Below are 72,089 nucleotides of genomic sequence, written 5' to 3'. Positions count from 1 at the left end.
AACACAGACAGGGAGATCAAGGAGGTCAAGGAAGGGAAGGTGACAGTGGCACAGGGTGGTAGAAAGAATTCAAAGAAAAGGTGGAACTTGAGAAAAACTAAAGCAGTTTGGAGGAGTGGTGGCATGGAGCACCTTCCCAGGCAGCCCCACTTAAAGATATTTGGGGGCAATTTTGGGGCCTGATAAGCAGACAGAGAATTCTAGAGGATGATGAAGTTAGAGGGTAAACTTAAGCCAGATTGTGGGGAATGTGAGTCTCTTCTCTAAATCAGTGGATCTGATGATAAAAATCATCTAGAGAGCTTTTTAAAAGGCCAGACCTTATAAATCAGAATATCAGAGAGTAGAACCCAGGAACCTATATATTTCCTTAAACTTGCCACAGGAGTCTGATAAACTGGGAAGTTTTGGAACTACTTCTTTAGGCAATAAACCAAGGGTGGTTTGTAATCAGGAATCATGATAAAAGTAGGAATTTTAGAAAGATGAATTTGACAGCCATATGCAAGGTAGACTGAAGGTTAAGGGACAGGAGACAAAGATGCATGGGAAGAAATTTCTCTACCCCAGGTGGAGTGTCATCAGGTTCTACAGAAGGCAAATGAGTAGGGAGAGATTAAAAAGGGAGACTTTGTCTATTTATCTGTTATGGTTTGACTTATATCACCACCCCCACAATTCAAATGTTGAAGTCCTAACCCCTAGTACTTCAGAATATGACCTTACTTGGAAATAGGGTCATTGCAGATGTAATTAATTAACTTACATTTTAACTAACTAGGGTGAGCCCTAATCTAATTTGACTATTGTCCTTATAAGAAGGGGAAATGTAGACACTGTCATGGACACACCTAGAGAAAAAATGATGTGAAGAGAAATAGGGAGAAGATGGCCATCTGCAGACCAAGCAGAGACACCTGGAACAGATCCTTCCTTCACATCTCTAAGAAGGACCCAACCCAACTGACACCTTGGTCTTGGGCTTCTAGTCTCCAGAACTGTGAGATAATAAGTTTTTTAAGCCATCTGGACTGTGATATTTGGTTATGGCAGCCTGAGCAAACTAACACACCATATATTTGGAAACCCATTCCTGGATTCAAGTTACCTCTTCTTCACTTTCTCATGAGTAATGATTTCCCAAAGCTACCCTCCAGAGAGAACTAGAAGCAGTGGCTTCAGAGTGAGGTATGTGTTTCCAGCCTGAGGCACTGGATGTTCTTCTACTCAAGGAATGAGTGGGTGATAGTTATTCTGGGTCATTGATCAGTTTGTTCCAAGAACCCACCTGAGAAATCAAAGAACCAAGTGTAGTGATTGGAAACTTTTGGACAGAAATGTCCATTCTCCCGACCTGAGGAAGTAATCAGGGCCAAGAATCTCAGACTGTGGGTAAAGCCAGAGAAGAAAGTGACTTATCTCTGTGGAGCCTTTAACATTCTGCCAGTAGCTCATCCAGAGAGACAAGAGCTGAAAGAGGTGGAACAGCCAACAAAAAAGTTCAACCCTGTCTCTGCCATTTTATGACTTAGGCTTTGCTGAAATAACTACCCACCTTTGCTAAACAAAGAATTTCCAAGACCTCTATATAGCAAGGTCAGTGTCACGATGATTGATGTAACCCCGTGGGACCAGGGACAGGCAAGTATACCACAGAACTCTTGGCTTCCAGCCATTCAGTGCTACCCTTGCTAACATCCGTGGCCCCCTTGGTGCATTTACCTGCCAATGCTCCCAACACCTCGCTATAGGCCACCTGCCATCTGCTCACTCTGAGGCTGCCAAGTTTTGCTAGAGACAGTATCACAGCTGTACCACAGGGCCTGCTAAGTATTCCCACTCCCAGCCACATTTGGGCCCTCCCTGCTCCCATGGTTATCCAGCTAGAGTTGACTTCCTGTTGCTTCTCTCCCAACTCTTGCAAACAATTTCCTAGACCTCACAAGTCTCCAGTTCCACCCCCAAGTCTTTAACTTTCATCTGAGAATGTCATTTTCATTTTCCTATAAAGTAAGAATCCTTCAGGTATGCCTCAACTCTGTTTCTCTCCACCTTAGAATTTCTCTTTGTCTACATTCATCCTTTCCTGGGTTCCTCCTATCTCAGAGGAAGAGGTGATGTTTTATTTCCTTGGCCAGGCAAGCCCATCCCTACTCTGAATCCTTTCTCTCATTATGATACCAATTATCTCATTTGTTTAAAAAAATTATTACAGAAAATTCTAAAGACATACAAATAATCTTATTTACTTTTTGGATCTCCAATTCCTCTGGCTTTCTAGTCTGCAAAAGCAGGTCTCCCCCAGCATGAAAAACAAAATTTTTAAAACTGTCATCATCTTGCTACTTTCTTGAGCTGCTCCCTAATTTCTTTATATTTTTTAATGACCAGATGTGACCAACAAGTTCTTTCCTTCCTCCCCTTTACTTCTTAAATCCCTACAATCTAGCTTCAATTGCTAACTCTCTACTGAAATTCCCCCTTTGACTTTTTAATTTTGTCATTTTGAATTAAATTCAGACTTATTTAAAAAATTGCAAAAATTGTCAGAAAATTCCCATATACCAGTTTCCCCAAATGTTAACACCTTATATAACTATAGTACATCCATCAAAACCAAGACATTTAACATTCATACAATACTATTAACAAACTACAGACTTCATTAGAATTTCACTAGTTTCACAAATATTTAACTTCTAAATCCATCTTTTTAAGGAAGATTTTTACTAAAGCCATCTTAAAGAACATTGTCTTAACTTCTCAAATTTTGAATACAAAAGTAAGAAGTGAGGAGTAGAAAACTTGGGAAATGTGGAAAAATATAAGAAAGAAAACACAAGAGATAGGAAGAACACATTAAATGGCAACACCATGGGAATATCATCAGCAAAATCCATACTGTGGATTTCTTCAGAAAAAAATTCAAGAAACAATAGAAGTGATGAAGGGGGAACCTGTTGTTTTAAAAAGATTCATGGCTAAGGGTAATCAGTTGCAATGTGTAGACTATGGATCCCAATTTAAGTAAGCTGTAAAAATATAAAACAGTTGGGAAACTGCAACTCCAAATATTTAGTAATCTAAGACGTCATTGGTAGTTTCTAAGTGTCATAATGGTACTACGCTTATGTTTAAAGAACATTTACTTTAGAGCTACCTATCGGAATATTTGTAGATGATATGACTACTTCAAAGTGATGCCCTTCCTACCCTCTTCCTGATTGTCCCTGATCCTTCATGCAAGTAGCTCTAAGCCCTTTCCAATATCAAGCAATCCAGTCTTTCAAATCTCCTTCCAACTGTCAGTTCTGCCTATTAACTCTCTTTAGCTCAACAAGAGCAGAAGAGCCCAGCAGAAAACATAAGAAAGCCCCCTGGTATATGTTAATATTCTGTTCATGTAAAAAAAGATATATGGTCTAAATAAATTTGGTGTTAATCTGTTTGTATCCTATCTCTTGCCCTTATTCAATGTACTTACTTCTCTATTGCTTAATATTATAGGCACTTTGCTGAATATTTTAATATTTTTTAAAAACCTAAGTCTCACCAGGGATCAAACCCACAACCTTGGCATATCAAGATGACGCTCTAACCAAACCAGCTACCTGACCAGGGCAGAAAACCTAATTTTTAATATCTGCAGAATATTCCACATATACATGCACCGTAATGTGTTTATTTCATCTGCTAGTGTTAGACCCTGTGACCCCTTAGTTGCCAAAGCAATTCAGTCTTCTTCCTCTTTGACTTTCCATGGTGCTTTATAGTATTGACCATCCTTCTGCTTTGAAAAATTCCATCACTGGCTTCTGTGATATCCTCTCCATCTCTCTTTCACAAATGAGTAATACTTCTAGGACTTACCTTCCTCCAGTTTCTCCCCCAGCTCCTATCCAGGGCCCCTTTTAGCCTCTTCTTTTCCCCCTCTTTTCTCTTTTTTCCCTGGGTGGGCTCCTTTTTCTCTTGGCTTCACTGAAAAGGATTTCCAAATCTATAACCTCAACCCTAACCTCGTTCCAGTGTTCCAGACCAGCAACTCCCCTGTCCGTTGTACGTGACCACCAAAATAGGGTCCAGGGTTGCCCCACCAACACTGCTGATCAAGCAAAGGGAGCCATCTTTAACCAGCTCTGCCTGCCCCCTCATACCCACATGTATTGCTGCCATCTCCTCAGGGTTGGACATGATGACCTGGAGTCACTGCCCACTCTCTCCTCCACCCTCCGTCTCTGCCAGCCACCATGCTCTATAGAATCTACTCCTCAAATGCTTCGCACAACAACTGCTCATAGTCCATCGTCTCTGCTCCACTCAGACTTTGAATTTTCACCCCTCACTTGCATTCATCTCCTTCTCAGTCTTTCGTCCTCTGTTTCTGTTCCCTCCAACTCATCTTACCTCCAACCATTGTATTAACCTTTCTAAAGTGTGACTTTAATCGGGTGGGTGGCTTACCTGTTCAATAATCTTCAGAGGTTCCCAATTACTCACCAAATTGAGTTCTGACATTTAATGCCCAATTTTATATGACTACAAACACCTTCCCAATCTTATTTCTCGCTTCCTCTCACACACATTGTGGAGGGGGAACAGCAAGTCTTCAGAGTCAGATCCCAACTTCGTAGTGCCATGGCTTTGGACAAACTACCTGCACCTCCTCTGCTTCCCCACCCATAAAGTGGGAGCACTAGCAATACCTACCTCATTTCTGGTTGTGAGGATAAAATAAGATTAAATACATAAATCCTAACATTAATACACCTTAATAAGCCTAGCATTAACGAATATGGCCCTTGCCCTCTTGATGCTTACAGCCGAGTTCAGAAGATTATACTTTCAAAAAGAAAATTGAGAGTAAGTCAGAGCAATGTTTAACAATGTGTTTAATCAACTATAATCAGATTTCACAATGTAATCCAGACTGTTTCCTTGGTGGAGGAACTAGGAAGGAGTCTGGAGGAGTTAGAGGGTGAGGAGGAATGGGGCAGAGAGAGAAATCTTCACTGGAAGTTGAGCTCACTGAAAAGCAGGCAAAGTAGGTAGGGAAAGTAGAGTAATTTTACAGCAGAATAAGTATATATGCTCCTGGGGTGAGAGGAATAAACTAATAAGAGCGTGCCTCCTACAAAGTTAATGATTCTTTGTACTAGAATCTCAGTGGAGGACAATGGACGCCAACAACACTGGCCGCATGTAGTAATTATCATCATTATAAACACCGTGGATTAACATTTACCTGCCAGAAGCTCATGTGAGTAATGGTTGTCTCCCAAACCTGTAGTTGAATAAGAGCATCTGCAATTCCTAGAAAATCAGTTTTGATTAAAGAAGTTTCTGAGTTTTATTCTTTTTCTATTTTGAGGCTCTAAGTTGCTATTCTGATTAATCAGGTCCCATCTCCATGCTAAAACCTAAGAGAAGGAAGCTGGACTTCCCTTCTCAGCCACATGTGCCCTTAAGTAAGGCATGAGTCCATTGTGACTTACGGAATGTAATTTAAGGAATCCTAGGAAGAAACTGCCCCTAGGAAGAGCAGCGATGTCCACGTCCCTGAAATGACATCATTATATATCATGCAGTTGTATCCAGTTGTCTTTTTACAAATATAAGTACTCTGAGGAAGGCCACATTGAGTCTCTAATCTTTGGTTTGAATGTGATTAGCATTCACCTGAGGGAAGGAGAGAAGGCACAGAAAAAGGACAAAAGAAAAGTTACTCCACCGCCCTATACTCAGCGCCATAGCGACTCTTTCTGCAGGTCTCCCAATACCATGATTTTGAAAGTGAATGATTATTTTAAAAATAATTTTAGAAAAATTCAACCCTGTGTGATATAAAGGGAAAAGTTTCCGGTCCAGATATAGGCTCGATTCCTTTACTTCTTCTGCAGGTTCCTGCAGAAAGCGGGCGTCCGCGGGATAGAGGCTGCAGCAGCCCACCCTCGGGAGTGCAGGGCAGCGAGCCTCGCCTGTCCCCTGGAGGGAGAGCATTTGGAGCGCAGCTGACCGTGCACGATCCTCTGTGGCAGTGGATGCTGTTATGTAAGGGCTTATGAAACGTGAAAGGCCTGCCTGGAGCTGCAGTATGGACACGAAGTGACTGGTAACCACGCGAAATATCGCTCAGGGCCCAGACCACTGCAGCCCTGGCAAAGGCTTCGGTGAAGTCCAGGGTAGAGGATGTGAGCCCGCTCAACCCGGGCCTACCCTGCACTGCAGGTCTCCAGGGCCCACGAGGCCTGCTTACGGGGAGTTCCAAGTTCAGATAGACTGGAGAGTTTCAGTGAATGACCTGTTTCATCCGAAGTCGAAATTCGTGAGATCTTATTTCTGTCTGTAACTCGGTTCTCATCTTCTACCTCCAAGTTCCTCTTCGGAGAGTCACAGCCCGGGACTCCCTGGTGCTGCTCGTGCTGCCACCTGCAGGTGAAAGGGGAAATTGAGCCAACTATAGTTGGGTGGCCAGTAACTGGGATAAGGATTTCAGGACAGGGTAGAGTGTTATTTCAGATTACTGGAACTACTGGGATCATCACGTTTAAATATGTTAATTCCAAAGAGCCTAGAAATTGGAGAAAGACTTGACCTAGCCTCCACACATCCTCTGGAGGTTTCCCTTAGGTTCGGTTTTTCATTTGTGGATTTGGAAGAGGAATGATTGTATGCATATATGTTTGCACAAATACAAGTCAGTGATGTAAAACATATGTTCACCACCAAAGCATGTAACTGACCCACATAGGTCAGGGCTGGTATGTTGCCAGTGCCACCTGCATAACGTCACTGCGACTTCCATTACAGGCAGCGCCTCCTTGCCTCTATTGCTCAGGGTGGCCCCTATGACAACACCAGTGGTTGTCATCGGGGTCACTTGCAGCCCAGTGCGTTAGCCTATCACCCTGTACTCTGACTCTCTCTGCAGGTATCCCAATCCCATGATTTTAAAAGTGAATGACTAGTTAAAAAATAATTTTAGAATAATTTCATTAGGGTGATGGTTAAGAGCACAGGCCCTGTGATTAGGCTGCCTAGGTTTGAATCCTGACTCCAACCTTTCAACTTTGTGGCCTGGAGAAAGTTGCTTTTTCTCTCTATGCCTTAGTTTCCTCACTTACTGAGGGGAAACGATAGTACAGTCTTCACAGGCCTATTGTGCATTTTAAGTGAGAAAATGCACCCCAGCACCTGTAGCATAGGAGGCTGTCCCCGGGCACAGAACGCCCAGGTGTGAGTCCAGGCTCTGCCTCTCGCTGGTGTGGTGGACACGGGAGAGGCCACTTCACTTCTCTGTGCCTTGGGTTTCTCCCCTACAAAATGAAGATGGTTACAGTATCTATCTCACAGGTACTTTATGAGAATTCAGTGAAATATGTCTACCACACTTAGACACAGTAAGTACTCAAACATTAGTCTTTTAAACCTGAATTAGATTAGTTTTTGCCATTTTCAGCATTCTGTTGTTTGGAAGATTCTGATTTTTAGAGTCCCGGATAAACAATTTCCTCCATTTGTTTACCATTCCACAGTTGTCTTGAGCACAGTTGTGTGTGTCACCTTGGGGGCTAGATGTCCTCGTCTCCATGTTGCTTTGAGAAACTAAAGCTCAGAGTGGTTTAGTGGCTTCCCCAGTGCAGGACGGCAGGTGGAACAGGGTGCACACTGGCTCTTCTCTCCCCTGGGCCAAGGTTCTTTTTACTACATCATGACTGCCTTTATAATTCCTCCAAATGTGGTGAGCACACACATTATTTTACATCACTCTGCAGTGCCTGACATTTTTTAAGTTATGGCAACTTCCTAAATCAGACCTCAAAATGTCAAGGAAACTAAAAGAAATACACTTAGAGCCTTTTCTTCATAACAAACCTTTTCTTCTTGACTTATTAATAGGCTGACCTAGCAGGTGTTGTATTTGGAGGGGAGGGTGGAGAGAGGCAACAGATCAGGCAGTTGGGGGGCCCGCATTTTACAGCCCTCAGTTGTGTGAAGCTCAGTGCTCCTACCACAGCCCTAGCACCTAACCGTGAGGTGCTCCCCGGAGTTTTTGAAATTACTTACTTCTTCCTCTTCCCTGACAGGTTGTGAGTTCTGTGAAAGTCCAGATTGTATCTAACATATCAGTTGTTTTAAAAGTTCTTTCAGTATCTCGTCTGAAGAAGAGAAATGATGAGAAAAAAACACTTTTCACTGAAAAGAATCAGGAAACAACATAATGTTTCTTTAGACACTTGAAAACAGATGTNGGTGCTCCCCGGAGTAGTGAAATTACTTACTTCTTCCTCTTCCCTGACAGGTTGTGAGTTCTGTGAAAGTCCAGATTGTATCTAACATATCAGTTGTTTTAAAAGTTCTTTCAGTATCTTGTCTGAAGAAGAGAAATGATGAGAAAAAAACACTTTTCACTGAAAAGAATCAGGAAACAACATAATGTTTCTTTAGACACTTGAAAACAGATGTAGAATAGATTTGATAGTTTTGGCTAAATGTCTCATTGAAGATCTTCCTTTCCTGATTAGTAATAACAATCACAACTAACATATGTCAAATACCAACGATGAAGCAGGCGCTAGACCAAGCATGTTACACACGTAAGTTCATTCAAGCCTTGTAGTAATCCTCCATACTCTGCTCATCCTCTTTTCACCGCTGAAGGCAGGCTGAGAACTGGGACTTGCCGGTGTCACACAGCTAGTAAGTGAAGTAGCAGAAACGGGACTTGAACCCAGGTCTGTCCAGCATTGACAGAGAAGGCTCTCACCTCTGGCTGGCTAGTCTGCCTCCCAGGAGTGGCCAGGCAGCTGCTGTTGGCTTGCTCAGGGGAAGTGCCTGATGTGGAGCAACAGAGGCAGTGAGTATGTGCATGCTTCCTACCACAACTGTCTTAATATCTTCTCTTCGATTTATTTTTTCATTTCAAGTGACCAAGGTTTATACCAGAGTCATCTTCTTTGGCTCCTGCCCTGCCTGGGTCTGGCACTTCTGGCCCCAGAGTGCTCTCTCCCCAAGTTCCTGGCACCAGGGCAAGGGGAAACATCAGTGTCAGAGATCAGCAAAGCCCTCCATGTGACAGATGAGCACTCGTGTTCCCAGCAGAGCGCACACAGGCCTCTGATGAGTGGTTTCAGTGACCATCAGTCAGCCAAGACCTTGTCTGTCCCCCAGCAAGTCCCAAATGCCCAGCTCACGGGGAACAGCTGCTCTCCACATGCTCCTGACCCCAAAGGCCAAACGTTTCCGACTGGCTCACGCAGTCCCTATTCTCCTTCCCAATTCTCTTCCCATAGTCCTGTTTGTCCCTACCCATGGGACCTCGCAGGACCATATCCTTTTATGACTTGATGACACAGCCAATTTGTTTGGGGAATTTGATTTCCAAATACTCAACAGCTTCAATAATTTAAGCAATAGCTGTACAGGGAGCCCCAGATTACCCATAGCTTCTATTCTCAAGCCTTTTTACAAAATCTTTTTGCCCTAACCAGTTGGCTCAGTTGGTTGGGCATCATCCCACAAAGCAAAAGGTCACTGGTTCAATTCCTGGTCAGGGGTCATGCCTGGATTGCAACCAATCAATGTTTCTCTTCCTCTCTTTCTCCCTCCTTTCCCCCTCTCTAGAAATAAATAAATAAAACCTTTAAAAAATCTTTTTAAGGGTTGTTTAGAATTCTAAACTCTTTTTTCCTGTTGTATGTGGTTCTAAATAATCACTAGGTCCTGTGGCAGACCCTAGAAACCAGCTACTACATATTGAACACCTGCAGTGGAAGGCAGTGGACAACCCAATATGCATGCCACTGGCATTTGAGGAAAGGTGACAATGATTCAGGAAGAATGGAAAGTAGGTGGAGATGCTGAAAGGAGGTTCTGAGCAACTTCAGAGGCCATGGAGCAAGAGCGTGTCAACTCCAGATACAGAGGAAGCAGCCAGAAGTTTGTTAGAATGCAGATCTCTGGGCCCCTCCCACAGAGATTCTGATCCTTGGAGTCTGACGTGGATCCCAGAACATTCAGCATAAACAGATCTCTTCCAGTGCAGAAGGCTAACAGATAAGCACTCAGAGAAAAGCGGCCTGAGGCACCAAGAACACCTGCGAGAGAACACCTGAGCCCACCAATAAGGAGGGTTGAGAGAGCAGAGTTTCCCAAAGAAGGAGTTCAGAAAGGTAGACAAGCAGCAAGGAGGAGACTGAGGGAATGTCCTATGGATCCTGAGAGGACCTAGACATTAGATTCTTTGTACAACTCATAAACCCCACATTTCCAGAGAACCATTACACAATCTCTCATCAACTTGCACAGTATGAGAAATGCATGTGATTCATCCCACTTTTAATTCTTCTTCTTCTTAGAATTATTTTTATTCTATTGAACTAAAATCTACTTCCCTTTATTTTTTCTACCTGACCCTCACAGAAATAGAAAGCTTAGAAAACTAATTGATTTCCAGTCAAGATGGCAGCATAGATAAATGTGGCTCACTTCCTTGCACGACCACATCAAAATTACAACTAAACCCTGGCTGGCGTGGTTCAGTGGATTGAGCACCAGGCCTGTGAACCAAAGGGTCACCAGTTCAATTTCCAGTCAGGGCACATGCCTGGGTTGTGGGCCAGGTCCCCAGTAGGGGGCCCATGAGAGGCAACCACACATTGATGTTTCTCTTCCTCTCCCCCTCCCTTCCCCGCTGTCTAAAAGAAATTAATTACTCTTTTTTAAAAAAAGACAAAATTACAACTAAAATATAGAACAACCATCACTCAGAACCATCAGAAATCAAGTCAAATGGAAATCTAACAACTACAGAATTAAAGAAACCACATCCATCCAGACTGGTAGGAGGGGCAGAGATGTGGAATGGGCTTGTCCCACATCTATGTGTGGTGGGTCAAAATCCAGGAGGGATAGCTCAGGAGTGAGAAGTCCCAGGTACCCCAGCCCAGAGTTCCAGGGCCAGGAAGATAAATCCCCACAACTTCTGCCTACAAAAACCAGCAGGGATTAAATTCCTGGAAGAATCTTCTGGAGCCCCAAGCAGTTCTTGAAGAAACAACACATGGACTCACCAACTCAGACTCACTCCCACTGAGCTCCAGCACCAGGGTAGCAGCTGAACAGACACCAAGGGTACGCACAGAGAAATTCAAGTGTCTGGCAGGAAGGCAAGCAGAACTTGGCTTCTCCTGGGCATCTCCAAACCCAGCACGAGTAGCAGCCATCTCAAATTGCTTTATAGCTCATGCAGGATGTCCCCAGGCAGAACGCAGGAGGGGGGATGACCTTGGCCTGCCCCACCCAGGAAACCCCAGAACCTGTGCACCCAGTGGACAGCTACAGACCATAAAGCTTCTGTAAAGAACCATCTAAACTCTTTGTATGGACATATTCTTTCACTTCTCCTGGGTAAATATTTAGAATAGAATGATTAAATCACACAGTAGGTATATATTTAAATTTTTAAGGTATTTTCAAACTGTTTTCCAAACGGCTGTACCATTTTATATTCCCACCAGCATGTATGAGAGTTTCAAGTGGTCCATCTCTTTGCCAATACTTGGTATGGTCAGTATTTTTAATTTTAGCTATTCTAATAGAAAAGCAGTAGTCTTTTTTGTGGTTTAATTTGCAATTCAATTCCCTAATGATCAATGATGTTGAGCATCTTTGCATATACTTACTTGCCAACCACAGGTCTTCTTTGGTGAAGTGGCAGTTCAAATATTTGCCTCATTTTGGGAAAGGGTGTTTGTTTGGTTTTTTTATGATTTTATTTATTTACTTTTAGAGATAGGGAAAGAGAGGGAGGAAGAGAGGGAGAGAAACATCAATGTGTGAGAGATACATCGATTGGTTGCCTCTCACACGCCCCCAACTGGGGACCTGGCCTGAAACCCAGGCATGTGCCCTGACTGGGAATCAAACTGTGCCCTATGGGTAATCTTTGTTAATATCTTTGACCCTTTGTTTTATAGGCCAGTGCTCAATCCACTGAGCCACACGAGCCAGAGCAGGTGTTGTTTTCTTATTATGGATGTTTTCATCATAGTTAAATCAAGAGTAGTGCATTTAATTTATTGTATTACAAAAACATTTCACACTTTATGCCCTTTATTTACTCAAAGACACAAATGGATAAAGAAAATATGAGCAAATGAAAAACTAAGAGTTCTCTATAGAATAGCATAGAATGTTCATAAAATTATTAAAAAGCTCAAAGACATAAAGGAGTTGTTTGGTTCTGCTCCTAAAAGCTTTGTAACCTCAAAAGGAATTCAATATAGGAAAAGAAAGAGCAAGTTCAAAGCTTCAAATTTATGAAATTAAAGTAAGCTGTTTTTTTAAAAAAGAATACTAGATAGAAACAAACAAAAACCCATTTTCTCAAGAGCCAAATACTGAATCAAACTACTCAAAAACTATGATTATATGTGCAATTGACTGTTGCAATGAAATGCTAAAGCGTGCGACCTATGCATATAAAATATGTTCAGTTTACAAAATGGCATCTCCAATTATTTTGTATTCAGTTGGCTTATAAAATACCATTTCTATCTTGAACATCAGAAAGCAGGAAAAATGGTTTAGAAATGACTGGAAAGTTACATTTGGCTAAATTGTGATACTTTAATGCAATGATGAAATCATCAGAGAGGTCACAGCAAACCACAAAGACCCAGAGAAGCTCTTGACAATCTAGCATTTTCATACCATGTGAAAATAGTCAATCTGTTTACTAAAAATAGCGGCAAAAATAGTATGCATGATGATTAAGATATGTATTTATAAAACATTGAAACATACAGCATCATAAAAATGGTTTGTGTTAAATGTTAATATCTTAGATGAGTATATCAACCTGGAGATCTCACCTGGGTTTCTGCCTGAGATCATTACCATTGAGCATGAGCACTGGTCTATTTTTTTCTTCCAGGGAATTCTGCTTTCTTTTTTTATTTAATCTTTATTGTATTTTTTCCATTACCTTTTAGTCCCACTATACCTCCCTCCCCCTAGCAATCACTGCACTGTAGTCCGTGTCCATGAGTCCTTTTTCCTTTTTACTCAATCCCTCCACTCCTCAATTCCCCCCTGCCCCATCCCCACTAGCTGTCATCCTGCTCTCCATCTAGAGGCACTAGTCTCTTTAAAAGGCAGGTTTTTTGCCCTGGCTGGTGTAACTCAGTGGATTGAGCACAGGCCTGCAAACCACACGATCGATCGCGGTTCAATTCCCAGCCAGGGCACATGCCTGGGTTGCAGGCCAGTTCCCAGCAGGGAACTCACAAGAGGCAACCACACATTGATATTTCTCTCCTTCTCTCCTCCCTTCCCCTCTAAAGATAAATAAAATCTTTAAAAATTTTTTTAAAACAAAACAAAAAGAAGGCAGTTTTTTGTTCTTAAATAGCTTCTTGGACTATTTTATGAGCATTGTGATGATCTTTTCTAATAGTGAACAGCTGTGGTTATGTTTTTCTTTTTTTCCATAGTTCTTTCTTCCTTTCTGATTTTCCAAGATTCCTCTTATCTTTCTGTTGCAAGAACTTCTCCAGCCGTTCTTTTAGGGTAGGTCTGCTGGTCACAAATTCTCTTTGTCTTCTTTCATCTAAGAATGTCTTGGTGTCCTCCTTTATTCCTGAATAATGTTTTCACTTTAACATAGGATCCTAGGCTGACAGTTCTTTGCTTTTAGCACTTAAAAATGTTTTTGCCACTTCCTTCTAGCCTCAATGGTTTCTTAGGAAAAGTTGCTATCACTCAAAATGTTTTTCCCAGGGGCAATGTGACATTTTTCTCTTTCTGCTTTGTTTCAGTTTTCAGAAGGACGATTACAATGTGCTTTGCTATGAATTACTTCGGATTATACTGTTTGGGATTCACTGGTGTCTTGAATCTTTAGGTTTATGTCTTGTCAAATTTAGTTAAATTTTAGTCATTAGTTTCTCAAATTTTGGTCATTTTTCAGTTCTAATTTTCCATTTAGTTCTTTTTTATATCTTTGGTTTCTTCGCTGAGACGTTCTACTTTTCATTTGTTGCAAGCACGTTTATAACTTCTCATTGAAGAATTTCTATAATAGCTCCTTTGAAAATTTTGTCTACTTCTGTATCGTCTCAATGTTGGCATCTATTATCTTCTCTCGTTCAAGTTGAGATTTTCCTGGTTCTTGACATGATTAATGACTTTCTATATCCTCGACATTTTGGAATTTATTTTATAAGATTATAGATTTTATTTAAATTTTCTGTTTTAGCAAGCTACTTCTGACACCATGCCATCAGAAACAAGGAGGAGCTGACTCATGACTGCCAGGTGGGAGTGGAAGTCCACATTCCCCATTTGGTCTCCACTGACAGGCATCCAGTACAGAAGTATCTCATTATCGCTGGGCGTGGGTGTGAGTTCCAGCTTCCCACATGGCCTTCACTGACATCATAGAGGGAGTCATTCTGGGGAACGCCACCCCTGCAGGGAAGGAGTAAGGTGCCTCCTTGCAACTTTCACTTCCTTTGCTGAAGCACAATTTTAAAACTTAATTTCTAAGGATTTAATAAGTAAGCCTGCTGCTCTGAGGATTACATGATTGGGACCAGGGTTATGCTCATATCCAGGCTGAACTTCACCACCTCCAAAGCAGGCAGTTTTCTTTTTTTTTTTTTTTTTTCTTTCTTTCTTTTTTTAAAATAATTTTTTAATTTAATTCTTGTTCAAGTACAGCTTTCTGTCTTATATTCCCAACCCTGCCCACCTCCCGCCCCATGCGCCCCGCGTCCCTCCCATTTCCGCCCCCCACCCTTAGTTGTTGTCCATGTGTCCTTTATACTTGTTCATGTGAGTCCATCCCCTTTTCCCGTATGATTCTCTCCCCTCTCCTCTCTGGACCCTGTCAGCCTGTTCCGTATTTGAGTGTCATTGGTCATATTTTGCTTGCTTGTTTGTTTTGTTTAGATCCCTGTTAACAGTGATATCATATGATATTTGTCTTTCACTGCCTGGCTTATTTCGCTCAGCATAATGCTTTCCAGTTCCGTCCATGATGTTGCAAAGGGCAGTAGTTCCTTCTTCCATTCTGCAGCATAGAATTCCATTGTGTAAATGTACCATAGCTTTTTGATCCAGTCATTGACTGATGGGCATCTAGGTTGCTTCCAACTCTTGGCTATCGTGAATTGTGCTGCTATGAACATCAGGGTGCATAGGTTCTTTTGGATTGGTGTTTCAGGGTTCTTAGGATATACTCCTAAGAGTGGAATTGCTGGGTCAAAAGGCATGTTCATTTTTAGTTTTCTTAGAAAATTCCATACTGTTTTCCATAGTGGTTGTACCAGTCTGCAATCCCACCAACAGTGAACTAGGGTCCCTTTTTCCCCACAACCTCTCCAGCACTTGTTGTTTGTTTCTTTGTTTATGATAGCCATTCTGACAGGTGTTAAGTGGTATCTCATTGTGGTTTTAATTTGCATCTCTCAGTTTTCCATGGACAAACAATGTCCTCAGTAAGCCCAAATCCGCAGCTTGCAAAACAGCATCGGCTACAGCCAGTGGGTCCACATCTAAACAATAATCTGGTATTTTGAAGACAGGGACAGATCCCCAACAAAGGTCTTCACCCACTTTTCAGAGAAGGTACTTTTTAGTGAATATAATGAACTTCATTTTGACAAAAGCTAGAATAGGCTGGGTAATAATGTCTAGAACACAAGAAGTTTTCAAAAATAAAATCTTCTGGCAGGTGAAAGGTAACTCCAGATGGATTCTGGAAGGTACACGAAGTTCAAGCAATTCCAGGAAACATGTCAAGCTGCTTATTATTTTAGAAGTGTTTTAGAGGTTTTCAAAATGTTGAGAAAGTAAGGAATTACAAAAGACTTCAAAAACAGTGTCAAAGGGAGTCAGAAACTGCTTTAAATTTTCTGGGTTTTGTGAACATGTATATCTAAAGATTTCTTTTATTACAACAGTAAGAGTACAGAAGTAGTATACTGCTTTTTCATTTTCAGAGTATTCAGAAAAAAAAATTTTTTTAAAAGCAACCTGGGAATTTTTTAACATTTTGTTTCCATTGGAAATACAGGAGTAATGCAAGGCACTTTGCAACCATCTGAGATAACAATTTATCCAAGTTTTGGAACATACAGGTTAATTTAGACTCAAACTCAGTTGATTTTATTTTTTAAATATTTTATTTATTTATTCTTTGAGAGGTGAGGAAGGAGAAAGAGAGAGAGAAAAACATCCATGTGCAAGAGAAAAATCTATTAGTTGCCTCTCACGCACCCCCTACTGGGGACTTGGCCTGCAACCCACGCATGTGCCCTGACTGGGAATTGAACTGACGATCTTTCAGTCCACAGGCCAGCACTCAATCCACTGAGCCACACCAGCCAGGGAAAGTTACATGATTTTAAAAGAACTTTAAGTACCTCTTTGTATTTCTCTTTTGCATGGAACTCAGTCTCAAGAGGCAGTTTTGGTGATCATCACTTGGATCACTGTTGACTGGAGAAGCATTATTTCTCAGGCTCTGCTCTTCAAACACACAGGAGCTGCAGAAACGGTAGCCAGACTGGCAGGGGATGGCTAACGCTTGCTCTGGTCACCAAGTCTACACTCCTCACTTGGCCTCTGCTGACAGGGATGAGGCCACAGTTTATTGTTGTTGTTGTTTGTTTGTTTGTTTGTTTGTTTTCAATCCTCACCTGAAGATGTGTTTATTGATGTGTTTTTCCTTTTTAGGAAAAGAGAGAAACATTGATGTAAGAGGGAAATATTGATTGGTTGTCTCCAGTACACACCCCACCCAAGGATGGAACCTGCAACATAAGTATGTGTCCTGACTGGGAATGGAACTTGCAACCTTTTGGTGCATGGGAAGACACTCCAACCTATTGAGCCGCCCAGCCAGAGCAGGTCACAATTTTTTAAATATATTTTATTGGAGCCAGGGCTTCCACCAAGATGGAGGCATAGGTGGAAACACTGTGCCTTCTCCCACAACCAAGTTTGAATACAACAAAGGTTTGGAGAACAAAGACACAGCCAAAAAACAGAAAATTGAATTATACGGAAGTCCGACTACATCTAACCGTTCAACGGGGACGGTAAGAGGGGCAGAGCCAGCAGTGGAGCAAGGTCGGGCAGAAAAGATCCCCAGATCTAGGTGAACAAGTAGCCTGGTCCCAGTCAGGGTGTGGGGCAGACTGACCACGGTTGCATATTTGGGCACAGTGAGAGGGACCACGCAGGCCCCGGGGGGCGAACCCAGTGGAGGGCTAACGGCGGTGGCACACTCGCGTGCAGTGGGAGGAAACGCGCGGGCCCAGGTGATGGTGGCAGCTGCAGCACCAACCACCTGTGGGGGCCACAGCGGGAGGCGGCAGACGGGACGCCATTGTTCCTCTTTGACCCCGCCCCCACATACAGCATCACAACCCAGCGACTGAGTTGCCCTGCTCTGGTGAACACCTAGGGCTCTGATCTTGCTACAGAACAGGCATGAACAGCCCAAAAGATGGTGCAAGAAGAACTCAAAGTCCCAGAGCCAGCCAATAACTCTAAGCGACTGACAAATTGCCAGCCTCTCAGAAGCACAGTTCAAGGCACTATTTATCAGGATGCTCGCAGAACTGGTAGATTATAGTCACAAATTAGAGGAACATATGAAGGCTAAACTAATTGAAATGAAGGGAGATGCACAGGAAACCAATAGTGATGGAAAGGAAACTGGGACTCAAATCAATGGAATGGACCAGAAGGAAGAACAAAACATCCCACCAGAAAGGAATGAAGAAATGAGAATTCAAAAAAATGAGGAGAGGCTTAGGAACCTCCAGGACATCTTTAAACGTTCCAACATCCGGATTATAGGGGTACCAGAAGGGGGAAAGAAACAGCCACGAGTGGAAAACTTATTTGAACAAATAATAAAGGAGAACTTCCCCAGTCTGGCAAAGGAAATAGACTTCCAGGAAATCCAGGAAGCTCAGAGAGTCCCAAAGAAGTTGGACCCAAGAAGGAACACACCAAGGCACATCATAATTACATTAGCCAAGACTAAAATGAAGGAGAGAATCCTAGAAGCAGCAAGGGATAAGGGGACAGTCACCTACAAAGGAGTACCCATCAGACTGTCAGCGGATTTCTCAAAAGAGACCTTACAGGCAAGAAGGGGCTGGAAAGAAGTATTCCAAGTCATGAAATCCAAAGACCTACAGCCAAGATTGCTTTATCCAGCAAAACTTTCATTTAGAATGGAAGGACAGATAAAGTGCTTCTCAGATAAGGTCAAGTTCAAGGAGTTCATCATCACCAAGCCCTTATTATATGAAATGCTAAAGGGACTTATATAAGAAAAAGAAGATGAAAAATATGAACAGTGAAAGGACAGCAAACTCACAGTTATTAACAACCACACCTAAAACAAAAGCAAACCAAGAGGACAGCTAGATCAGGAGTGGAACCATAGAAATGAAGAACACATGGAGGGTTAGCAACAGGGGAGTGGGAGGAGGAGAAGGGGGGAGAAGGTACAGAAAATAGCATAGACAGTAGGTAGAAAATAGATAGGGGGAGGGCAAGAATAGTGGGGGAAATATAGAATCTAAAGAACTTGAGACATGTGGTTATAAACTAAGGGGGGAGAATAGCGGGGGAGGGAGTGTGGGGGTAGAGGGGAATGAAGGGGGGAATAGAACAACTGTAATGGTATAATCAATAAAATATATTTTTAAAAAAATAAATAAATATATATATTTTATTGACTACACTATTACAGTTGTTCCATCCCCCCCTTTATTCCCCTCTGCCCTGCACATCCCCTCCCACCTGCATTCCCCACCTTTAGTTCATGTTCATGAGTCATACATATAAGTTCTTTGGCTTCTACATTTCCCCTACTATTCTTAAACTCCCCCTGTCTATTTTCTACCTACCATTTATGCTACTTATTCTCTGTACCTTTCCCCCTCTTTCCCCTTCCCATTCCCCCACTGATAACCCTCCAGGTGATCTCCATTTCTTTGATTCTGTTCCTGTTCTAGTTGTTTGCTTAGTTTGTTTTTGGTCATGTTTTTCTATTTCAGGTTCTGTTGGTTTTTTGTTTGTTTTTTATTTTATTTACTTATCTTTAGAGGGGAAGGGAAGGAGAGAAGGAGAGAAATATCAATGTATGGTTGCCTTTTTTGAGTCCCCTGCTGGGAACTGGCCTGCAACCGAGGCATGTGCCCTGACTGGGAATCGAACCGCATCGTGTGGTTCAAAGGCCCGCGCTCAATCCACTGAGCTACATCAGCCAGGGCTCAGGTTCAGTTGTTAATAACTGTGAGTTTGTTGTCATTTTATTGTTCATAGTTTTGGGTCTTCTATTTCTCAGATAAGTCCCTTTAAAATTTCATATAATAAGGGCTGGGCGATGATGAACTCCTTTAACTTGACCTTATTTGGGAAGTACTTTATCTGTCCTTCCATTCTAAATGATAGCTTTGTGGATTGTGCGATCTTGGGTGTACATCCTTGCCTTTCATGATTTTGAATACTTCTTTCCAGCCCTTTCTTGCCTGCAAGGTTTCTTTTGGGAAATCAACTGACAGTCTGATGGGTACTCCTTTGTAGGTAACTGTCTCCTTTTCTCTTGCTGCTTTTAAGATTCTCTCCTTATCTTTAATCTTGGCTAATGTAATTATGATGTGCCTTGGTATGTTCCTCCTTGGGTCCAACTTCTTTGGGACTCTGAGCTTCCTGGGAATCTCAGGATTCCTGAAAGTCTTAGTTCCTGAAAGTCTATTTCCTTTGCCAGATTGGGGAAGTTCTCCTTCATTATTTGTTCAAATAAGTTTTCAATTTCTTGCTCTTCCTCTTCTCCTTCTGGCACCCCTATGATTTGGAGATTGGAATGTTTAAAGTTGTTCTGGAGGTTCCTAAGCCTCTCCTCATTTTCTGGAATTCTTGTTTCTTCATTCTGTTCTGGTTGAATGTTTCCTTCTTCCTTCTGCTCCAAACCATTGATTTGAGTCTTGGTTTCCTTCCCATCACTGTTGGTTCCCTGTAGATTTTTCTTTATTTCACATAATGCAACCTTCATTGCTACCTGGGTCTTTTTTATGCTGTTCAAGTCCCCAGTGAGTTCCTGGAGCATCTTGATAACTAGTGTCTTGAACTGTGCATCTGATAGGTTGGCTATCTCTTTGTTGCTTAGTTGTAGTTTTTCTGGAGCTTTGAACTGTTCTTTCATTTGGGCCATTTTTTTTGTCTCGGTGCACCTGTTATGTAGTAAGGGGCAGGGCCTTAGGAGCTGACCAGGGCATCGCAACCCATATGTGGGTTGTGAGGCTGTATGTGTGGGAGGGGTCTGAGAGGGAACAGTGCTGCTTGCTCAGGGCTTTCAGTCACTTCCCCTGCTACCCACAAGCAAACTGGGTCCTTCTGGTGCTGATTGCCACATGGGTGGGTGGGTGTACATTCTAGAATCCTGTGGATCTCTCCAGAGAACTCTCCTGTGAGGCTGGGAGTTTCTCCTACTGCTGCCTTTTTCTTCTTCTTCTTCTTTTTTTTTTGCATATTGGTAAATTTTTATTGGATGCTGGACATTATAAACATTACCTTGTTGGTATAGATATTTTTGTATTTCTTTAAATATTCTTGAGCTTAGTTCTGGGATACAATTAAGTTATTTGTAAACAGTTTGATCCTTTTAGGTTTTGCTTTTATGATATTTTGGGAGGGTCCTGAGAAGTGCTCCATCTACGGCTACTTACTCCTCACTACTGAAATAAGGCCTTTCTGTGTACATGACCCAGTGCTCCATGAGTCATGAGGTTTTCCAGTCTGGCCAGTGGGAATGGGCACTGTTCCAGCCTTGTACTGTTACTTCTAATCCTCTCAGATAGGTTTCTCACATTTATGCTGATCAGTACTCAGCTAAATTCTTTTTTTTATCCTCACCCACAGACATGCTTATTGATTTTAGAGAGAAGGGAAGGGAGGGAAAGAGAGAGGCAGAGAAATAGCCATCTGAGAAACATCAATCAGTTACCTCCCGCACACTCCCCCACTGTGAATCAAACTGCAACCTAGGCATGAGTCCTGACCAGGAATTGAACTCGTGACCTTTCGGTTTACAGGTTGATGCTCCAACCAATTGACCCCCCAGGCCAGAGCTCAGCTCAATCCTTGACAGGAACCCTCTACAGATCTCCAGAGTTTTCTCTGCACAGCGGTCTCCTTGCCAGGACTCTCCTGCACACTCTAGTTGATTTGGTCTCCCTGAACATCCTTCTCTATTTCCTTAAACCTAGAGTTTTGCCAGGCTCCACCTGAGTGCTATGCCCTGGAAACTATTCTGAACCAGTAAGCTGGAGCAATTGCAGGACTCACTTTATTTGCTTCTCACCTCTCAGGAAATGCTGCTTCATTGTCTCATGTCCATGTCTTGAAAACCATTGCTTTATATATTTACATGATTATTTCTTGGGGTTTTTTTTCAATGTTATTGTTTCAGGCAGAGGGTAAATCTAGACCTTTATTCCATGTTGGCAAGATCAGAAGTCTCCTAGAGAAGTTTTTAACTTTTCATCTCAAAAAATATTCAAACCTAGCCCTGGCTGGTGTAGCTCAGTGGATTGAGCATGGGTCTGTGAAGCACAAGGGTCGCTGGTTCAATTCCCAGTCAGTGCACATGCCTGGGTTGCAGGCCAGGTCCCCAGTAGGGGACACATGAGAGGCAACCACACATTGATGTTTCTCTCCCACTCTTCCTCCTTCCCTTCCCCTCTCTCTAAAAATAAATAACTAAAGTATTTAAAAATATATTCAAACTTACATAAAAGTTGTAAGAATAGTACAGTGAATGCTTATGCACCCTTTCACCTGGACTCATCAGATGCTTACACATGCATGCACAGATCATTATCATTTTTGCTGAATCATTGAGGAGTAGGTTGCAGACATCATGCCCTATCACATCATTATATCCGTTTTTCAGATGAGGAAACAGGCTCAAAGAGACGTTGCAACTTGCCCACATAGCTAGTGATAGAGGGAGCCAGGATGAGAGCTCAGGCCTATCTTTCTTCAGACCTAAGTTTTAACCACAACATTTTACAAGGACCACTGTCTTTACCTAGCACATGACTCACACTAGATATTAGTTCAAATTGAAGGCCAAATAGACATGAGAAAAGAAAGGGAGGTAAAACTCCAACAGCAATTCCCCTGGAGACCGGGAGCAAGATCAAGAATTCTTCCTTCCTTCATTCTCAGTCCTCTGGTGGCACATTTAAGGCCCCAATTATCTCAGCATTTCATTTGGGTTTTTTTCCCCTCCTATCTACTGTATTAGAGCAATTCAGAGCCTGCCTCACCAAGCAGTAGCAAATTTAAGGTGCTTGACTCCTCGGATTTTGACACTCATCTAGGCCCAAAGAACTAATCTGTTTACTGATTCTCACATCCTGACCTCTTTCTCTCCTTGCAATTCAACTTAAAATGAGTAACAGGAATTCATCTTTCTGAGGCCCCAGTTTGCACCTGGCTACCCTCCCTGAGGCTCCTCCAACACAGACCCTTAAGTGGGACCTGGCCACATCTCTAGAGAAAAGGTGAAAACTCAGAGACTTAGGAAAGAGACCCAGGAGGACCTCCTACTGCTTAACAGGGCCATGCTATACACACATTTTCATACTCATGGTTTCATGCTATGAAGATTTGGAGGCACAGGTCATTGCCTTGACCTGAAAGCTGTGCTCTCCCTGCAGCCCACCAACAGGCCACATCAAGGCCCTTTAAAACCACTGTGATGGTTTTCTGTTCCCTGTTACAGTATCTTCTCATCACAGCATCTTCCTGGAAAAGGCCATGATTAATGTCTCATTTCAGCCCATTGTAACACTGCTTCCCAGCAGCTAACCAGAGAGGAAGGAGTGCATGGGGAAACTCGCTCCACTATTTCCAGCTAAATTCCACTCCCTACATGAGAATTTTCCAGACCACTCCTGCCAACAATTTCTTGGGCTGCAGCCCTCCCCTGCTCTCTGCCTTCTCTGATCTTCTAGAACATTGCTTGTCTCCATCAGATATTCACATAATTGTTTGTTTCATCACTGATTGGCATGTTAATGCCACTTGTCTCCTTAACTAGATCGTGCATTACTAGAAGACTATATTTTAAGATCCTATTTTTTGTATCTTCCCCAACTCAGAATATAGCATTATGTGCCTTCCATTATCACCCTATTTAAAATTCCAAATGAATGATGTCCTCTCCTCCAACCTGAAATATAATTTATTTGCATATTTTGTTTAATTATCTGACCCCCATTAGAAGGTTAGCCCCAGAAGGTTAGTCAGGGATTTTTGTCTGTTTGCTCGCTGGGTTTTTTTCCAGCATTTAGAATAGTATCAGGCATACAGAGTGTATCCAACAAATGTGTCTTGAATTAAGGGATGAACAATGCAAAAAACTATGGAGTAAAGCACCATGTGACTTCATTTTTTCCATTTTCACTCTTCAATGAGTGTTTTTACATATGGTTATTTATAAATTTCAGGAGAATTTCTTTAGGCTTTCCAATCAATTTTATTTTTTTATTTCTGGTTCATGAAAGAGTAACCACCAGTGGTTAATTGAGCTTTCACTGTGTGCCAGTAACTATGTATGTGCTCATTTAGTGAATACTTCTCTCCCCTGGGTTGATACTGTTAAAACAACCATTGTACTAATGAGGATCTGAATCTTATAGATGGTAAATAACTTGCTAGGTCTCATAGTGAGTAAGTGGTGAAGACAGGACTTGAACCCAGGCCATCGTGGTTGGTCACCACTCTGCTTTCCTGCCATCCAGGCTTCTAGGATGACCCCTGAGCTTCCTTCCTTAATGTCTTCAAGTCCTGGCCAGTCCAGCTCAGCCTCCCCCATGATGAGAGACTGAATCCTGGAATGCCCAGGGAGGATTGAAAACAAGCTACTAGCCAGAGAACTAAAAGACGGTAAGTTCATGGTAGGAAAAGCAACTGAAAAAAAAGTTACTGATCGCTGAGACGTCTTCATTAGATGCTGAAGAACAATTGAAGCTATAGGATAAACATGAACTGTACTGGAGGTGACTGACTGTAGATGAACACATTTCAGACAGAAGGAAGAGTTAAGTTCAGGGTTGTCTCAAGTTTGAGCTATCTGTTCAATCCTCACGAACAAAAGTTGCGTAAACATTTGGATACACAAGTTTGAAGTTCAAGCAAAAGGGCTAAAGATACAAATTGGGAACTTGTCAACACAGTTGCCCTCCGAGCTGCCAAACTTGCTTCTTAGCCATCAGAGCCCCAGTCCCGAAGACTGTGTCGAATGTTATTGAAAAGCTGGTGAGAGCAGTGTTCGGGTTTCATTGTTCCCTGCATCGCTGCAGCTGCTGCACCATAAAGCTCAAGTTTGCCATATTTTCCTCCTCCTTGGGGTCCCACTAGGGGATCCAATAAGTGTATGTGATCAATTGCAGTTGCTGAATGACTGAAGAGGTTAATCTCAGAGATTGCTTTTGTGACTTCATTTTCCCTGGGCTTTCATGACTGGCCAAGTTACTTGTAAAAGGATGCATTCTTTTCAGATACATTAAAACAATAATCCAGGCCTGAGATCCAAATTGCCTCTTTTCAGTGACTTTGTACACCTTAGACCTGAAGCGCAGAAACCAGTTTCTCAGTGTGATTTGAGAACTCTAATTCTTTCTTTTCGTATTTTGGTGATACCACGTACCGCCTTCACTGACTACTCAGCCAATGCGCATCCCATCTCGGGCCCTGACTGTGAAGAAGGAGATTACAGAGACTGAGGCGAGATGGGGCTCCAGGAGCTGGCTAGAGCTCAGAGCTGTTAGCATGGGGTCCCTAAGCACTGCCTGAGGGAGGAAATAGATTATTTTTAGCAGCATTGAAAACCCAGCTGAGGTCAGAAATCATAGATTCATTCTGGAAGCAGTCACCCTGGCTATGGAATTTTCTCTACCTGATCTCCAGCAGAGAAAACAAGTAGTAGAGCCACTTCCCGGGTTGGGAGATGGCCTGGCACATGCAGAGGGAGTGCGAGGGGTGGGTTGTTGATGAGGATGTAGCTGAAACAATTGCCAGTAGGCCTCAGGCTGGAGAAGGGAGGCAGGGCAACCAGAAGGAACCAATACTCAGAGCAGCCCAGGTCAGGCAGGCTGTGAGTGAACCCCCAAGGATCTCAGGGGAAGGAGCATGCGGCAGACCCAGGATCCAGGAAAGGCAAGTTCAAGACAAAGGAGACTTCTGCAACTCACACTCCCACGCTCAGTCTGCATCAGTAACATCCACAGCCCCATCCCTTCCCATAAGCGAGGCAGCAGAAATCCTACTCAATCACCTGTGGCCATGCCATACGCCCCCCATCACAGATCCCCAGATTTCAGGGCTCAGTGAAACCTCAGTTTCTCAGGGACCACTCAGCACCTCCAGCTGAAACTCTCCAATTTCACATTTTATTGGAATGACACTGGGTATGTCACAACATCAAAGGCAGAGCTGAAGAATTAAACCTCAAGGAAGCAGGAAAAGAAAAGCTCAGACCTCAAAGGCCAGAACCAGGAACTCAGACACTATTAGGACTCTCACTTTCTTTAGCTTCCTTCTTCTTCTTCTTTTTTTCTTTCCTCTGCAAGTTTCCTTCATTCTCTCTCACTGAAGAAACTTAGAGCTTGAGCTCTGGAACCAGCTACTTGAGATTCTAATCTGAACTGTTCTTTCCTTTACCAGCTGAATGATCTTGACCAAGTGACTTACCTTCTCTGTGCCTCTGTGTCTACATCAAGATAATAACAGTGCCTGCCTTCCACGGTCACTTGAGGAGGAAATACTTTAATACATCCAAAAGGAAGAAAGAACAATGGACATGATAAAGTATGGATAAATACATGGTTAAGTTTTTAAAAATTTAAAAATTATAATTATAATTATAAAATTATCTCTGTTAAGTTTTCAAAATTATATTTGACAGTCAAAGCAAAAATTATAACACTGTCTGATGTGGTTGTTAGTAGATATAGAGAAGTACTGAAGATAATTACATTGTAAACAGGGGAAGGTAAAGAGACTTAAAGGAAGTTAAGTTTTCTATGCGTTTGAACTGGTACATGTTGACACCAGTAGACTGTGATAAGCATGTATGTATAATGAAACACTTAGAGCAATCACTTAAAATGTATTCAAAGAAATACACTCAGAAACACTAGAGATAAATTAAAATGGGATTCTAAAAAAATATTTAAGTAACCCACAGTAAAATACGGAAAAGAAAACTAAGGGAAAAAACATAAAACAGCAAGTAAATTAGCAGGCAGTAAGTTGGTAAATAATTATACCAAGAATTACATTAAATATAAATGATCTAAATACACTAATTTGAAAAAAATAAGATTGACGGTGGAAGAGGGGAATGACCTAGCTATATCCTATACAAGAAAGTAACTTCAAAAGCAATAAAAATAGATGGAAAGTTAAAGGATGGAAAAATATATACCATAATAACATTGATCAAAACAAAGCAGAATTGGCTATATTAATATATCAAATAAAGTAGACTTCAGAAAAAAAGAATAACAGGTACAATCATAAAAGAGTGAATCCAGCAAGAAGACAGCGACCCTGAATGCACACCCACCGCCGAACAACAGAGCTGTGAGACATGTGAAGCAACAACTAGCAAAACTGGGAGAAGAAATAGACAAATCCAATCGTAAACTCTAAATAGAATTATAGTTGGAGACTTCAATGTCCTATTCTGAAAGCTGATAGAACAACTACAGAGGAAATCAACAAGGGTGCAGAAAAACATTAGTCAACACAACCTAACTGACATCTACAGAATAGTCCACCCAGCAACAAGAGGGCACCCATTCTTTTCAAGCACCCACAGAACACTTATCAAAACAGACCATGTCCTGGGCCATAAAAGAAACTTCACAACTTTCAAAGAATTGAGGTTATACACAGTATGTTCTCTCACCACAATGGAACCAAACTAGAAATCAATAACAAAAATAACAGGAAAATCTCCAATGTTGGACTCCAGTGGTGGACACTAAACAACACTTTTCTAAGTAATTTATCAGTCAAAGAAGAAATACCAAGGGATATTTTTAAATATATTTAATAAAAATTAAAATATAACATGTCAGGATTTGTGGGATGCAGCCAAAGCAGTGCTGACAAGGATATTTTAAAACATTTTATTTATTTATCTTTAGAGGGGAAGGGAAGGAGAGAGGAAGGAAACATCAATGTATGGTTGCTTCTCGTGTGTCCCCTGCTGGGAACTGGCCCCTGCAGGGAACTGGCCTGCAACCCAAGCATGTACCCTGACTGGGAATCGAACCGCGATCGTCTGGTTCACAGGCCTGCGCTCAATCCACTGAGCTATGACAAGGATATTTTATAACACTAAGTTAGAATAGGAAAAGTTTCAAATTACTAATATAAGCTTTCCCTCAAGAAATTAGAAGAAGAACAGTAAAATAAACCAAAAAACAAGCAGAAGGTAGGAAATGATAAAGAGCATAAATCAATGAAACTGAAAACAGAAATTTGATGAAACAAAAAGCTAATTATTTGAAATGATCAATAAAATGGACCCACCTCTAGTAAGATAGACAAAAAAATAGAGAAGATATAACTCAATATCAGGAACAAATCAAAGAGCGTCATTACAGACCTAGTAGACACCCAAAAGATAAGAGAATACTATGAACAAGTTTACACACATAAATCGGAATACTTAGAAGAAATGCACTAATTTCTTGAAAAGCACAACTACCACAATGTAATGTGAAATAAATAATTTAAATGGCTCTATAACTATGAAAGAAATTTACAACTCCTAAAAAAGTAATTTCTAGGCCTGAATGGTTTTACTGGAGAATTGTACCAAATGTTTAAAAAAGAATTACTGCTAATTCTATACAATTGACATTAAAATATATGTCAATTGTATAGAGAATATAAAGGAAGGAAACTCTTACCAACTCATTATATGAAGCAAGTTATTACCCTAATGTCAAAAACAGACAGAGAGTATAAAAAGGAAATGAAAGACTAGTACCTCTCGTGAATACAGATTTTAAAAAAGAATCTTAATATAATATTAATAAATATAATTCAAAAAGAACTATAAACCATAAGTGAGGTTCATTTTAGGGATGCCAGATTGGCTCAAAATTTTATAACTATTAAAATAATTCCCCATATTAAAAAGCTGGGGGGGCCCTGGCTGGCGTAGCTCAGTGGATTGAGCGCGGGCCTGTGAACCAGACGATCACAGTTCGATTCCCAGTCAGGGCACATGCCTGGGTTGCAAACCGGTTCCTTGCAGGCTAACTACCAGCAGGGGATGCACAAAAAGGCAACCATACATTGATGTTTCTCTCCCTCTCTCCTTCCCCTCTAAAAATAAATAAATAAATAAAATCTTTAAAAAAAAGAATTCTCTTTAAAAAGCTGAGGGGGAAAATCACATAATCATATCAACTGAAGGAAAACAAGCATTTTATAAAGTTCAACATCCATTCATGATGAAACCTATAACTAACATCACTTAATGGGTAAAAGACTGACTTTTTCACCTTTAAGATTGGGAATAAGGCAAAGAAGTCTGTGCTCACCATTCTTATTTAATACAGTCTTTAATACTAGAAGTCTTATGTAGTTCTTAAGTATAGGGTAGGAAAATGAAATAAGCCCTGGCTAGTGTGGGTCAGTTGTCTGTACACTGAAAGTTTGTGGGTTCAATTCCCAGTCAGGGCACACACCTAGACTGTGGGTTCAATTTCCAGTTGCGGAACCTATGAGAGGCAACCAATTGATATCTCTCTCTCTCTCTCATTCTCTCTCTCACAGCAAGGAAAAATTGTCCTCGGCTGAGAATTAAAAAGAGAGAGAGAATTCTTAGGATATAATTCCAGCAGTGCAATTGCCTGGTCAAAAGGTAGTTCCATTTTTAGTTTTCTGAGGAAGCTCCATACTGTTTTCCACAGTGACTGCTCCAGTCTGCATTCCCACCAACACTGCACTAGGGCTCCCTTTTCTCCACAACCTCTCCAGCACTTGTTGTTTGTTGATTTGTTTATGATGTCCATTCTGACTGCTGTAAAGTGGTATCTCATTATGGTTTTAATTTGCATCTCTCTGATGGCTAGTGATGCTGAGCATCTTTTCATACGTCTCTGGGCTCTTTATATGTCCTCCATGGAGAATCCATAAGAATATATGCACCCCAATGTTCATAGAAGCACAATTTATAACAGCTGGGACTTCCAACCTAGATGGAAGAGTAGGTAGACACACTGTGACTCCTCGCACAACCAAAAGAAGGACAACAACAATTTAAAAACAAAAAACAACCAGAACTGACAGAAAATCAAACTGTATGGAAGCTCGACAACCAAGGAGTTAAAGAAGACACATTCATCCAGACCGGTAGGAGGGGTGGAGAAGACTTGCAGCCAGGCGGCAGCTGGCAGACCCAGCAAGGCAGTAGATTGTGGAATAGGGCCCAGCATGCATGGTGGCTGGCAGACTGGGTGGTCCCAGATTCACACTCAGATAAACCAGGCGACTGGGGAGCAGGACAGACCGCACAACTCAGGGTCCCAGAGTGGGGAAATAAAGCTTCAAACCACTGATTGGAAACACCTGTGGGGGTTGAGGCAGCAATGGGAGAAACTCCCAGCCTCACAGGAGAGTTTGTTAGAGAGACCCACAGGGTCCTAGAACATAGGCAAGCCAACCCACATGGGAATCAGCACCAAAAGGGCCCAATTTGCTTATGGGAAGCGGGGGAAATTACTGAAATCCAGCAAAGAGCAAAGCAAGCACCATTGTTCCCTCTCAAGCCCTTCCCAATATACAGCATCACAAACCAGAGATGTGGGTTACCCAGCCCCAGTGAATACCTAAGGCTCTGCCCCTCACTACATAACAGGTGCATCAAGACAAAAAAAATGGCCCAAATGAAAAGAGCAGATCAAAGCTCCAGAAAAAATACAACGAAGAGGTAGCCAACCTGTCACATGCACAGTTCAAAACACTGGTGATCAGGATGCTCACAGAACTGGTTGAATTTGATAGCAAATTAGATGAAAAACTGCAGGCTACACTAAACAAAATGAAGCAAAATGTACAGGGAACCAATAATGATGGGAAGGAACTGGGACTCAAATAAATGGTGCAGACCAACAGGAAGAAAGAAACACCCAATCAGAAAAGAATAAAGAAACAAGAATTTAAAAAATGAGAACAGGCTTACGAACCTCCAGGACATCTTTAAACGTTCCAACATCCAAATTATAGGGGTACCAGAAGGAGAAGAGGAAGAGCAACCAGTGGAAAAGTTATTTGAACAAATAACAAAAAAGAACTTCTCCAATCTGGCAAAAGAAATAGACTTCCAGGAAGTCCAGGAAGCTCAGAGAGTTCCAAAAATGTTGAACCCAAGGAGGAACACACCAAGGCACATTATAATTACAGTACCCAAGATTAAAGATAAGGAGAGAATCCTAGAAGCAGCAAGAGAAAAGAAGGCAGTTACCTACAAAGGACTTCTTCCCATCAGACTGTCAGCTGATTGCTCAAAAACAGGCAAGAAAGGGCTACAAAGAAGTACTCCAAGTCATGAAAGGCAAGGACCTACATCCAAGATTGCTCTATCCAGCAAAGCTTTCATTTAGAATGAAAGGGCAGATAAAGTGCTTCTCAGATAAGGTCAAGTTAAAAGAGTTCATCATCACCCAGCCCTTATTACTTGAAATGTTAAAGTAACTTATCTAAGAAAAAGAAGATAAAAAACATGCACAGTAAAATGACAGCAAACTCACAGTTATTAACAACCACACCTAAAACAAAAACAACTAAGCCAACAACTAGAACAGAAAGAGAACCACAGAAATGAAGATCACATGGAGGGTTATCAACAAAGAAGTGGGAGGGGAAGAGAGGGGGAAAAGGTACAGAGAATAAGTAGCATAAATAGGAAATAGACAAAGGGAGGGTAAGAACAGTAGGGGAAATGTAGAAGCCAAAAAGCTTATATGTATGACACATCGACATAAACTAAAGTGTGGGAATGTGGGTGGGAGGGTGTGTACAGGGTAGAGGAGAATGAAGGGGTGAAAATGGGACAACTATAATAGCATAATCAATAAAATATATTTAAAAAATAATTTGTAATAGCCAAGTGCTAGAAGCAATTTAAGTGCTCATCAGTAAATGAGTGGATCAAAAAATGATGGTACATTTACACTATGGAATACACCATGGAGAGATAAAAGGAGCTCCTACCTTTCACAACAGCATGGATAGAACTGGAGAGTATCGTGCTAAGTGAAATAAACCAGGCAGTGAAAGGTAAATACCATATGATCTAGCCTATAAGTGGAACCTAATAAAAAAAAACACCAAGCAAGCAAAATATATCCAGAGACACTGAAATAAAGAACAAACTAACAATATCCATAGGGGAGAGGAGAGAGGAATAATGGGGGAAATAGGGGAAGGATAGTCAAGGATCATATATAAAGGACACATAGACAAAGCCAAAGGGCATAGGATCGAGGGAAGGAGGAGGGAATGATTGGGGTTGAGGGGTGAGTTTGGGGGAAGAATGGAGACAACTGTACCTGAACAACAATAAAAAAGATAAGACCCCCCAAAAATTTTTAATTAAAAAAATCATCTCTACTCATTAATTCCACTTTCTCCTCTCCCATTCTCAAAGCTGTGTCTTCTAGCTTCCATTCTCATTTTTTCTTAAGAAACTAACACATCCCCCAACAATGCCCAGGGCCTCTGCTACATTAGATATTATTGCTACCCTTGCTTTAAACTGGCTCCTCCTTGGTTTCCCATAGTAACATTCTCCCTGGGTGTTCCCATGTCTCTGATCACTCCTCCATATCTTTCTTGTGTTCCTCCCTCTTAGCCACCCTTCCTGGAATCATCTGTCTTCCACCAAGTTCCATCACCTCTCAACCCCACAGCCTCCCCAGGTGACCTCATCTCCCTCAAAGTTTCAAATACCCACTGCACAAGCTGATTCTCAAATCAAATTAGATTCAGCTGAACCTAAAGACGACTTTTGGAACTCAGAATGACTAAAAGGTAGATTCACTACCTTGACCTTCGTTAATGAGAGTGTTCAAACACCAGGCTTTAAATTCCTTCCAACTCCAGAAATCTATGATTTTTGTGAGAAAGCAAAACTGAACTTATGAAGATTTGACCAGATGCTATAAAACCTCATAAATACTGCTGCTGGTGCTGACTGGGCTTTGGCCTACAGTCTAGCGTCAGCACGGACATCTCAAGAGAGCTGAAAGGACCAAAGAAATTGGATAAACTCCCATGGCATGGCTTTCTCAGAGGCATTTGTCCTTAGTTATATTTTTATGGAACCACTCAGTCAGTACAAACTTTGCATTACCCATATTACAGAGGAACCTTAAGTTGAAGTCCTATCGTCTTGTTTGAGGCAAGAGCCCCTAAAGCCAGGTGGAATGTAATGAATGGCCTGATGACCTGACTGAGGTCTTTTGTGCCTGAATCTACAGTATCTCTGACTTATTTAGGTCTCTGGGTAATGATAGAAGACTTGAATTACTTTCTGAAGAAAGGATGGTTCCCACTAAGAATCAGCTCCACACACCTTCATGCGACAAGACACCCCACGTCTAAGACAGCTCCCTCCATGGCCATCTCTGGCCCATCCTGTCCCTTCATGTACTTGGCACTATACTTTCTGCTTACTGGACTCCTATAACCTCTGCCTGTTTAAATCCTTGTACTATAAATAGATTTCCCTGACTTCCAACTGGCTTTCACCTACCTGGATTTTCCAGCTCCACTGATGCCTTCAGACTAATAATTTGACTGGATTGTCTTCCACAGAATCACCAATAGCCTTACATTTTAGAGGGGATTCTCCTCTGGCATAGAATCTATGGGCCCAAAGAGATGTGTCCACCTAGAATTCCAGCCTCCCTCTACCAGCCTGCGATACCTGGGACGCTGGAATTCCCTGTCCCTACAGCCGAGAGCCTACTTCTAGGGCCCGGACAAGCCCTTGCTTGGATCTGGAAGGTGGGCCGTACTGCCTGTGTGTGAACGAACTCCTAGGCCTGATGGGTGGCTGAGGCCAATGTGTAGGATCCTGGAGATGTGAGATGGAACCAGGGCAAGGAAGAGAAACGAGTGGCTGGAGGCTGGCATCTTCATTTGTACTCTTTTTTTTAAATATATTTTATTGATTATACCATTACAGTTGTTCTATTCCCCCCTTCATTCCCCTCCACCCTGCACACCCCCTCCCCCACCATTTCCCCCCTTTAGCTTATGACCATGTGTCTCAACTTCTTTAGATTCTATATTTCCCCTACTATTCTTCCCCCCCCCCTTATCTATTTTCTACCTACTATCCATGCTATTTTCTGTACCTTGCTCTGGGCCCTGCAAACCCTAGACAGGCCAGGTGTGAAAGTAAAAGAGGCCCAGCCCATGGCCTCAGGGAGCATCAAGAACACAGCAAACCAGGTTTTAAGGTAGAACTTGAACTAAAGATTGTCTCTGTCTTCTCATATATGCCCAGACCCTAGAGCCAGCCTTCAACATGTTATTCTTTCTACGTGACCTGTATCTCCCCAGACAGAAGCCACCTTAACTCAAAACTCCACCTCTCAAAATGCTCTCCATCTCAAGACCTCAACGTTACATCTGAGTTACACTCCAGAAGAGGAGGGGGCAGTGAGAGAGTGCTATCTTACCCCTCAGTGCCTCAGTTTCTTCATCTGTCAAGTGGAAATCATAGTAACTACCTCTCGTCCCACAGGATCACTTTGAGGATAAAATTAGAACTTGACCACCTGATTACCCAACATCCAAGGCTATTTCAAGCAATGGTGCCTGAAGAAGTGTGGAAAGAGCTAATTTGGGGTGAGAGACACTGATACTCTGGACTATGTATCATGCACTAGTTATGCCAAATTTTTAAGTCCCCACGTTACCCAGCATGTTCACCTCAAGACTAGTGCCCCTCAATTGATGCCAAGTGGTATTCACTCGAATGGTGAAAGAAAATTTAATCCACCTAAGCAGAATATCTGGGGGACAGATCTGCGGTAAGAACTGACTCTGTGGGTAAACAGGCACACTTCTACTCTGCTCACGGGGAGGCAAAATGGTACAGCCCAGCAGAAGGCAATCTGCAATACCAAATAACTCGTGTGGTGATCTTCTGACCACACAAACCCACTTCTGGGAATTCATCCCACAGATACACTCACATTCCTATGAGATGACAGATGTACAAGGTTATTTATGTCAGCACAGATTGTAAACACAGAAGATTAGAAATAGCCCAAGGGTTCATAAATAGGACTAGTGAAACATACTATAGTACATCCTTACAACTCAGTATCTAAAATGGAACAAGGAAGCTTTCCCGTGCATTTTTGTGGGAAGATCTCCTTGACACATTGTGTTGGAAAGAGTGGAAAATAAGAACGCATTTTAATACATTTGATTTGCTTGTATTTTCACAGTCACTAGCAGGATACATAAGAAAATCAGTAAGAGAGGTGGTAGGGAGGCTTTGCAGGTACAACCTTTTATATTTTTATTTTTAAATCATGTCAATATTTTAACTTAGCCAAAAGTAAGTTAATAAAGATGGAAACCCCTGTAGAAGCCATTCCAGAGGGGCAGAGTGCTGACCGGGTGCCTGTGACCCTGCTTGAGCCTCTGACCTCCCTGAATTTCCTCATTTGAAAGACAAGAGAGGGTGGCCCAGTTGCTCTCACTTCCTCCCAGCCCCACTCTTCTATAAATAAGACTCTTTCCCGGATCACGCCCTGTTTTATATCACTGCTACCTTCTGTGTCTTTCGCTTGTGCAAACAATTGCAAGTTTACTGATCATGTTCAGCACAATTTTCTCCCAGAATCTCACAATCCATATCAGATTACTCACCATTCTTGGATTACATCTGGCACTCGTCCATGCCCCTGTGCTTCTCTCTTAGGCTCTATTCAGAAGCTTTTAAATTTGTACTTTAACTTGGATTACTCCTTTTAGAAAGCAATTTGGTCCTATAAAAAGCACACGCAGCATCCTGTTTCTTGGGTAATCACTCTCTATATGACAAAGTCCAGTTCTGCTTGATTGCTTCATTTGGTTACTTCTGCTAAGAGCAGTGGTAATGAGATAAAAATCCATGAGTATGGCACAGAGAAACTGAAATGAGCTGGGCTACTAGAGAGAGACGAGGGCAAGGCTGAGGATTAAAGAGGAGCCAAGAGGGCAGTGCACCGTGCCTGGGGCTTTTTGGTGCTGCTGTGTCCTGGGGGTTGTGCACTGGAGGGGAGGCTTAGAGACAGACCAGACTAAAGGCTAAAGGCAGGGAGGAGCTCCAAGGCCTGGTCCGAGTCCGAGTCCGGCTATAGGAGGAGGTGGTTCCACTGTCCCATCTGGCCAAATGCCCGATGCTGGTGTAGACAGCGTTGGTATACCCAGCTGATACACCCAGAGATCCCAACAGTACAATTTTCTTTAAAAAATCATTTTTGTCCAAAACCAAAATTTTCTAATGAAAAAATACATCTAATTACCCCCATCCAAACACAGCTAATTTCATTCTTCCATGTTTACTTCCAGGCCCTGATGATGAGAACTTACCTCTCCCAAAGCAGAATATTTGTGTAGGTGAATTTAGGCTGTTTTCATTTAACATCACTTTCTAAGCCAGTGGCCTCAAAGTCTTTTTAACAATTATTTTGATGACTGAATAATGCTGCGTTGCGTAGACCCACTATGGTTTGGTTAACCATTTCTGTCTTGTGTGGGAACTCCTGTACACTTAGCTTCCCTGTCCCTAAGAATTTCTTTAGAATACATTCTCAGGGGGGGACAACTAGGTGAAAGGATACAAACACGAAGAACATTTTCATCACTTTCTTACTTTTTTTCCTTTCTATCTCCAGCCAAGCAGTTTGTTACATCATCAGGCAGATGATTTGTTTTTAGTATTTAGGGTCAAGGTATTATTTTCTTATGATTTGAATAAAAATGTTTTAAACTTGGTTTTAAATTACTGTAACCATTATTTTTATTTTAAAAAATTAATGCTTATTTTTTTTATCCTCAGCCGAGGACGTGTTTATTGATTTTAGAGAATAAGGAAGGGAGGGAGAGAGAGAAGGAGAGAAACACCAGTCGATCGCCTGTCCTACACACCCCAACAGGGGACCGAACCCGCGACCTAGGCATGTGCTTTGACTGGAAATTGAACAGACTATCCTTCGGTTTTTGGAACAATACTCCAACCAACTGAGTCACACTGGCCAGAACATAGAAAATTAATGCTTGCTCATGGTGAAACATTAAATGTCTTTTATAAATTCTTATATAATGAATGGCATTGACACATATAATCTTACTGTATTCTTATTTATGTAAATTCTTTGTTGAAATGTTTTACCATTATCTGTCGATCTCTTTCTTTATCGCTTTCTCTATAGCTTCAATTCTTATAAAGTTATCCCTCTATAACAGAAACAAATATTCTGATGTTGCTAGTCTTTCCATTCAGGTGTTTAAAGAGCTTACAGACTTGCTGTTTCCTCGGTGTGCATTGCAGGGGTGGCAGAAAGGAGCAGAAACCGGTCTTGATCGATTGTATTTATTTTATAAGATACTTAGTCCCACTTCTGGGAACTCACTGTGGTGAAATTATCTGGTGGAAGTAGCTATTTTTTTTAGGTTAAGCAGTCAATGTACGTGTTGCTCTGCAAGCCGAGGCTTCAGTTTGTCCGAGTCCCGATTTATACTGCTCCACATCCTGCGGCGACTAGCCCATGCCTTCCATGTGGCAGATGTTCCGTAAGCTTTTGTTAATTCGACCTGATCCAACATCAAAATGGAACTCGCAGCACGAGCTGTTATTTAAAAGAATAATCCAGAAGCTGAGGGTCCTGTTTTGAACCATCGGCACTTAATATCCCCATCGGTCAGCTGTCCCCGGGTCATTGTTAGCAGCAGAACGGGAATGCTGGCAAAGTTGGGCGTGTGCATGGCTAATAGGGCATGGCTGTGCAGCAGATGTGCTCAACTCCAAATTCTGCATCTACCACTTCCCAGCTAGGGGTCTTAAGCAAACTGAGCTCTGTGTTTCTCGCCTATACACAGAGCACAAAAAAGCTCCTGGGGTGGTTGAGACAGGCTTAGAAATAATACACCCATCCAGCACAGTGCCTGGCCCTAAGAAGCTGCTCAATACATGATAACAATTATCATGTCCTTGCTTCCATTACGTCCTGGAGAATCTAAGCGCATAACCCTTGGGCGGCTGAAGGATGTTGTAGCTATGGAAAGTGTGAGTTTCGAAAAGGAAGCATGAAAGGTATTCAACAACCACTTCCTCATGCGCACGCGCACACGGGCAGGCGTTCCGGGCCATTTACTGGGGCAATTCTATCAAACATAGGAATAGATCCTTGCCAACTTATCTAAACTCTGTTTATCGGAGTCAGGGTTTATCTGTCTAGTCATCTATCTCTGAAAGACCAAACAATTCCCAATTCATTCCAATAAACACAGCAGTCCCATTTCTGAGAATTTCCACTACAGCATACCCACACATCTATGAAACAATGTATTTATGAGTTTACTCGCTGCAGCAAAAAACTGGAAACAACCCAAGTGTCTATCACTGGGGAAGGAGTTGAATAAACTATGACACTATGGAACACTGTAGCTATGGAGAGGAAGGAGGAAATGCCCTGGGAACTGACCGGGGACAGATTCCTGGACGTGCAGGGGGAGGCAGAAGTAGGTTTGCACTTGGGAGTGTGCGAAACACACAGTTGATTCTCATTTTATTATTCATTAATCATTGCATTATTTTCCATACAAATAACTGTAAACCCACTTTTGACCCACCCTGTATTGTTCAGTGAAAAAAGTAGGTTTTATTTATACTATGTTGAATATATACATAGAGAGAAATCAGGAAGGAAATTTACCAAAATTTATTTAGAGATTATAACTCTGGCCTATGGGATTCCAAATGATTTTTATTTTACTATACTTCTCAGTATTTTCTGAATGTTTTATATTAAGCATATTTATATAACTGACAAAAACAATAAATCTCTTTTACCCATAAACACACACTCATGGGTGTGCATGTAAAATTCAAGTTCACTAGGATGAGCTGTGTTTCTCCCAAAGTGCTTAGTGTTTGTGACCTAAGGCCATTTCCCAACCCACTCCCACCTCTCCCCAAAACTGGATTGGTCTACTCTGCCTGGCCCCTTCCCCTAGGGAGGGGAGCCCCAGGTCTATGGCTTCCAGAAAGGCCCAGTCCAGGCCTGATTCCTCAGGTGACTGCGGCCTCTGGCATCAGCATCTACACCCAGTCCTAGTTTTATCCTAGCTGTTTGTACACTTCCAGCCCCCTGAGGCTGCCCCTCTTACCCAAAGATAAGAGGGCTCTTCCCTGCCGTCATCTAGCAGAAGCTTTTGCCTCCCCAGTGGATAGATTTAGAAATCACTCTGGCAGCCTCAAGCCTCCATATGCCAAACTTCTCTGCCCCACTGCTGGGCTGAAGGTCATGCTAGGTTCAGTAACCTCATCCCAGGTCTCTTGAGGACTTAAAATATCCCTCATCTGCACCGCCTCCTGGGGCCCCAGCCCTGTGCCTCAAACACCTGATGAGCTCATTCTGCTACTTCATTCCTATCGGCCACAATTTTGTGTTGAACCCTGTATCTTCCATTGCCCATCTCATTATAGAAACATTACCTGGCATAGGTTGCTGCTGTACATGATGTACCCAGTCCTCTTAATGACTGCCCGTTCTGCACCCCAGAGATTGTGAGAAGTCCCTTACTTGGTCTTACTCCTGCTAGGAAGAGGACTGGATTTGCCATCGTTCTGTTTCAACTTGAGTCATAATCTGGCCTCCCCTCCCTGAGCCTCCTTCTGGCCTCTCTTGGTCCAGAAACCACCACTCCATCAGAGAGTGCTCAGGCAGGCTCCGTGAGCCTGGGCACCCTCGTCCCAGCCTGGAGCACTCCCTCCAAAATCCTATAGCATTGGAGTGACCAAGTCCCAAGGTGACTCAGACTAAGATCAAGGCTGGCCTTGATTACCATGGGACTTTTTAAAAGATTGGCATAGTCATCCCTCATCTCTCCGAAACCAGCTCCCTGTCAGCCTCACGTTTGCATAATTCACTTATGAACCAGGAAGTAACGTACAAATACAAATGCCTTTGAACAGATTTGCTTTGAACCTGGTAAACTTTACTTTATACTCATTTTTACCTAGCTTGGTTATTCAATTTCTAACTCCATAATATTTGAGGAAAAGCAAACTAAAAAGAAGGGAAGCAGCAGCTACAGGAAGTGAGCATCGGGAAGTGAGAGCCTGAGAATGAGCGCACATAGGGACTGGAAAAGTGCGAGATCTCAGATCCCTGTGCATCTGGCTTTGCCTCGGAGCACAGTAGCTGCTATTTGAAATGTAACCCCTGCCCTGGCTGGTGTAGCCCAGTGGATTGAGCACTGGCCTATGAAGCAAAGGGTCGCTGGTTCGATTCCCAGTCAGGGCAGGCTCCCAGGTTGCAGGGGCTCCCGGTAGGGGACACATGATAGGCAACTACACATTGATGTTTCTCTCCCACTCTTTCTCCTTCTCTTCCCCTCTCTCTAAAAATAAATTAAGTTAAAAAATAAATGTAACCCCAAGTCCCATGTAAACATGGGTCCCTTTCAGTATGCTCCCTAAGAATGCCAGGTGTGTGCAAAGATGCCCCAGCCCTCCGGAGGCTGCCCACCTTGCCCAGAGTTGAGAGGGCTCCTTGTTGCTGTGCATCCACCGGAAGATTTTGCACAACAACATTGGCACAAGCAGCACGGGTTGATTCTCATCATTCGGATGGTGTGTCTCAGAGATTAATCCAAATACATTTTTACTGTTGATACATTTTATGCCAATATATTTAAGACAAAAATAACGGTGTTTTTGCCACATATGTGATAGTTTCTAAAACTAACCAATGAAGGGAAAAGAAAACTAGACAACCAACTATTAATGACTTAAGTTTTCTGTTTAACTTCACTTTTCTCTTCTGTAAAATGGAGTATATAATACTCACCTGAAGTATTGCAAAAGATTGCTTTGAATACAGAACGGTTATGTGGAAGTTCTACCTACATAAAGGAATAAGGGGTGTGTTTTACTGCAGTAATAATACCTCTTATCTAGAAGAAGTTATGGATTAAAATTACAACAGGAAGGGAAATTACAAGTACATAATACTCAGAGGTTAGAGATTAGGTGTATCTTCCAGACAGATAATTGATTAGAACTGGGCAAACTCGGAGAGGGCTTCCAGCCAGCATTGCAATATGCCATTCTCGGGGAGCTCGCGACACCTACTGTACTGTAACTGTACTGCAATTGACCTGGAAAATCAGATGACATCAAACCCGCTGTGATTTGTGTACCATTTTAGTCAGGCACAAGACACTACTGCAAAAATTAAAATTAAAAGCAATCATAGAGTATCTCCCCTGGAAAAATCACTATTTCTCACAGTAAAAAACTTCTATTTTTTCATATTTAAATGTAATGCATATTATTTGTAAAAAATAAAGATCGTCCAACATCACTATCAACACTTAGTTTGAGCCACTACCACTGCCATTGTCATCATTGCTCTCTCTTCGTTCTCCTCCTTTTTTTCCTCTCTCTCTTTCTCTATCTCTCTCTCTCTCTCTCTCCCCCCCACCTCCATATGTATATTGTTAAAAAAAAAAGTAAAAGTTCTTCATCAGGGAAACCATTGTGAACAGCTTTGTGTGTATCATCCACACATTCGTATGAAGTGTAGCATATGTTACAAACACATGGGGAAGTGTGGGGCATTTCAGTGACAGGCTGTTGGAAAGAACTTAGAGCACCTGGGCTTGTGCGAGGTGGTTTGCAGGAGGCTTTAAGGAAGCAGGGCTTTGCTGCACTGGGTGTTGCCAGGAAGTGGGGTAAATCTATGACCGGGCGCCTTACTAAATCTTGTCCAGAAGGAGGGTCGACAGGCATGATGCTGCAGCTGGCGAGGCATTAGTACAGTAGCAGCGGCCCCTCCTATGAGCTAGGACAGGAGGAGGCTTTGGTCACTTGTCTGGTTTGGACAATGCACCTCTTCTGTCTGTGTGCAGATATGATTATGGAGGGGTCTTGCTTTTTCTCAGTCCATCGCGTCACAGCGTGGCCTTGGCAGATGCCGGTGAAGCGGAAGTCCAAGGACTCTGTATGACGCCAGGCCAGCTCCCGCCGTCTGGCTGCTCTTCTGCCTTATGGTTTCCTCTTTTTTCACCTAACATTGTACACATTATCTTTAGTCATTATTGGGGTTATTTAACCAAATTTCTCCAATGGAATAATTATATTTTTCTGATATTTGATACTTATAATTAACACTAATATGAAAACATTTAGAAACATCTCTTTCTACACTTATACTGCTATTTCCTTAAAATAAATGTTCAGAAGTGTAATTACTGAATCAAAGGGTATATACATTTTAAATTTTAATAGCTACTAAGATAGAATGCCTTCTGTAGAGATTGTACTAATTTCACTTCTAATAAGAAATTACCAAATTTCCTCCCAAGCCCTTGTCAGCACAAAGATTATTCATCTTTCCCTTTCTTAAAATATGTTTATTGATTTAGAGAGAGAGGAAAGGAGAGAGAAATATCGATAGGTTGTTTCCCATATACACTCCGACTGGAGACCAAACCCACAACCTGGGCATGTGTCCTGATGAGGGATCAAGCCCTTGGAATTTTGATGTACAGGACGATGCTCCAGCAAACTGAGCCACCCAGCCAGGGATCATTCACCTTTTAAAAAATCTTTGCCAGTTTCATAAACAGAAGAACGTTTAGTTTTAAAAAATTTTTATCATGTAAAATTAGATACAGGAAAAGGAACAAATGAAGCATGTATGTCTTAACAGACTGACTGCTTTGTCACTAGACCACATTGGACTGTCTCAGGGGAGTCCAGTCAGGGGGCACAAAGGCCTTGGCTGGTGTCTCAAGTCTGTTTCTCAAGCTGCCAGGTCCAGGAGATGCCAGCAGGACGCAGCGTCTCTGGGTTCCTGGGGACTCGGCACATACCTTGACGATAATGCTTTTCCAAGTGTGATTATCAGCTCACTTGTCTGCCTCCCCGCTGAATTAGGAGCTTCATGGGAGACAGGACAGCATTTTATTCTTTATTCTTTTTCTTTTTCTTTTTTACTGTGGCAAAATATTATGTATATAACATCAAACTTACCGTCTTTACCATTTTTAAGCACACGGTTCAGTGGTATTGAATGCACTCATAATGTTGTACAACCATCACTACCATCCACTTCCATCATTCTTTCCTCTTTGTAAAATAAAACTAAAACTACAGGGCCCTCTTCCCCTCACTCCCAGACCCTGGCCACCACTATTCTGTAACTGCTCCTATCTCTCTAAATTTGACTGCTCTCACTGCCTCACATAGGTGGAATCATGCTATTTGTCTTTTTGTGCCTGCTTATTTCACTTATCATAATGTTCTCAAGGTTCATCCATGTTGTAGCATGTGTCAGGATTCCCTTCCTTTTCAGCAGTGTGTGTAAGAAACATGCTTTAAACCACTAAGAGTACGTACGGGGTTGTGTATTATCACGTCATAACAAAACCTGGCCCGACTCGTACAATAAAAAGTCATCAAAGGATGAGAACTTAGGAGCAAAGCTCCTGATGGCAGCTTTGTCATAAACCTTTGTAGAGGTAGCCCATGGACACTTTGGTGTGTCACCTAGGACACCAGAGGTTTATGTTCCCTTCTTTCTGAGGACATTGACCTGGGACTGGCAAAGTGATCACACAGTCTGTGATAAGCTATAGTGTTATTTTGATGACATCAGACAAATTGCATAAACCCAGTAAATCTGAGAGGTGATGGGTTTCGAGATGGATAGATAATTAATACGGTGGATATGTGTGGGGAGACCTATGTCGGGGGAAGTGGCTCCTGCAAAGGGTTGGAAGCAGGCCCTCCCTCCTCACCTGGCGCTCACTCAGCTCTACCCTCCTGCAGCCAGCTCTGCTCCGTCAGTCTGCAGGCCAGCTCATAACGCAGACACTCCAGACTCAGCTGATTTTAGAAATGCTGATATTAGTGACAGTGGGCATGAACGTTTCTCCACAAACTCACAGGAACAACAACAACAACAAAAAGTATTACTTTATTTTTGTGAATCAATTTCTCCTGTTCCAGGGTTCCCAGTCACTTCAGAAGGAAAACCTTTTATCTCAGGCATATTGAGGGGGGCACCTTTCTCCCTAACCTTGAACATGAATTCACAAAACTCATGTGGCTCCCAGCAAAGGGCAGGAGAGTCTGGTTCCTATGAGACGCCGCTGAGAACCTCATTATCTGCGCCCACACAGCCAAAGGGTAGGCAGCTCTATCCTTTCACAACGAACTATGGGACACCTCCCCCTCATCCTCAAGGCCGTGACTGTCACCAGCCTCCAAACCCTCCATCCCACCAAAGCTAGTGTCACTTGGGAGAAGCTGCATGGAAGTAGGGCACAGGTCTGTGACACTCTAAGACCAAAACAGCCATCCTCACTCTCACCTCAGGGAAGAGCCACTTCTGCCTCCTCACTTCTTATAGAGGAAGAAATAGAAGTTTATCTGTCATACTCGATTAAGTGTGTCTTGAAAGGAGAGTACTGAAAACATGTGCTAAGTCTTTGCATTCTTGGACTTGCAGGGGATAATCCCGGTAGCTCCATCTGAGGCTAATGGGAACCCCTTACTTGACAGATACCATGCATGCCTGTGAGGACCTGAGGCCTGAGCTTTCCCTGAGAGTTCTCCGCCTCAGCCTCTGGCCACAGAAATCACACCAGCTTCCTCAACACGTATCCCTCAGAGAGAACCCACAGTGAACCTCTGCCCTGGAAGGATTGTATTGCCAGCCTCCTTTCCTCGGAGGACTTGCTGGAACCTGAGGGTGAGATGCTGGTTTTTGGATCCATCAGCTGCTGGCTTCTCCTGCCCCGAACATGGCTGCAGCGGCAGGAGTGAAAGCCCTCCGCTTGTGGTCCAGCACAGCCAAGTCTGAGTGCTGACTCTGACATGAATGAGGCGTGCCACACCCACCAGTGGGCAGGCCTACAATCCATCTGTAGTCCCAAAGCCCAGTTCCAGTGTGTCTGTGGGAAACCCCCGTCCCATGGACTGGGGACTAAGGGAAAAAAGAGTTCCTGACTTGCCCTCATTTCTCCGCAGGGCCTGGAGCAGCCCTCTGAAACTGACCCCTTATCTCGGCTCTCCCAACCACCCCCGACCCCATCTAACACCCTCAGGAGGCTGGACCCTCCTCTGTCACTTGCCCTTCCCCACCTTGACCAGGACCTGGCGTTTTACGTCAATCCACAGCTCTAGAACCACACCTGCTGTCTACTGGGCAAACAAAACGCCACATCCTGGGACCCGCCAGGGAGAACTTAAAAACTGCAGAAAGATTTCTTGCACTTTTTCAAAAGATTTTATTTATTTTATTTTTAGAGAGAGATGAAGGGAGGAAGAAAGAGAGGGAGAGAAACATCAATGTGTGGTTGCCTCTCGTGCACCCCCTACCAGGGACTTGGCTGGCAACTCAGGCATGCGCCCCAACAGAGAACTGAACCAGTGACCCTTTGGTTCACAGGCCCCTGCTCAATCCATTGAGCTACACCAGCCAGGGCCAGATCTCTTGTACTTCCATTACTAACTTTTCCTCTAGTTGATGAAAATAATCTTTAAAAATTCCAACGTCACTTCTGCTATAACCAAAGGACAGGCAGACAGGACCTGTGTACAGTCTGTTGTAGCCATGACTGCCCCCCTCTGACAGGAACAGAGTAGCCAGGCCACTCGGGGCCCAGCAGATATCAAAAGGACACTTTCCTGCTATCACTGAGGCCACCAGCACACTCATGGGCGGCTGGAGAAAGCCAAGGAGCTAAAGGAAAATCTCCAGTGAAAGGATGTGAGTCAGCCTCCTGTTGGGCTACAGCCAGTGTCATGCTAGAGCTCTCTTGGCTCAGAAGAGCCAACAGTGAGCATCACTTTCTGGCTCTACTTTCAGTAAGGTCACGTGGATAGCAGTAGACCACTGGTTAGGAGTGACAAGCTGAAAGTGACAGTTCAGGAGCAAGGGACCAGAGCCAAAAACAGAGGGGAATTTAGGAGAAAGGGCCCTGAAGTGAGCAATCTTTGGAGAGGAAGGTAACACAAGCACACGCCCCACGCCCACCCCTCTCCCTGTCTGCTTTAACTTGAAGAGCCAGGCAGGTCTCTGGCTGCCAGGGTCCTCACACTTGTCCCTGCAGGAACCCTGCACGCTCCTTCAGCTCCCTCACCCACAGATTCTCTCCCTTTCCACACACCCTCCCCAGCCCAAGATGATGCAATCAGTTGCTCACACTATTTCTCTAAAAGTTGGCTTCCTATTCCTGAGCTCTCGCTCACTCTTGGGGCTTGAACTTTCCAACTAAGTGGTGACTGTCCTCCCTTCATGCCTATTTCCATCCTTCTTCATTTTTCCTACATTCTTCATCCCATTTTCCTCCAACCATGGCCACTGTTCAAAAACCAAATGCCCAAATCCACCATGTTCGGGTCCCTCCCCTCCTTGCAAAAGTCTCCTCCTCCCTTCCTCGCAGAGACCCCAGCCTCCTTTGACATCTGCTCACCTCCTTTCCTCCCCACAAATGGAACTAATCCATAACCTTGAGAGAGTAGAGGGAAATGAGGATAAACCCAAGAACACCACACTTCCTTTGTTCCCACATGGAATGCCTAATAAGGTCGCTAAGGTCAGACATATATGAGGACTATTTTTTTTTAAAAAAAGCCCACAGACCCTGCCATAGGCCTTAGATATGGGCAGCTGAGATCTGCCGGAGATGACCCAAGACAGGATGCCTGCAGGAGGCAATGACCCTCCTTCCACCAAGTGGGGCTTAAAGTGACTGCATGTGTCCTGGTTATCATTCAGATAAGCTACAACATCACGGCCTAATGGCCAATTCTTACACAACCACCACCTCTTCTGGTACAGACAGTGCTTTATTGTTACACCTTCTCTCATTTAGTCCTGGCAGCAACCCTGAGGTAGTACTATTATCCCCACTTTACAGATGAGTAAACCAGTGTTCCTAGGTCAGATTACTTGCTGAAGATCATGCACTTACTGGGGCACAGCCACGGATAATTCCAAACCCAAGGGGACTCTTTTGGGTAGTTCACAGGCTGCTGCCAAGGAAAGTAGAGCTGAAAACGTCAGCTGGGAGGGGCCGGGTCATTCACTGGAGCTCAAGGTTGGGGGAGGGGATCCCTCACCAGGGAGGACAGAGGCACATTCACAGGCCAAGACCAGAACTGAGCAAGAGAAGCCTGAAGCATCTGTGAGCTGTGAAGCAGGAAGAAGTCTTTACATTTGGTGAGAGTTGACAGTGTCTTCAAATATGCACAGAGCCCAGCTTCCAGGGACTGGAGAAATAAGATGCGTCCAGCAGCTGCAAGTCCAGGGGTGGCCACAGAGCTGGTGGGGCAGGGCGGGGGGAGCTGCCGCTGAGTGGCCCCATCTCAGCTTGGCCGGCAGTGTGGTGACCTTGGGGCAGTGGTCCTTTAACTTCATTAAGGCCTTGAGAATCTGATGAGTCATAAAACCTCCCCCCCAGAAAAACACAGACACACACATATAGACATTTTGCATACGATTTCAGGGAGTCCGTGGACCCCCACTGGGGAGCTGCTTTAGGGCAAGGGTGTCACCCTGAGTCAAGTCACGTATACAAACCTATCTTTAAACTGCTCGTATGCTTGCATTTCCCAGGACTGTTCCCCTTTTGTTGTTCCCTAATATTTAGAAGGTTGTGAAATTTATTTTTAATGAGAGCCAAGGAAAGGGGTTCAGCCTACACTGCAGACAGAGAAAGGGCAGCTGTGCATGGCGCTGGTGGCAGCCAGGCGGCAAAAACAAACAGAAAGGTGCAGTCGCATGTGCCTCTGCCCTTTCACCCAGAAGGTCACTTTGGGAGTTATTCTCAACTCGAGAAGGGTTGTGAGAAGTGATGGGGGCGTGGGGGGCAGTGCTTTATTTTCATTTTGAAAGGAAAGCCCTTCTGTCAGTGGCTACAGGGTCTGAAGCTCTGCAGGCAATGCCCCCCTCTCAGCCTCAGCCTTCCCCTTCCTCCCCCCCCCCAAATACACCTGAGCAGTGGCCTAGTCATCCATGCACATTTGGCCAGGTCCTATGAACACTCATATATACACATACTCTTTCGTGGGGGAAGAAAAACTGGGATGGAGGTGGGTCTTAGGGCAGAGATTCACGTTGTAATGTGGGAATCATGCACTCCCCACAGAGAATTAGATTAACTGGGAGAATCAGCAAAATCACCCAAGGACTCGGGGCACATTGGCCCCCAATCACCTCCACAGCTCCTCCTTCTGGCCAGGGTCCAACCAGAAGGCAAAGTCATAGCTATGTCTTATGCCCCTCTCCAAATTTATAGGCCCAAATTAGTGGGTCAGGGCTGAAGGGGGTCACAGGGGATCAGAGGGCATGGGTGGCAAACGTCCTGATTCCCTGCAGAAAGAAGTTCTGATCTTTCATGGGAACCAGGAGTCAGGACTCAGAAGGCTGGCCCTGAGCCCATCCACCTCCAGAGAGGGCAGGCACTGAAGTCAAGTGATCGCTCAAAGGCCAGACAGAACTCAGGGGCCATGACTGTCTTCCAGGCCCAGTGACCCCAGCCTCTCAGTGGTCATTCCACTAAGGCATGGAATGACCACTGATGCACTAGTCACTATGCATTAGTGGTCTCTTGCCCATCCCTAAATGGAGGTTTCATCACACGTTGCCAGAGGGGCCCCAGTTAACCGAATGTGGGCTGGGCTCGGACAAGGATCAAGCAGGAAGGGGGGAGGGAAGCCACCAAAGCCGCTGCTCCTCTTGCCGAGGGCCAGGGGCAGCCGCTCATCTTCAGGAGAGGGAGAGGGAGGGTCCTGGCTGTAGCTCGTGGTCCCAGATGGCGGTGCCCCCAGATCCAGGCCCACCTTATCTCTAGCCAGAAGTTCTCTCTGTCGCCGTCGCTGCTGATGTCGACCAATCAGGAGGAGAGTCAGGGATGCTGCAAGAACCCCCAGGAAGAAGCCGGCCAGTCCAGCCCCCACTGTGTGGGCCCGGCTTGGGGGGGCCCGCGGGCTGTCCCACACCAAGCTGTAAGCAGCTACCACACGGGCCGCCCCACCCTCCTGACACTCACAAGCATAAGCACCCATGGCCCCTGGGGTTACCACCACCTCTAGCCCATCCCTCCGGGGGGTAAGAGCAGTCACTCCACTGGGCTGGTGCCACACACAGGATGCCCAGGCTGAGCTTGGGGAACATGGCAAGACCACATGCGCAGCTGTAGCCACGGGAACTTCAAACACAACTGGGTGTTCTGCAGAGAAACAGCAAAGGCACAAAAGATAGAGAAGCTGTAGGCTGAGGGTGCAAGGAGAGAAACAAGGAGGGATTCAGATAGGAGAAGGGACCATGGGGACGTAGCTAAAGCGGATTCTCAAAGAGGACAAGGCCCTAGGCCACTGGCTGCCATATCGTCCAGGGTCCAAGTTTTAATGTGGGTCCAAAATAGATCATTTTCTAGCCCCTTTCCACCCACTCTACCCACATTTCCCTAAACCAGACAGACCTCCAGGCTCCTTAGGACACAGAGAAGAGACATCTGCTGACTCTATGTCTTGGACCAGCCTACAGAGAAGAGAATATTGGTAACTCCAGGGTCAACATTCCCTTCTATCCTGCTCATTACCACTAAACATTCACTCACTCGTTACATGCCCCATCAGCTCAGAAATCATTCCTGGAATGACCAGTCAACGTGCTCACCATTAAAACTTTCCCCAATACCTATTACATTTGTGTAATAGGTACTGCCCTATTACATTATGTGTAATGTCCTCATGACATTTGCCATGTCAACTTCTAGGCATACTCTAGCAGCCCATAGGAAATTAAACTTGCACTAGGTCTGTTGGAAAGATGTTCAGTGGGAACCTTCCAAGAAATATAGCCATCTGTCAAGAACCACAAGAGTTCTCTGGGGAAAAATATTAAAACTACAGGGTGTTTTGATTTAAGAAAAAAGGGAAATTTCTTCTCTACAAAAGTTAATCAAAATTCTGTGAGGGTCAGTGAGACGACTTTGCTACACGAAGCACCTCTCCTCCGTGTAAGAACTCGTTCTTCAACTGCTGTTTGGGTGGCCACTGGCCTGCAACCGATCTGCTTCAGATGACACAATCCTAGTACTCCCAGGACTTCAGTGGACTGTGTCTGACAGAAGGACAGCAAGACAGACTGCTCACTCTGAACTTCCTGGCACCACTCCCAGAGGGAGGGAGGCCAGTGAGACCCCTCGTGGGCCGTCAGTGAAGAGCAGGTGGGAGCTGGGTCTGAACACACAAAAGCCTCAACCAAGGAGGCTCAGTTTGAGTGTGAACTCCTTCACTGGGAGCTGAGGCCCTGAAATGAGCTCTGGGACTGATATGAATACATTCAAGCCCCCTAGGTAAAACCAAGTTTGCTCAGTCTAGCTGAAAGTGGGGAGATGGGGAAGGCCATGTGTGCGGCTATAGCCACAGGCACTTTGTGGTCCACGTTTTCTCCCTTGTATGAATTGGGCTATGCAGGGTAGAGTGCAGAGAAGTACCAGCTTGCTCACTTCTTGTACTACAAAGTAGTACGCTGGCATACACACACACCCCACATCCCCCCCACATACGTATGTTGAGGAGACCCCAAGACTCAAGTACACAGGATACCCAATAACAATGAAATTCTTATTTTAATGAATATTAAAACAATAAAGGAAAGAATAAAGCCTCGCTTTTGCCTGAGATGTTTTCAAGTTCTCCCAAGAGAAACTGAAATACCAGGTCAGAGCTCTTAACCACAAATTGATTCCCAAAGGTAAATACTTTAACTTATAAAATATTTGTAAGTTTGGGGTTCAGTAACATGTACAAAAAAAGTAAATTAACTGGGATTCGAAATAGAAAGTCAGTCACATGGTCCTGGCAGGTGCGACAGAGGAGCAAGGACAATGACTGAGGCAGCAGGACGGATGAACGGAGGACTCGGTGGGGACAGACCCTGAAACACACCAGCGACAAAAAGAAGAAACACACGCACAGGGCAGCATTAACAGATGAGAAACAAATGGCTACACGGATGGTCAGAGCCCCATGACAGCAGGCAAGATGCCAGGACGTAGCCACACTCACCCTCCACGCTCCGTGGCATGAGCCACACACGCATGTAGCCGGAAGCTCCAGGCACAGACAGGGTCTTGGGCCAGGACGCACTCTGAGCAGCTCTGGAGACGGCCACAGTTGGTGGTGTTCACTTGTGTCACCTCCGTACTGGAGCCAACCAGGAGCCAGCTCTACGGAAAGTAAGTGAGAAAGAGGAACATACTGCATCTCCCAGACGTTAGGGTCACATACTGGCTCACATGTCTCCCCACCAGGCTCCCCCAAATGCACAACTCACTTGATACAATTTCAGATTCTCAATTGGCTGCGGCTCTGGGAATAAGGCCAGATCCTCAAGGACGCTGAGCTTGGCTCCAATCCGCACAGCTCGGTGGAGGTGTCCATCCTCTAGGAAGCAGGCAAGAAGCAGGACATAAGGACGCAACTGTACCCATGCCTGAGACTCTGGTACCTGCAAGTATGGGACTCTCTCTTTAATGAGAGCATGTGTGCATGGAGTGGACAATGTACTTGGCTATAAAACATACCTGTCCCCAGGTAGAGCACTTCATACTCTTTCCCTGAGAGGCTGGCCACCCTGTGGGCCAAGACTCTGAGATAGACTGTATCCGTAGTGACAAGCAGAGGGTGGCCATCAGCTGGGACCACTGGCCTGTCCATGAGGGGGTGGTCCCGGATAAAAGTGAGCACTCGGTCAGGCAGGGAGAGAGACGAGTCAAACTGCTGGAGCTTCATGTTGTTGGTGACACACTAGAGGAAACACAGGGTGAGTGACAACATTTCCCAGGGGCTAGGAAGTCTCTGTGATACTTAGTTGGGCTCATGCTGCACTGAGGCAATGCTGGCGTGGGGTGAAGGGCTGCCTCAAACCCCTTACCTCTCCCGGTCTGGGCTCGGGTACATCATTGTCCATGACGGGCAATCCTCTGTTGCAGTCATGTTTCAGCTCTCTGAAGGAACCATTTAGCACCGACCGAACGTCTTGTGGTCGGAAGGCACAGACCGCAGAGATGGCAGCCCCCTCCCTGGAAGAATCCCAGGTTGGAGCCCGGTTATTTCAAGAGAACTAGGGGACAACAACTCACTCCCTCTCAGAGATATGCACAGGAGCAGTACAGCCTGCTCCAGGGAGAGGCCACACCCTCTGGAGGACACGGCACTGACAGTGTGCCACCCCCCACGTATCTCCCACCCTGTCACTCTCCTCCACACCCGGACCCCCTCACCACTGGGAGGAAAAGATGCCATAAAAGATGGGGGTCCCCACTCCAGTGTCAGGTCGAAGAATGACCATGTCCTGCAGGACACTGGAGGCCCGGCCATGCTCAGGCCCTGGACACAGCAGGTCGGCCTTCAGGAATGTCGTCCACCTCTGCTGGAGGGTCTTCCGGCCCCCAAGGTCCCCCTGGGGGTGACAAGAGCATGGGAATTCCCTTTTAGAAGACCAACATTGTAGGAAGAATGTGGAGACCAATACAAGTTTCCCCCAGATGAGGACAGATGGGGAGACAGATGCAGAGAAATGCAATGATGGGGTTACAGGCAAAGTAACAGTAATACATGGGTAGACAGGGTCACAGTGACAGTAACTGAGTTCATTATGCACTTATGGAGTACTGCACTACATGCCTTCCATGACTTACCTCATTTAGGCCCCAAAACAACCCTAGAGCTAGGCCTCACTGATAGTCTCACCTGTAAGGAAGCTGAAGAAACTGCCCGAGTCACAGAGGCAGTAAGTAGCGGAGCAGGGCCTGGAGCCCAGGTCTGTCTATCAACAGTTCCTGCCTCCAACCTCCACACTAACCAGTCCACCTCCCAGGGACAGTGTGTCACAGGGCAATTATGGGACTACAGGGGCTAGAGCCCTTTCCCCATACTCCTCAGGCACCCAGAAAAGAAGACAGGAAAAAAGGAGACAGAGAAGAGCTGCAAAAATGGAGATCCAGAGCCCTGGCTGGTATAGCTCAGTGGATCGAGCGTGGGCGTGCGAACCAGAGGGTCGCGGTTCGATTCCCAGTCAGGGCACATGCCTGGGATGCAGGCCAGTTCCCAGCAGGGGACACATGAGAAGCAACCATACATTGATATTTCTCTCCCTCTCTCCTTCCCTTCCCCTCTAAAGATAAGTAAATTTAAAAAGATAAGTAAATAAAATTTATTTTAAAAAATGGAGATCCAGAGAAGAAAAGACAGAGGCCAAGCAGAGCAGGAGATGACAGACAGACAGCTGGGATCTGGGATCAGACAAAGAGCTGGGATCAGGGTCTCACCGCGCACACACGGGCCACCCGAGGAACCTTAATGAGCTCGTATGAGTCGAATGCTCGTGAAGTCTCGGTAAAGAAGAAGTAGATCTCATCATCTCCATCTTCGTCCCCCCACTCGGCTGGCCTCAAGGCCATGGCTGCGACAAAGGCTGGAGCTGGGGAGACCTGAGGCCTTAGATCCCACAGCCAGAGCCTGGGGCCCCAGCCTCCACCTGCCCTCTCTGTCCCCAGGGCACCCCTCGCCATCTCCTCGCAGTCTCCCCACCGTTAAGCCAGGATGGCAAGGTCTCTATCCGAATCCAGTCCTCAGCACGACCCACAGCCCGGGAGATAATTGGCTCCGTCCCCAGGTAGTTTTTCACAGTGGCGGCATAGAGGACCCCCCCTGCAGAAAGACAGGGAGGAGGTGAGCTGTAAGAGACCCACTGAGGAAAGCAGAGGGGGTCACAGGCAGAGCAGGGAATAAAGCAGGGGCAGGACTCTCAGGGGCTCAGAGCCCCTGAAGTGCTGGGCACTGCTAAGCACGTGACCGGCATTCTCTCACTTAAAATCATCATAGATACAAAGTGCTCCAGGCCAGGGAGGGGGACCAGCGTTAAGGAAAAAGTTCCTGAATGTTAAAATGTGCATGAAGGGAGGCTAAAAGCTGCCCTTGTGGAAATTAGGCTGTTTGGCTGGTTTGCTTGGTGGTGTTCTTGTTTGTGTCGTCCTACTTTAGTGACTTCTCGACCCTAGAATATGTTAATTCACTGTGACTCTCTGGGAAGGGGGTTCTTCCCCCTGCTCTGGAACAAGCCACAACTTCAGGGTGTACTAGCATCACAGGGAATTGATCGAAGTGCAGATTCCTGGGAAAGAAAGGGAGGCGGGGCTCTGTGGGCTGAATGTGAGAACACTACAGCCACTCTGAGCCCCGCTGCCCAAGGGCTCGGACATGAGCAGGAGAAAATGATTCCAGGGAGGAGAAGGTCCCTACGCCCCTGGAATTGTGTATCACAGGGGTTTTAGAAAGAACAGAGTGGCATTCCTTCACCATTTATTAAATACAGAGCACTCTGCTTCGTATTTGAGCACATGGCTGCCCCCAAGAACCCCCATCAGAGACCAAAAGCAAGCATTTAATCAGACACCAGGAAGCGTGGATACACAGATGTGTGCAGGAGCCCAGAGGACGACACAGCCACATCCGACTGAGGGAGCAGCACTTCGGAGGCGACATCTGAGCTGGGTATGAAAAATTAGCATTTGCCAGGCAGAACCATTTCAGGGAGGACGATAAACAGGCGGGAAGAGAGGAGCCATGTGTAGATGTGGGGCACTCCCCGTGGCTGAAGTGCTTGCTGGTGGCGTACAGGGCCTGCTGGGCAGGGATGCCGCCGGAGATGCAGAGACAGCACCCAACTGTGATGAGTCTGCTCTGCCAGGACCAAGAACATGGACTTTATCCTACCAGGACGAGCAAGACTGCAGAGATATTCTTGAAGACAAGGTGACATAACCAGGTTTTGTTTCCAATAAGATAATGCTAGTTAAGAGGCCATTCACAGAATGCAGGCGACAGTGGGGGGTCTGAGCAAAAGCAGGGGCAGAGGGAATGAAGAGACTTGACTGGGGAGGTATTTCTGAGGTACCGCCCAATAATAACACTTGAAAATCAATTGCGTGTGAGATGTGAAGGGATGGAATAAAATATAGCGCTAAGGTTTCCAGCTTAGAAGATGGATGAGAGCAGATGGTGATATTGTGAGCCAAGCCAGGAAATGACAGGACAAGGCCCATAAAGGAGATGGTGGAGAAGAAGTGAGCTTAGTTGTTGGATGTGCTAAGATTGAAGCAGCTTCGGGACATCTGGTCAGAGATACTGGGAGGCAATCAGACAGAAGGGGTTAGGCAGCAGGGCCAAGTTAAGCAACGTGGGAGTTGTGCTTCAGTTCCGACATGAACGTAATAGACAGGGAGAATGGGAAAGTGAGAGGAGAGCCCTAGGACACCACCATTTAATGGGAGAAGCCACAGAAGGCCACTCAGGGGATCAAGTCAGAGAGGATGGAGAAGCAAGAGAGAGAGGCGGGGGTGCCAGAAGCTGGTGCACAGAAACCCCGGCAGGGGCCATGGGGCTCACACCCAGCAGGGACGCTGTATAGATCAGGGCCACTCTAAGGGAAAGACAGCCGTGCTGCAGTCACAGATGCTCGAGCGAAGCTGCATGCCTTGGCACCGGAAGGATAACCACTCGTGTTTTAAATTTGTTGTTTATTTATTTTTAGAGAGAGGGGAAGGGAGGGAGAAAGTGAGAGGGAGAGATCGAAGTGCAAGAGACACACCAAGCAGCTGCCTCCTGCACGCTCCCCCACCAGGGACAGGCCCCAGACTCAGGCATATTCCCTGACTGGGAACCGAACTGGTGACCCTTTGGTTTGCAGGCCAGCACTCAACCCACTGAGCCACACCAGCCAGAGTGATAACCACTATTTTAAAAACATGTTATACAGAACAAAATAGGGTCAGGAGCCCTCAGAGGGTAAAGTGGAGGGTNAAGTGCAAGAGACACACCAAGCAGCTGCCTCCTGCACGCTCCCCACCAGGGACAGGCGCCAGACTCAGGCATATTCCCTGACTGGGAACCGAACTGGTGACCCTTTGGTTTGCAGGCCAGCACTCAACCCACTGAGCCACACCAGCCAGAGTGATAACCACTATTTTAAAAACATGTTATACAGAACAAAATAGGGTCAGGAGCCCTCAGAGGGTAAAGTGGAGGGTTAGAAACCTCCTTGTGGGGCGGAGAATGGAGACTACACTACCTATCATTTGAGACTGGGATAAGAATACAAGTGTGTCGGAGTCAGAAGTCTGGGGTCTGAACCCTGAATACTTACTAGTAATGTGATCTTGAGCAAATGAACCTTCCTAAGGCTCAGATTCCTCAGAGCAACACTGAGGCTTAAACGCGATAAACACGGAGCCCCAGGTAGGGCCTGGCCCATGGCTGGCATTCTCTACATGGTGGCTACAACTCCTTATGAACTCCCATGCCAGAATTGTTGCCAGAGGTGGGGACTACAAACAGGCATCTACTTCCCAGAAGAGGTTTCAGGAGGCAGAAAACCAGGTTTGGGGCACAGGTCCTGGTAGCAAATGGAGCAGATGGGCCCATCTTCTGTGTTTCCAATGAGGGTGAAAAGTTGATAAAGAAGCCAAGGTTAGAATGAAAATTTTCCTAAGTGTGGTACACAAACACTCTAAAACCACAACTCCGGTGGAAGCTATGTCATGGATACCCTGAGAATGGAGGGAGATGTGGTGGAGACAGGTATAAATATTTGGGGGGCATGATTTGATGTGTGTGTGAGTGGAGAGACAATCATAAGGATTCTGCACACAGTAAAGGACCTCTAATAACCGTGTGAGGACCCAGTGGCAGATGGTGGCTAAAGGGTCCCAAAGTTTTCTAAGGGCTCAACTGGGGTGCTCAGCAACTGCAGCTTGAACTGTTGAGGAGCACACTCAGGACGGAATCGCAGATGGTGACTGACACTGAGGGACCATAGACGGGATCAGGCACTTTGGGAGGAAGTAGCAGGGTCCTGGGCGTTTGAGTGCCAAGGGGCTTACGCAGAAGGAACATAAGCCATTGGTCAGGGAGGCTGGGCCGCAGGATCACCACACGCCCTAGATTCTCCAGGACAGTCTCGCGTCCAAGTATTCTGTTGCACTACCCACACAATAAAATATCCCTGCACATGCAGGTTTTGCTGGATTATTACTGAGTAGATTGAGTCAGTAGATGTCAAAATACACATTTGCTATTGGCAAAAGGTGATGTGCAAAAGAGAAAGATGCCCACAGTGTTGAGTTCAGTGAACAAGCTGGTTAGAACAAAACACTGAGTACAATTCAACTTGATTTTTAAAGACAGGTATACATGTCTGCAGACACAGGAAAGGCTGTTGAAGGAGCTACAACTCTGCAGTGTTAATGACGTTTGCTTCTGACTAATGAAATTACAAGTGACTTTTATTTCTTTTTGGATTCACTGAATGGTTTTTGTAGTTAGCATCTTTTAATTTTATAACCCCTCAAATTAAGATATTTTCATTTTGGTAATACAAAAACAAACCCCAAAGATTGGAAGCTGAAAATGAGGAAAATTCACAATATTTGTGGAAGTCAATCCACAAGGCAAAGTCAATCCTGCCCAGGCCTCCCAGTGAGCACAGGCCTCCCAGACTTGGGAGCCCAACAAGGACAGGCTAGGCTAGTGTCACAGCAACAAACACAGCCACAAACTCGGGGCTTTCACATGTTCACTTTCTTATCAAAATGCTCATCTTTAAAGGTTTACAATAAGAAACACCATTCATTAGCATTAGAAACTGATTTTAACATGCCCTGGCCTTTCTTTCTCCATTTCCTTATCTAAGGGTTGGGACAGCTAGATACTTTTCTTTTAAGAAACAGCCTATTGTTTGGACATAATTAGAAAGTTAGAGATGTACCATTTAGCTTTTTCTCTGCTGGCCATGTAACTGTCTTGTTTCAGTGCATGTTAGCCCTCAGGCAGACACACCAGGATTTAAAGGGATAAGCTTGGACCCAAAATGCTGGCAGCACCCAGTGCATCTGGAACGTCTCCAGAGCTCCTTGGCAGATGCACTGACCACAGGATGCAATGAGACCAAAAGGAGATGATAAAAACACAGGACATGTTCTCAAAGAGAAAAAACAAAAGCTCCTTCCCTCAGCTCTTCCTGGTGAAAGCCTTATTTTTTTATAGGAAGTGATAGGAAGGACCACAGATGACTGACTACTGACTAGCTGTCTGTACCTGGGTGGGTACACTCTCAGAGGAGGGGACACTGGTGGAGGAGCAGGTTTGGGGGAACTGAGTGAAGATGATGAGCTCAGTTTTTGAGATTCCTGTGGGACATCCAAGTGGAGATCTGGAAGGCAGCTGGATACGTGGTCCGTAGCTGCAGATAATGTCTAGGAGACATCAGGATACAGTGGAAACAGAATCCACAGAGCTGGTTTTGGAAGACTAGGAAGGCACTGGATTTGGGAGACATCAGAATGCAGTGAAAACAGAATCCATGGGGCTGATTAAGATCATATCCACATAAAACAAGAAGAGAAGAGGATCTTGGGTGGAAGTCTAAGGGGCTCCAACATTTATAAAGATGAGCAGAAGACAAAGACCCTACAAAGGAGACTGGGAAGAAACCGTCAGTGTTTTTAGGCTAATGTGGATGTTATTGTCAAAATACTTGACAATATTTCTGAATCTGAATGGGCAAATAGAGACACTGGAATCATTTTGTTGATTTTATCTAAGTGCAGTACAAATAAATATTATGTTTGAAGACAAGATTTCAGAGGCTTTTCCCAAAATAAATAAAAGTACCAATAAACACATGAAAAGTTGTTCAATGTCACTAATAAAGATGCAAATAAAACCTACACAAGTGGGACTTTGGAGGTCACTGTTTGCATGTTTATTACATATGTTACTTGGGACTGACAAGGATGCAATGAAACAGGGCCTCTCACCACCGCTGGTGGGACGAACTAGAGGGGAATTCAGACAAATCCATCAAGTACCATAAAAACCTTCACACCCATGGCCCAGCAAATCTACTCTTTGGATTGACTTACAAGCAATTAATTACATTTATGTAAAGAATTTATGTAAAAATATTACTACTACAGCAATATTCATAAAAGCAATAATTTAAAAACTGAATGTATAATTTTATGGGAAAAATTAAATTGTGCTATATTCATATGATGGAATTGTATATAATCATTAAAAATCACATTTTGAAAAATTAAACAACTTCTATGATGAGAAAATTGTTAGTGAGATATGCATAATAATTCCAATTTATTATAAATACACAGATAGAGAAAAAATACTCCAAAATAACAATAGTAGTTACTTGGTAATGATTGAATTGCATATAAACCTTTCACCTTCATTTTTAACATTTTCACATTTTCTCAATTTTCTACAACGCACATTGTAATTTTTATCATTTAAAGTATATTGGTTTATTATATTCTAATATTACTTTCATCACTAAAACCTCTTTTTATTTCAAAATACTTCTATTTCTTTAAGGACATTTTTTAAAGAGTTTATTTATTTATTTCGAGAGAGGAGAAGGGAGGAAGAAAGAAAGGGAGAGAATCGTCAATGTGTGGTTGCCTCTCACGTGGCCTCCACTAGGAACCCAGCCTGCAACCCAGGCATGTACCCTGACTGGGAATCAAACTGGCAACCCTTTGTATCACAGCCCAAGCTCTTTCCACTGAGCTACACCAGCCAGGGCTCTTTAAGGACATTTTTATGTCTCCTAACTAGGAATTTTGGTTCCAGTTTTTCCCTAATGTTGTCACTCTTTTCTATCCTGCTGTTTTCAAAACAGAAGGCATAATGGATCAACATGGAAAACTGCAGCTAAATACTGCCATTTATGTCAGACCAAAAAATTTAAATTGTAGCCCTAAAAAGTAAGAACTTGAGAGAAAAATTTATAATATTGGCTTTGACTGTGGTTTGGATCTGAAAAGGAGACAGGAGGCTCTGTGCTGACTGTCCAGAGCCAGTCACTCTAAACCATTAGAAAGTGATTTCTGATCACTTCCATCAATTACCAGATGAAAGCCAACACAATTTCATTAGCTGGAAGACAAAAAGACTTGAAACCTTTTTGAAAATGTTACTCCTTTTTGAAAATTGTCATTCTCATACAATGATCTTATTTATGAACTCTGTGCCCTTAAACCACATGCTAATGCAAATCTACGTGCTGACAGGAACACTGAGAAACTACAAGCAGAAAGTTGAATGTACTTAAAGTTTACTGCTTGAAAAAAAAAGCAAGTATGTTAAATTATTATCTTAGATTGCTGCAATTGAAATTTTTTTCTAATAAACAATTAATTACGTAGAATCAAGAGACATTCACAACAGCTCTCTTTCCTAAGGATCCCAATGACTGGCTCAGAGTTTTTGCCAAACATGCTTGATAAAAAAGCCAAGAAAAATAAACAATTGATTAAATTGTTTCATTCAAATATGTGTGAGTATAAACAAGTCTCATTGATTTCAACTATAGATGAATGATAAAATTAACCCAAATATTGTATTGAATAGATACTTAAATTCATTTTTAAAACATTAATTATCTGACTAAAAGCTATTTAATTCATATAGATTTTAAGACTTGTCCTATCACATCATACACAAGAAAAACATTTCACTGTTAAATCTTATATCCCAATTTTTGTTTTTAATAAAATATTACCCAAAAGAATACATAAAATTAATTTTATGAAAAAAGTACACAGAAGAAGTCGGTGAAGAAAGAAAAAACAGTGTGATGAATGATAACTGAGTCCAGCTGATTAGTTAGTTGGGAAATTTAGATCTCCATCGCTCCTCAAAATAAGTTGTAAATAAACCAAAATGTTAAATGTTTGGGGGAAAATATTAAGGAAAAAGTTTTGTCTGCTCTCTACCTGAAGAAGGACTTAGCTTTAAAATATATAATTAGAAAGGAAAAGCTGTAGATCGGAACACTAATATAGCTGATAATTCACCTAAGAATGTAAGCAAAGGACTTATCAGAAGAGAAGTAAAAATAGTACTATAACATGAAATACATCCAACTTCACTAATATTCAAAGAAATAGAGATTAAAACAAGGTATTATTTTTACCCTCAAAGATCTTTTAAAATGACAACAATACATTCTAGTAAAATTTATGTGAGAATAAAAACACTCTCAGTTACTGCTGATTTAGGGTGCGAATTGGTACACTCTTTGTAAAAACCCAATTAGCAACAGATAATGAGCCATAAACTGTTCACACCCTTTGATACGGTAATCTAGTTTCAGAAATCTTAAAAAGACAGTCTGAAATGGGGGCAAAAAAGTATGCACAAAAATGTTCATTATAATGTTAATGGATAATAGCAAAAATTTGGAAGCAAAATGAATAAAATTAATTTATATAAATTATTTGGAATTGTTTAAATTACTGTATGCTCACAGGATGTGCAGTACCATAATGTCACTGAAAATTCTCTTGATAAAGAATTTTTAGCCCCAGCTGGTGTAGCTCAGTGGATTGAGCGCGGGCCTGAGAACCACAAGATCGCTGTTCGATTCCCAGTGGGAGCACATGCCTGGGTTGCAGGCCAGTTCCCGGCAGGGGATGCATGAGAGGCAAACATACATTAATATTTCTCTCCCTCTCTCCTTCCCTTCCCCTCTAAAGATAAATAAATAAAAAATATTTAAAAAAATAAAAGACTTATAAAAAGAATTTTTAAATTATACAGAAATGCCTACGATATAAAGTTACATGACAAAATTCAAAATTATATCCGTGTAGCATGACATTTAAAAGTTTTATAATATACACACATAAATTTCTACTAACCTGCTTGTTTTACACTATCATGAGAAAATGGCTGGACTCTCTGAGTTTGAGGGGTGCGTGTGGAGTCATCTAACCTAAATAATAGGCTATGTGGCATACAAACAATTCACTTTGTGGCTATCAAAGAATTAAGCAGTCATTCTCCAAAAAACGTTTAGACATAAGCTGTGATAGAACCATTCAACACTCGAGCAATTGTCCATAGCTTATTGAAAGGAAATAACAGCAGGAACCTACTGGATAGTCATTACTGACTCCTCTGAGCAACAAAGGACTGGCCAGCAAAATATGTGTGTGAGTGTCTGTGTATGTGCACACACACACTGCAAAGGGCAGAAGTAAATATCCTAAAATACTAACAGTGCTTTTCGGAGCAGGGATACTCTCGACCTGTGCCAATATAACAGCCACCATACACATATGACTACTTACATTTACAATGAAATTAAATACAATTTAAACTTCTTTCCTTCGGTCACACTAGTCATATCTGGAGGGCTCAACAGCTACATGTAGCTGGTGGCTACCATATTAGATAGCCAAGACGCAGAATATTTCTGTCATCGCACCAAATTCTTCTGAACGGTGCGGTTCTAGATTTCGTATGTTCTTTATGCTTTTTCCAAGTGTATTACAATATGCATTGTAGCAAATTCCTCTTATAAACAGGAAAAAATGAGAACAGAAAATGGGGTTAGCAGAGAAAACACACTAGAGGTGCAGAGAACACATTCCCTAGGGAGAACCCAGGGAAACAGTCCTCTGGAGAACAGCAGGACACAGGCACTCTGGGAAAAATAGGAAGGGCTGGAAGGAGACATGAGAATAATAGACATTCCTAGGAAAGGAAAGAAAGGACAGAAATTCCAACAGCAGGGGTGGGGAAGGAAGCAATCATAGCAAGAAGTTACAGGCTCTTGTCTCTCCCACTCACCAGCCATTACAGCTGCTGACCGCTGAGCTGGCTCAAAAGGACATTTCCCCCGGCCACTCTCAATTCTTTCAACCTGCTGGAAACTGGACACAGCCTACAGACCAGAAGGGGGCAATTGGTTTAGGGGTCGTGGGGAGGTTCATGATGAAAATTACAAAGATGATCAGATGAAGGAAAAGCCCAATTCCCATTCCTCAGCTACCACCCCCATATTCCCAGTCTGCTACTCCTGACTCCCCTGCCCACTCCTGCATGACCCACCTCCGCCACCCCTCTTTTCATCAGTTTATCCCTCCTCCTTCAATTCCCCTAGTCCCCAGCAGCCCCCTGCTCTAATGAAGGAACAGCTAGGATGGCCCTAGATGACCCTGAGAGGCTGAAAGGCAATTTTCCTCTGAAATGCTGCTGAAAGGTAGGGTTTACCGCTGGCTGGAGAGCATGCTACAGGACAAGGAGGAGCAGGGAAGACAGCAGGCCCCCTGAGGTCTCACGCACGTAGGAAGAGTAAGGAAAAGGAGCAACTGATACAGGACCATCTGATGCCCAGGGGTCTAAAGAGAAGGGCCATCACCTCCCTACTTTCACCCCAAGGATGAAAGATAGGACCAGCAGTCAAGGGTTCAGAAAAGGGGGGAGAGAATCTACGAAGTCACTGAGGGCCTGGTACTCAGGTCAGAATTTGAGCATTTGCTAAGTAAATGCCTTCCTCATCCAGGGACTCTAGAGGGATGGACCTGGGAAGGGGTGAAAGGTGTAAGAACCAGCCAGAAGTTACCTTAGCATCATGCACCAAGAGGCTTCAAGATAACATCTAAAAGTAGGAATCAGGAATGATTTCCACCTAGGACCAACAGGGAGCATTAACCATGGCCAGTTAGGAATCAAAGTTATGGCATGGAAGTGCCAGGCATGGTATCTCTGGCTCACAAACTAGTGTGGACATAAGGTGTTTGCTGGAGCCTAAGAACTTGGATCGTAGTTGCAGTAGTAATGTCCCCTGGGCAGAAGCACACTACTGGCCCATTCTGACTGCTCCTCTATTTGCTGTAACTGGCAAGCAAGGTTTTATTTCATGGAGAGAGTCTTTTAAAAGGCCTGTTAAAATCTGATGTGATCTGAGGTCCCCACAAAGGAATACTGAGCCAAAGAGTTTTCCAGAATGGAGGACCAAGCACCTTCCTTGTGTGGCAGTGGGAACACCCTAGCCTGAGGAGAAAGTGACAGTTTGGTGAGAGATTACCAAGGTGTCTGGGCACCTTGGAGACAGGGTTAAAACCCACTGCTGTGGCCCTTCTCACCTCCTTTCTGCCACATGCCTAGCCTCCTCCCCAATTTACTCTATGTGTCCACCTCAGAATAATATTCCTAGACTATCAGTCACTGACTTGATCATTTTTGAGCAAGAGAACAACAAAATGGCACATCTTTGCCCGAAGTAGAAACTCTTAAGTCCAAGTTACTTACTCTCTAATACTTCTTAAAATGAACTTCTAACCAAACCTGGTTCACCTGTTATTCCTAGAAAACAAATTCTGTTTCCTCATCTCTATGCCTGAACCTATTCCCATTTCACCAAGGACTGACCAGATGAGCCTTTTCTCAAATTTTATTCTCTTTAACCTTTAGTTACCTCCTGCTACTTTTGACTCACTCCTCTCCTTGAAATATTCTATTTCTTGACTTTCTTGAAACTTCACCCTCCTGGAGTCCTTCCTCCTATCTAATTGTTGCTTCTCTGTCTCCTTTAGTGGTTCCTCTTCTTCTTTCTAGCCCCTAACTATGAATCCTAAAAATCTATCCTTTGTCTTTTATGCATATACTTTAAAGATCTCACTTACTCTTAAAGTGACAGCTAGACCTTCTATGCAAACCATTCTCCAAACCCTCCAAGTCTGAGGTCTTCCGACTGGAGTCCATGTTTGCATTTGGCTGCTGCACTTCCTCACAGAGATGGCTTATCAGCCCCTTAATGCTCATCATGCCCAACCTAGTCCCCTTCCAGTGTCCTTAGCTAGAATTATGTTTTCTAGGTTTATAGCCTTTGAACAAGTGAGCCTCCTATTAACTAAGCAGGTCATTATAACTGTACAAAGTGGCATTTATCAGGGTTATGAAACAGGCAAGGCTGCTCTATTACATTCTCCCCCTGAATGTTGAGATTCTTCATTGTGTGGTCATTGTGTCAATCAGCCTATCATTTGTGGTGAAGGCAAGTCCCTCAAGCTGAACAACAGAGCGAGACAGAAAGGCTCTCACTGAACTGTGGGGTTGGAATCCATCCCTCTATCTTGGCCAAAGACCTTTCTCATGTGGTTGGGGAGATGAGTAGGGGGAGATGGTCCCTGTTACATGCAGCAGGTCAAATGTCACAAGAAATTCAAGCCAAGTGAGGTCTTCTGTGTTGCAGGTTGGTCTACGGGGCCAGGATAGTGGAGCAGAGCCAGCAAAACTGGATTTGAATCTTGGCTCTGCCTCTGTTAGCTATATAACATTAGATATAGTACCTAACTCTTCTGAACTTTTGTTCCATTGCCTGTAAAGTGACAAGAAATAATACCTAAACATCATGATGGGGCAATGAGAATTAAACTCAATTGTGCGTGTAAAGTACCCAGCACCAAGCCTAGGCCAGAGTTTATACTCCGTTGAATGTGAGTCTTAATCATTCTAAGTCTAATATTTTTCTCTCTTAGCTGATGGAGTTCCCTCAAAAAAACAAATTAAAACATTTCCTCATATTGGACGAACTGTGAAGGGCAACACTCCACATCATTGTACTGATAGGTCCAGTGCTTGAATTTCTGTTTGTAAGAACCTTCATTCCTCTGAGCAGTCAACTCTGTGCAAGTCGTTGTGTCTGAAGCGGCTGGCTAGTCAAGGCCCTCAAATGATAGTTAAGTAGAGTCTCAGAGTCATCAGTCTGGGACATGAGAGTTTCAGTACTAAGGATAAGGCAAGAACTTGCTCAGGCAGGTGAGCATTGCCAGACAGCAGGATGAGACAGGCAGTTAAAGGTAGAAGAGCATTAAGAAAGTCTAGAGGGCAATCTCAGTACGTGACTTAAAGGTTTAACACAGCTGATCTTCCTGCTACAAACAAGCCTTAACAAAAGGATAGTCCTTCATTTCATGAGCCTGCTAGACAGGAGGATTGAGAAAAAAGAGCCAAAAGTTGAAGGAATGCAGAACACAGAGCCCCAGCCTTGCTCTTGGTGCCAATGTTCCAAGTCACACCAATCCCGACAGGTATGTCCAGAGCATTTCTCTCTGGTTACCTAACAACCACTAGGGTCCCATCTCAGAGAGCCAAGGAAGAACAGAAGGCCCTGGGAGACTAACTTGGAGTGACTCTGATGTCTATAAGCCATGGTTCTGATATTCACACCCATGGGTTCCACCACGTGCACAGACTAAAACAGGACAAATGTGGCAATGACACTTCTACGGCTACTTTGTGAGCTTTGTGAGGACTACAGGGAAACTAGATATCCAATTTTGCCAGATAGAATACAGAGATTTCCAGTACCACCCTGACCTGGAGAGCCTTCCCAGGGTGACTGGATGAGGGAGTTATCCACACCCAGCATGGAGTCTATCATCCACACTATGAAAAGGGCACAGCATAAACCCAACGAAACCAAGGGCAGCCCAGAGAGACCGACCATCTATGGAGCATACACAGTCATAGCATTCCAAGCCAGAGATATGAGGATGGTCTTCAACAAAGAGAGGTTTAGAGGTACACACTGGCTAGATCCAGGTGGCAATGGCTACTGAAGACTGCAGAAGGGTCAAGTCAAGATCTACAGTTAAAGATCAGGGTCTGGAAAAGGAGCCGCTGCACTCCCTCCTACTGCTGTATGGGGCAGGAAGGGAAGCCACTGGATACGAAGGACATGTGAGGCTTTCAACTCATCGCAGGGCCTTGTCATGAATGTGTGCTGGCAGAGGACCAGTGCCTGACTACTAGATAAGTGATGGGAAAAGATGAAAGTTAAAAAACATTCAGACCTTTCCTAAGATGTCATCAAACCCGGGCACTTTTGTCACCATGACTACCCTAGATGTGATTAGGGGTATATATGTCCCAAGCCTGCCTGGGTGTAAGCAATGAACAGGACCTAGAAGAAAACATGGTTGACAGTGGTCACCTTGAAGGCAAGATCCAGTGTATGATGCCAGCAGGTGCTACCTTGGTAGGCAGTGACCTCAGAAGCTGGTAAGAGCAGCAAGTCACAGCCCACACAGAATGAAGTCGACCGTGGAGCTGGGAGAAGGTGGTGAGAGTTGCATGCCATGGAGGAAGAAAGAGGCATGAACTGTGCTGATTAAGAAATGGACCCAGACTGCCTGGACAATGCATACATAGGACAAGGGAAACATGAGTTACTGATCTCTGAAGTCTCTCCTGGATTCTCCTCTCCCCAGCCCAGTTGGCATCCCTAACTCTTCTCACCATTACACTACATCTCTCTTCACACTTTGTGTAACTTACCTTCCACAGGGAACCTCCCTCCCCACCCTTCCGTACCCTCCTCCAGTGGCAGACAAAGGCTCCACCCTATGAGGACATCCCTCACCCCCAATGCGTATCATGCACAAGGGCTGCCCTGAGCATGCTCCCCACCACGGTCACTCACAGGTCCTTCCCGTCCTCCCACCCCTGTCACTCACAATAACCCCGCACTTCGGATCAAAAGCGAAGGTGCCACAAGTGAGGAGGTGAGAGGCATTGGCAATGGCGAGAATCTGGACAAAATTGTGACATTCGTCCTGGGGGTCAGAGATGGTTAGAGAGAATCAGAAGCAGCAGTTACCAGGAAAGGCAGGTTAGTGTCAGGCCAGTTAGATGCAGCTCTTTGACCAGAAACGATGGGTGATGGTATGGTGGTAGAGTCCCTGCCTGGGCCCATTGGGATGGCAGCGCCGCAGGGGACTGACACAGAGTCAGGGCTGGGCCAAGGTCTGAATCGACACTCAGGACAGGGCCCAGATCTACACCTACCTCCTTCTTGCCTTTCTTCCTACAGTTCTGTCTGTGGGCCTCAGGCACTGTCCAGTCAATCTGAGAAAGAAGGAATGACCATTTCCCCCAGATTCCCTCCCAATTCCTCCCAGGTTAGGGTAGGTAGCACAGCCCACAATTCACTGAAGTTTCCATCAATTTAGAAACTTCAATGCCACTCACCCCCAGAGCAGTGTTTTTAAAACTGGAAGTCTCCACCAACTGACTAATTAAATCAACTGTGGAGTCATGACTAACATTATTTTTATTGAAACACATTAGAATGTATCACATATAGGAGAGTAGATATTGGTTCAAGAAAGTTTTCTCTCAGTACACACTTTGTGTACTGGGTCAAAATGTACCACATATTTTTACTGGTGGTCAAAATAAGCTGGAAAGCTATTAACCTAGGATAATGTGGTTCTAATGATCCCTCTGCCCACTGTCACCACTGGAGGAGGTCACTGGGGCCTCCTCCCATCATCAGGAACCTCCCTCATAGCCTCCCCAGTTACCATGACCCTCAGCTGATCACCCTCAGTTGGGATCTGTAATTGATGACCTCCCCAGAATCATTTTCACCAACACTTCCCCTCCTACCACAACACCCCCGCCAACATCCCATATAACCATGGACCCAATCACACGCTCTGGGGTCTTCCCCATTCTCATCTCTCACCCTGCGGGGTGTCTCCCCTGAGAGAGGCAGAGATAAAGCAAAGATGGTGTCCCGGGCACCAACATAAAGTGTATGGGTAGCAGGATCCACAAGGAGAACAGAGTAATTGTAGGTCCGAGGGACGGTGAGCCGGGTGAGATAGGAGTCAGCCTCTAGCAGAAAGAGAGGGAAAAGTGGCATCAGCCACTGCTTCACAAGGGTTAGTCCACAAGGGCAAAGCTAAAGCAGCCAATTTTTGTTCTCTTCCAAGTACCATTTTTTTTTTTAGCAGCCATCAGGGGAAAAAAAACAGAGCCTGACAGGCCATCTAACTTTCCCAAAGATAGATAATGGATGAGGGCAGAATATTTAGCACATGATCCAGTCAAGGATGCTTTTTCTATAAAAAAATAAACACTTTATTAAAATAGAGCATAAATATCAAGTCTGTAATTTCTATTCATAGCAACATAACCCACAATTTGAAAATACCTATAGAATGTACTTTCCTCTCTCAATTTCCCTTCTTTAAAAAATCACTACTTAATAACTTCTTTAGACTTAGAAGGGAAATGCTTCACTTTTTTCACTAACACATTAGGAGACTAACCTCCTCTCTCTCCTACAGCCCCTGACCCCCTCCCATCCCCATTCCACCCAAAGACGTAGAGAGTAGTGGGCAAGAGTGCATGCTTTGGAAATGAGTCAGCCTGAGGTTAAATCTGGCTCCCTCACTTCCCAGCTGTGTGATCTGGAGTAAGTTACCTGTCCTCTCTGAGCATCACTTTCCTCACCTGAAAATACCACCATCCAGAGTTGTTGAGAGAATTCAATGAGATAACATATGGGGAAGCATCTGACACATACTACATGTTTCACAAGTGGTTCCTTTCTTAAGTATGAACTCTGTATTGGCCAAATCTAAATCTCACATCAGCATTCAAAAACTCTTATCCATTTAAAGATTATAACAAATAAGTTAGCATAATTCACCTTCTTAGCTCAATGTCTGGCTCTGGGGATCCTATCCCTGCACTAATACAGCTCCTTTCTGCCTGCTTCATCTCCTCAGCTGCCCTTAAGGACCAAAAGAATGGCCAACAGCCATTCATTCCTAGATTTGCTGATGTATAGAGCCCCACCCATCTTCCCACATCCATATTCCTAGCTGTATCTCTCCTGCTTAGAATGAGCCCTGGTTCCCCCAGCCTCCCTTTGTATCCCCAACTCTGCTTCATCTCACCATCTAGACCTCTCTGGATTCCTGGACACCAACCCAGCCTGGCAACCTCAACTCTATGTAGCGGCTATTGCTCCAGCACACGCTGAAAGCCCAGGCTTTGACCACAGTTTTTTCTCCTGGATTCAAAACATGCCTATATGTCACTGATTAAGACTCTAAATTACTAGCATGAAGTTACAGGTTTTTGCCAATAGGTTGTAATCTCAGCTTCACTGGATCTGTCTCCCCGAAGTGCTAACATTCAATTCCCCTGAGAAAAAAAGATTTACAGCCACAGTCCTGCCCACCTCAGCAGAGAGCCTTTAAAGTGGTCCAATGACCACTTTCAACCTTGTGGCATCTCCTGGCCTCTTTGGCATCTTTTGAAAGGACCATATCTCCCTCCCCCCTTTTTTCTTTTTGAAGACTAAAAATCATGTAAACAGAATTTTAACTCAACTCACTGAATGGTTCCCCAACATTCAATATAGGGAATGGGTAGAGAGAGCAGGTAACGTTAGGAAGTTGGGGCTATGATGAATCAGATAATGGGAGAATGGGAGTTGGTGTCAGATGTGAGAGGACTGGGAAGTGAGTTAGAAAAGATTAGGGTTGTGAGCAGGATAAAGAGGGTGGGGGGATAGAACTGATGACAAGGGAATGAATCTGAGAAGTGGGTGGATGAAAATGCTGAGCTGGTAATTAGAAGAATGGGTGGTTGGAGTAGAAGAAAAGATCTCTGGGGTTTTTTAGCAGGATGGGCATCTAACTGGCGTGACCCACGCAGGCGCACGTCTGGTAGGAGGGTAGCAAGGGAGAGTGAACTTCGAAATGGATGACCTCTGGCAACTCCCATCCCCTCCCTCGGCCTCGGTGTCCGAGCCTGCACGACAAGATGCTTAAGGCTCCCGCAGTCCTGCTGATAAGGGGCCGCCAGGGTGTGTCTCGGGATCTGAGGCTCGAGGCCCCGGCCCACGACGTGGTGGAGCAGCCCCGCATGGGCGTCCCGCCTGAATTCGGGCGGGGGTGGGCATTGCACTACGCCAAGCACCGCCCGGAGGGGCCCTGGGTGCGGCTGCCCTGGTTTGGAGGGCAGATGGGTGTAGGCATCTGCGGGCGGGGCCTGAGCGCGCGAAGGGCTGAGGGCGGGGGCGCCCGCGCCTTACCGGAGATGGAAAGCGAGGTCCTGGGCACTGAGCGGGGGACGCGGCTGGACACCTGACCGCTCAGCACCGCCAACAGCAGCAGCGGGAAACTCGACCCGGGAGGCGGCCCGGGGCCCGGGCGGGGCCGCAGGGCAGAGGCTGGCATCTTTGGCTCCGCCTGGCCGCCGGGTGGGGCGCGTTCTACCGCTTCAGCTCAGGGCCGGGGAACCGCTTGTTCTCCCCAGTTTCTCCTGGTCCAGGCTCGGCCTGCTGGTGGCAGACTAGGTGCAACCCAGCTCCGCCCTTTCAAGAGGGGACCAATGGCCGGGCTGATTTTCTCCTCCGGCCAATCGGGGTTGAGTGGAGCGCAAGGCTAGAGAGATGAGATGCCCGACCCAAGTAGAGGCGGAGCTAGACCCAGGTATAGGTGGGAGTTCTTCCTCCGAATTGGCCTAGAGGTGTCACGCGAGGACTGCTAGTAAACTCTTCACAAAGTCGCACATATATTATTTTTAATTCAGAGGCTAAACCCTGATATTTTCTATTGTATTACATTTTTATCCTATTTCATTTTTTTAAAATGCTGGTTGCAGCCCACTAACTTGATTTTAATACCTGTTAATGGATTGAGTCCCCCACTTTGGAAAAAAATCACAGCCCTAGGCAGTCTAATTTATACCAATTTAATTAATATCTCTTTCTAAATTTACAACTCTGGTCCATTTTTCTCTCTTCAGGTTCTGACACAGGCATTCAACTGCCTGTTGAACAGCTCCACTTTGCGTCCCACAAGCACCTGGATTTCAACATGTCCAAAACTGAACTGTCAACCTCATCCCCACACCAGCTCGGGTAAGTGGGCACATGGCAGAACCAATGTTTTCGATCTCTGTATATAGTATCACTATTTTTCCAGCTGTCCAAGCCAGAAACTTTGCATTTATTTCTTCCATAAATATTCGTTAAATACTACTATATTCAAGGCTGTATCATTCTGGAATCCTCCTAATCAACCCAGTTGATAACAAAGCCCTATTAATTTTAACTCTTAATATTTTTTTATTTATTTATCTTTAGAGGGGAAGAGAAGGAGAGAAGTATCAATGTATGGTTGCCTCCTGTGAGTCCCCTGCCCGGGACTGGCCTGCAACCCAGGCATGTGCCCTGACTGGGAATCGAACCGCGAGCGTGTAGTTCGCAGGCCCACGCTCAATCCACTGAGCTATGCCAGCCAGGGCTTTAACTCTTAAACATCACCACCACATCTCTTCATCCCCCTACCAACACCCTAATTCAAACCACCATCATCTCTTGCCTAAGCTACTGCTTACTCCAGTCTTGTCTCCATTCCCATCCACCACCACCCTAACTCCAGACTCCAATCCATTCCCCTTAGGAGAGATAAAATGTTCTCTCCAGTAAACTAATCATATCATATCATTCTTCTGCTTAAACACTTCAGTCCAGCTAAATCCAAGATCCTTAATATAGTCCACAAAACATGTTCTGGCCCCTTGCCCTACCACTTCTACATACTAATCTTCTGGACTGGTTGAGTTTGTTCATTTTACCAGATTTCCTTCTGCCCCTTGCTCCATGACCCTTGCTTGGCTAAGTCGTATTCACTCTACTGATTCAGCTCAGAATGATAACACCTGCCTCTAGGAAGCATGCTCCAATACTCCAAGTCTGTGTGTTACTATGTGCTCCCATAACCTTGCACTTCCCCTCCTTTAGCACATACCACACCACATTGCTGTTGCCTAAGTACTTGTCTACCCTCCACAGACTTTAAGCCCCAGGAAGGCAGAGGTGATTGTATTCTCAGAGCCTAGCAAAATGCCTGGCATAGAGGAGGCAGTCGGTAAATATTTGGTGGATGTTTGCTTAACACCTTTATTAGTGCCTATTACATTGTCCGGAATTATTTGTTAAAATATCCATGTGTTAGTCTGGGTC

The 72,089-nt window shown here is 44.2% G+C and overlaps 1 protein-coding gene and 1 pseudogene across 2 annotated transcripts; both read right to left on the bottom strand.

Moving 5' to 3' along the window:
* Positions 1-14,448: 14,448 nt before the first annotated feature.
* Positions 14,449-42,409, bottom strand: LOC119000337 (protein Lines homolog 1-like; annotated as a pseudogene).
* A 3,794-nt stretch (positions 42,410-46,203) lies between these two features.
* SEMA4F (ssemaphorin 4F) lies at positions 46,204-71,104 on the bottom strand. 2 transcript variants are annotated; one of them, XM_037064923.1, is made up of 14 exons: positions 70,152-71,104; positions 67,785-67,936; positions 67,103-67,162; positions 66,772-66,870; positions 62,099-62,192; positions 52,979-53,098; positions 52,717-52,868; positions 51,670-51,848; positions 51,321-51,468; positions 50,971-51,193; positions 50,721-50,830; positions 50,453-50,613; positions 48,859-48,917; positions 46,204-48,606 (listed from the first exon to the last, which is right to left on the bottom strand). In XM_037064923.1, exons 1-14 carry the CDS (start codon positions 70,294-70,296, stop codon positions 47,996-47,998), a joined length of 2,313 nt encoding a protein of 770 aa, XP_036920818.1. In that variant the 5' UTR covers positions 70,297-71,104; the 3' UTR covers positions 46,204-47,995. The 2 variants fall into 2 exon arrangements, with proteins under 2 accessions (XP_036920818.1, XP_036920819.1); XM_037064924.1 differs by lacking the exon at positions 66,772-66,870 and having other exon boundaries at positions 70,152-71,102.
* Positions 71,105-72,089: the final 985 nt, after the last annotated feature.

The sequence above is a fragment of the Sturnira hondurensis genome, unplaced genomic scaffold (genome assembly GCF_014824575.4).
Source record: "Sturnira hondurensis isolate 20B ecotype Veracruz unplaced genomic scaffold, ASM1482457v3 Scaffold0015596, whole genome shotgun sequence".
In the NCBI taxonomy this organism is placed as follows: domain Eukaryota; kingdom Metazoa; phylum Chordata; class Mammalia; order Chiroptera; family Phyllostomidae; genus Sturnira; species Sturnira hondurensis.
The sequence above is the reverse complement of the archived record's forward strand: the minus strand, read 5'-3'. Positions and strand labels throughout refer to the sequence as shown.

Bases quoted from the DNA above. Each gene is read 5' to 3' on its own strand.
- SEMA4F (XM_037064923.1), bottom strand. From the start codon at position 70,296: ATGCCAGCCTCTGCCCTGCGGCCCCGCCCGGGCCCCGGGCCGCCTCCC. The intron at 50,614-50,720 runs GTGAGTTGTGCA...TACTTTCCGTAG, and splicing joins AGAATCTGAAATTGTATCAA to AGCTGGCTCCTGGTTGGCTC. The intron at 48,607-48,858 runs GTCTGTCTGGTT...GTTTCTCTGCAG, and splicing joins GTGTCCTAAGGAGCCTGGAG to AACACCCAGTTGTGTTTGAA.